Below are 60,948 nucleotides of genomic sequence, written 5' to 3' on the forward strand. Positions count from 1 at the left end.
GTTACTTCTTTCTTCATATTTCATGATATGTCTTTGTCTTCCTCGAAGACCAATAGCCATTCTGCCATTTTTTTAACTACTTTCTCATGCTATGAGGGTGAGTGAAAGGAGAAGCGGTGGAAATACACACACAGACATCACCCCTGTCAGGCTATAGGTGATTGGCTGCATGTTCTCACAGCGGCTGCTGCTGTCGCTGTTCTTGTAGTTGTTGTTGAAGCTGTTATTTTAGCTTTCATTTGAATGGAACCTTCTGGGGATGGTGAGCCGAATCAAATATTCATGATAGCAAAGAAAAGAAACATCAAACTCTACAAGCCTACTTCCAGCACCACAGTGCAAACACACACAGAGACACACACACACACACACACACACACAAACTGTGTGGTAAGGAATAGAGAATGAGAAAAATAAAACCCTATATGTGCATGACTCCTATATGTCCTAAGAAAGTATTGGCTTTCTATGACTGCTTTGGTGTATAGAGGCTTCAAGGGAGGAACTGTGGGACTTTTGTTTGTTTTACATTAAGAAAATAAAAATGTTTATTCCATCCATATGCAATAAACTGGAATAATGCTTATGATTCATTTATTGTGTTGTCACAGATTGTGTTTTCTTAGAACAACTACAGAACTCAATCACTGGTCTCTCCACTGTGTATTATCTGTCAAGATCCCCAGCTTGACATTATGATTTCCATGCCCATGTCTCTTTGCTCAGAGAGCCTGAAAAAATAAGGCTTTTACATTTAACGTTTTAACTTTTGAAAGCTCGCCTCTTGAAATATTCATGCTAAAACTTGTCAAACAAGGATGATGCATTAACACTCTTAACAGAGTCACCCAAGAAGCTTGCTGCTGCCCACTGCCTGCCTTTTCCCAATGTTTTTTTTTTTTTCAAAGCAGGTAAAGTATGGTGGGATTAAAATAGACCACCAGATGATTCCCTGCAGGCATCTAAAGAGCTCCATTTCTAAAATAAGATACCAAAATAACAACTCAGAAGAGAGGATACATACTTTAAAAAAAATAATAAGGCTCACAAAATTTAACACAACAAAAAAACAACAGGTAAATCCGACACCTTCTCAGTCCCAACATGTCAAATATGGTAGCTTGGTCAGGAACCCTACTTATCAAACTATGACACTCTAGGTACCCGTCTAACATCAGTTTAGGACACTCTGGGACAATGTGTCAATGTACGCTTGCTACATGCAAAGGGTCTTTTCTACTCACAGAAAACATAGTTGGGTTATTTTTTCCAAACTGCTTTTTTAGGCAACAAAAGGTTTTGCTCAAATATTCATTATATGGGTTAAAATCATAGACTTAAAAAAAAACAATGGACGTGATGCTAATGCTCATGAAAACTTTCACTAGCAAAAAACAGGATTAAAACCATTAAATCAGAACTTTACCTACTTACAGGAAAAACTGAACCCTCTTTACAGGGTCTATAGGTACAACAATTCTTTTTTGGGCAATTGAAATGTAACAATTAACTTTCATGAGTGAAAAATGCACTGAAATAGCCACAGCTGCAGCGACACCTATCTGAAAGTGGGGTTACGCCATGGTTAACTAACCAGCACTGCAGCTGTGGTAGACACTTGTCAATAGACAAAACCCATCTGTCACTCAAAGTGACCATGCCCTTAATTATGCATAACATTAAGCCTTAATAACATTTAAACTGGTGGATTATATAAAAAAATTCACCCCCTGAACAGCTGTCATGAACAAGGCTCTAAACATGTTTCTAAACATGGGGTTTATTGGGGATTGATACTCTTTAAGAGCCAGCCTCAAGTGGCCATTCAAGGTACTGCAGTTTCTGGCACTTCTACGTTAGCTTCATTTGTCAGTTCTGGAGGTTGATGCTTGTTATGTAAATTAAGTAAGTAAATGAGTATGTCATGTGATGTATGTGTTTCGAGAAGCAACATTAAAATGTGACATCTGAGCAATTATTTACTTTGTTTTCCAAAATGTTTCTGTGCAGCAATTAAGACTTGAAACAGTTTCTTTCAAAACACAAATTAATAATCTAAACTGCAATTTAAGAGGCATTGCACTCCCATGCCCTGTATATCTGTCGATTAGTAACATTAACAGTGTGATACGTTTGTGTGATAAGTTGCAGAAAATACAGCAGAAACATAATACCATGTCAAACATAAAGTCATGGGTATGATACATTAGTGTTTTGTGTCTTTTTCTGCAGTTTTCCAAATTTAAACCAAAATCCTGCCTCCTGACTTTCTGTCTTCCTGTCTCCTTCTACATGGATGTGTAATATATAAATGTGGGTGACTGACCTATCCTCATTCATAATTATGATTACGGCCTATAGTAAATTAAAGCCTAATGCAGCAGCAATGGATTAACGGCAGCAGTCAAAATCAGATTTGTAGTACCAGTTGCTCATAAGGCTCACTGGATGGCCGTAAAAAATGTACCCAGAGACGCCTGATGCATGAAGAATTAGCCATTTCCTGTTCCACACACACTCTCCTCCCCTGTACACAGATGCACAAAATACTTTAGTTACAAAACCTCAGTACGCTCAATAAATGTTTCGCAAAACACACACATATTTTCCCCAAACGACCAATGCTTTTCAACAGATTAGATTTTTAAAAATAATTACATCCGCCTGTGTTATTGTAAATTGCTCCAGAGGCTGAGTGGAGGGCCTGCAAGAATAACACTGCAGAAAGAAAATAAAATTAAAATGAGTTGAACAGGAATTACTCAGCAGCTAAATGCCGTATGATGGGTGACGTGTGAAAACTTGTTTTGGCAAAAGGTTCAAATAAGTTCAAATTCAAAAATGATAAAGAGACAAGAAAACATATTTGTTTGTGAAAAACACTAAAGCTTGTCTTTGGGCAGAAGCAGGAGTGTGTATGCATTCAGCATGTATTTTTGTGAGCGAGGAGACATTGTATGCGTGCATGTGCAGGTAAAAGGTGAAATGAGCCATATGATTCAGGTTTCAGATGTGCTCAATTGTTCATGCATTTACTGTAAATGCTGTGTTGTCTATAGCCAGCCTGTCACTGTAAATAATTCACTTTAAAACACACTGGCACACGTAAAAATACACACACGCTTCCCACTCACAACTTGTCACCTGTCTCCACAGTGTACGACATCATCATCAAGTCACAAACACAAGAAGAAGCAATATATGCCACATCAAAAAAACATGAGAGCCAACTTAAAAGTACTTCCACATATAGTCATCCACGCATAGGCATAGAAGTACAAGTGCTCACGCACACGCACAAACACACACACAAACACACACACACACACAGAGACAGACAAACTTTCCTCTTTTGAAACCAGATATGGAAAGTAGTGTAATGGCTAGTCTTGTGTGTATTGTTTTAATGTCATAAATACTTTTTTTAAAAGAGAAAAAAGACCCTTTTAAATTACCTGTTCAAGGTGGAAATATCATGCTGTTATGGCGCTGTTCTGTGTAAAAGGTATGATAGCAGAATAGTGGGAGTGAATTATCTATAGTCAATAGTCACAATAGTCAATGCTGTTGTGTTACGTGTGTCACTCCTTTTTTGCTTCTGTGATGCCAGCATGTTATCTTAAATCACACACTGAAGCAGCATTACACCTACATTGTTTAGTGCTGTGTAAAAATGCAAAAGCAGTGCAAAGAGGGGACTTAATAGCAGCCCTATATCCCTGTTTAAAAGGGGGTACAGACAACATAAATACACTACGTGGGCCAAATCTGAAAATGCTTGCAACATGCAACATGATTCCAAAAAATATTTTAATGCTGTTTTCTTAAAAATCTACGAGGGGTGACAAACATATTGTAGTCCATGGGCCTTAAAAAGCCCAATTTGATCTTAAGCGGGTCAAACCAGTAACACCATTGTAAAATAACCTATAAATAACAACAAAGGATAATGAGCATTAAACATAGTAACTTACGCTCTTTCTTTTCAAGAAGTAGCTGAGAAGATTGATACCACTCTCATAATTATTCAGTAAATTTGAAGCTACAGCCAGCAGCTGGTTAGCTTATCTTAGCATAAAGTGTGGAAACAAGGGAGATGGCTTGCCTTGTGGAACAAAGTTATTGTAAGTCCTCCTATTTAGCATTCATAGGCATAATATAAAAATTTGATAAATGTTTATAACAAACTCTAGGGTAACAGTAAGCAGATATGACTGTTAATGCATTTTTAACAGCTAGAACGCCTCATGTGGATACCAATACATACAGGTCCACAAAATTTTACATGACAATAAAACAATCATTGACAATATAGGAAAAGACTGTCTTTATAATGAAAAATATGTCTTCATAGGGGAAAGAATAAGTGCAGCAGGTGCTGCCCAGTTACAATGCTGAGTTTCAGCTCAGTGAACCTCAGTTCAGCCCTGTCCTGCTTACTGTGATCACCTATGTTGTGTTTTGACATAGCTGAATTCATTTAGTTGTTCTCATTTACCCATTTTTATTGTCTAAGAAGCATAAATTTAATTGTGGCTCATAAATGCCATCTTAATGTCACCCCAAGGTAAACAGTTATTCCTATGCTGCTGCACTCAGATGTTGATCAAATCACTATTTTATGACTGCAAAGTCATCTGACCTAAAAAAACAAAAATACTGCTTAATAGCAACACCTGCATTGTGTGATTAGCTTTAATGATCTTTTCTTTTCTTTTTTTTTCAAATGAACAATTAGAGAAACTTAGAGACAACAGACTCCCAAACTGCTTAAAAGGACACACATTCACCTGTGCACCACTGCAACTTCAAATGTCAATTTGGAGCACTGAACTCCAATGTACACATATACCAGGCAATAAGCAATAGTTATTATGACACCATTACAGAGGGTTTATTTGAGGACCATGGATTGGGAAATCTTGATTGCATTAATAGCATAACCTGAATAGAAATGCCAGATGTTCAACCTCAGGCGGGTGTGCATGATTGTCTGGTGATGAAAGTAACTGCTGTCAACAGCCACATACAAAGAGGCTGATGAGTAAAGCAGCTGCAGCTTAATATTTGGCCACATCAGTGGCATGACTCTAGGGAAGACTTTTTCTGTTTGCTGGTCTGTTCGTTAGTCCGACTGATTATCTTTATACATCCAGGGAGCCACAGTGGGCTGGTGGCCAGCAGCAGAGCTGGCTCCAACCTATCCAGACAGAGTAGGATTTTAAATGGTAGGTTCAGATCAGAACTAACTTCTTAAAACACCAAAGTCACACGATAACAATGCAGCAGTAAAGTTACTTTTTTTATCAATGGAGTCTGGTGGCTTTGAAGAGAGTGCCAAGTGGCTATTTCTGCTTTTACAAAGAATATCTCACTCTTTAACACCAATTTAAAAAGTATTTTTTTCTATTGCTGCCTCTTGTGTCTTGGCCATGTCCAGTGAACTGTTGAAGCTTATAGAGGGGGCTGCTGAGGGGGGCACTTGTGAGGTTGAAGCTGTGTTTCCTTCTGTATCAACATGCCTGTCAAGCTGAAACTGCCTCGTCTGTGAAGCTCGCTGCATTTGTTTTCGAAATATTACGACTTTCATTCTATAAATTCTAATTTCCATTCCACATATTCAAGGTTCATTACATAAGTCAAACTTTCATATTATATATTTCAACCTACATATTACAGCTTTATTACATAAATTCAGACTTTCATTCTATATATTTAAAATTTCAGTCTATATACTCTGACTTTATTCTATATGTTTCGACTTATATTCTGCATATTCAAGTTTGTGTGTGTGTGTGTGTATATATATATATACTCTATATATATATAGAGAGAGAGAGAGAGACACACACACACATACACACTCACACACACACACATATATATGTATATATAAATTTCAAACCATAGTGACATGATACAATGATGACATATACACAAATACACATACAGATAGACAGATAGATAGATAGATAGATAGATAGATAGATGTTAGTAAGCTAATTTATTATGCTGTCGTTTGCAATTTCAACTGACAAACACGAAGTCAATACATTCCTTACAGTTTTTTTCTCGTGTTTTTGGTTGATACAGCCTAATATATACCTCCTCAGCATGTTAAAAAATCCAAAAGCTCGATAGACCTGCGTAAGATGAACCATAAGACAACCCTCTTACGGTTACTAAAGCTATGATTGGACAATAACAACCTCGACACACCATACACAGCCTCCAGGAAATCTTAATTATTCCTTTGATCCTCCAACTTTTTTAAGCTTCAAAAACAGTTGATACGCCCTGACCTTTACAACATATGGGTAAATCAAGATGAGAATATGAATAAATATTATGCATAAATCATTTTAAACAGAAGGTGACTCATGCGTGAAGGATTTGGTCGTCTTTTCTAAAAGGGTGCTTAGCTCCTTTTATTGCTTCTTTGTTTCTACAGTGTGTGTTTGTGTGTCCATCTGCCTTCACCTGTTCCAAGGTCCCTGTGTTCTTGAGATACTGTTATACATGAGGTAAGAAAATGTCCTTATGATTTAATACCATGCATTCTTTTTTTAAACAAAATATCTACAGAAAACTGCAGAAAACACTGCTTTTACAGAAACAACCCTGAAATTTCACTGGAGAATAGAAGTAGGGCTTTGTGAGTCCACAAGTCTCCTTCTTATCAAGGTACAAATATAAAGAGGACATGCCTTGAAAGGCTGTTTGCACAAACACACACACATACGCACAATAAAGCAACATGCCTGCATCATCAGCTGGCTTGACATGCTATATCCTGTTAAGGATCCCCCTCTAGTGTTGCACAATTAGAATGCAATGGAGGTAAAGTGTGAAATGCAGCAATGTGAGATTAGGCTGTTTCCTCTCATCTGCCTGTCTGTCCATCACACAAGAAACATGACACTGTATGTAAGCAGTCATGCATCTAGGTTGATACCTCTGTGCTACCTTGTTAAAGTGCAATATTGTGAAAAAAATCAAAACTGGTTTATTCTATAAAATAGTCTAGAAAGAAGTGTAATATTTATTACATTAATGATCCAGGTTGTAAAGATGCATTTATATGGCCAGAAAAAACAATTATGATATTGGATAATTGTGCCAAACCCCTGATTCATCATAATAAATTGTACATTTCTTTAAGTTATTTACTAACAAATGCTTTTTCCAGGTCAGTTTTTCACATTGTCTTAAAAAACAATCCCAGGAATTTTCTAAGATTTATATGTTTTTTGTATTTGTTTGATGGCGTAAAAAAAAGGGCGTTATCTATTTCTTTGCTCAAATTCAACTTAAGGCAAGTAAGGCAACACTAAATTCCAGGGACAAGTGTGTAAGCCACTCCAAATTACAAGCAAACCTGTGTATGTGTGGTCATATCTGTGTGCACATGTGCATTATCTCAGAGTGTAGAGATGTGAGTGTGTGTTGTGTGTCTGTGTGTACACAACAGAGTGAGTTACTCTAACAAGACACCTGCTCTGCTGACAACTGAAAGGAACCAGCAGAAACACAGGTTGACAAACAAACAGCACGGGGGACAGTTCCCATGTGTGCTTGTTTGTTTGTTTTTACAGTGTTTAGGTTCATTCTCTTCATCAAGATTTGTATAGCAACTTGGATTCAAACTGGCAACTTTCTCGCCAGAAATTTTCTTTTATGGTAGCAAATTTTAGATATTTTCAATGGTCCTAAATTTTCAAAACAACCACATAGAAACATACCATGACTACAGAGAGTCACAACAACTACATAGAAATCCAGCTGCAAATAGACACAATACTCATAATATATACAAAAAAGCAAAACAACCACAAAGAGACTCAAAATGACTGCCAGGACACTCAAAACAACTACAAATAGATGCGCAACGACACAAAAATGGCAGAAATAACTGCAAAAAATAACAAAATAATTACAAAGTGAAACAAACCAACCACAAAGAGACAAAAAATGACCACAGAGACACAAATCTGCCCGTGCCATTTTTTTTCCAATGGATATTTTTTCTATGCCTTTCCTATGTATGTATTAGCAAGGATTATGATGAAATGCAGAGTCCCCTGAGCCACAAAAAAGCTTGAATTAATGATTTATGGGGGAAAAGATCAGCTAAGAAGTATGCTTGAAAAAGATAGATACAAAGTAAAAGCAGGGTTGTAAATTACCATTAGCAACCAACCAAAACATGGTATTACATGCAAGAGGCTGTCAGATACACTTGACTCACAAACCAGTGTCTGAAACATTTTAGAGTCCAATAGTCATGGTGACAGGTAGACAAAAAAGTTAACAGCCAACACCGACACTGACTAGGCTAACTGCTAAATATGTTGCTGCTTCAATGGTAGCCTACCTGCCGGCGCCTCCGGCTCTCTGCCGTCCGCTTTAGTGTCACTGCCGGGCGGCTGGTCGGCCGTCGCTGTGTCGGTGTTGGACTCGGGTCCCAGAGGTGCAGCAGCTGAACAGGTAGCTGTCACGGCTGGGTCGTGGTTTTCTGCTTCAGTATCTGATTCTGAAGTCTTCTTTGATGCTGGTTTGGTTCATGTCTAAGTGGGACAGATGAATTCGTAGCTACGTTAGCTGTTACTGGCATTTGCTGGTGATGGTTACTGTCGCCCTCTTTGCTAGCAAAGTTAGCGTCGTCCTCTACACTAGTTAGCCCATTTTTTACGAAAAAAAAAAAGATCAGGAAGTAAAATCGCTGTCATATCGTTGTCTTTTTTAGTCTGTCGCTGTGCTGCTCCATTGCTGTGCCGTTGTATATCCATTTTTGCTTGTTTCACTAAAAAGCGACTCACAGTAAAACCATACCGCTGAGTTTGGGCTGTGACGTTATTTAAAACCAGCGTCTGCGCAGTAGCGATCTCCCCTGTATCGAGTTCCCGCCCACACAGCCGCCCAATCACGAGCAATGTTATTGATGGCGAGCATACCAATTGGCAAACACAGCTGTCAATCAAAACATCAACTGTTTTAATAGAATCAAGTAGGTAGTAGGGTTTTTTATTGTTTTGCTTGTTTTTTGTTTTCTCTTCTCTTTGTTTTAAAAACTATTTTTTATTGCTTTGTTCATTGCATATTCAAAATAAATGTTTTAATCAATCAATCAATCAATCAATCAGTCAATCAAACTTATCAGAATTAAAGAGCACTTGCACATAGGTCAGTGTGATCAGAACTACCTTAAATGACAGAAAACATCTTTGGAAAAAAATGAATTGACATGTTTTTCAATGTTTTAGTTTTACCCTTGCCCCGTTCCAACTCTTTCTCATGCCGAACTCCTAAAACTGCGCTGCAATGTTACTGCTTTCAGCATAAGTGCATGACGCCAAAAGGCCTTTCACATGCACACAGAATGCCTGACATCACTATAATACATCCATGAGAATGCCACTGGATGGTATCAATTAAGATAGGCACACAGCTGTTGGCAAAAGAGAGAGGTGGTGCATGGGTCCAACAAACAACAGACTTTAATGCAGAATCCGCTGTTCACTTCCTGTGTGAATGTGATGATTTTTGTATACACCTTACCATGTGCCTCCCTCCCCTAATCCTATCTGTGCCACTATGCGAGTTTGTTGACGTTCCAGTGTTGGTTGCCACGTGCTGCTGTAGCTTCAACATAACCAGGTGTGGTTATCCCACCATGTGCATTTGTTGATTTCATGGTAGCAGCATCCTGGGGAAAAACTGGGTTTATGGCCTATACTGTAGCCAGCCAGCAGGGGGCGATCAAGATGTTTGGCTTCACTTTTGATAAACTGTCATGTTGTCCAACAGACAGCCAACAAACAAATCATGGCTTTTTTCTAAATTTTAAATTATCCAACTTTGCATTTATTTGTTAATATTTAAACACACGCTATTTATTTATTAGATCTGATAACAAATTGAAAATAATCAAAAAAGAAAAGACGACAGGGCGAGTCCACTGTTGCTGGGGGTGTGTCTGTGTAGGCTATGTTCAGCCCCTACAAGATCTTGCAAAAATTTTATTCAAACAGAAACTGTAGTGTTTCACAGGCACTCTGCCTTATAAAACTGCAGGGTTAAACTCTGCTGTTCTGCTCATAAGGCTTTTTGATATGGAAAACATACTTGCATAACCAATGCATGTGTGAAATGTAAACAAAACATGTAAGTACAATAAGTAAAGATTTAGGTGACATGTAGTTCATATAGCTGCTGATTGGGAAACACATGTAACACACCCATCAAACGGGAGAAAGCTTGTTGTACACTGTTTCAAGGAAACCAAAGCGAAACAGTGCAAAACATTTTGAAATTAAACGTTTGCCACACTCTGCTGTGTTGACTACTTTCAGTTTAATCTATGTGCGTACATAGTGTCTTACGGTGCAGAATGAAACCTGTGGGAAGAGGGAAGTTGGGTGGTGGCTGTCTATGTATTTTAACAGCAACTGCCACTTTCGACATTCAGTCAGGGTCAGAAAACTCTGTTTAAGATTTTTTTGTTCGCCAGAATCAATATATACGCACACAAAGAAAAATGCTTCAATACTGTTTTTATTTTGCAGGCAAACGTATAAAAAAGGAACAGGGGCAAAAGTGTCCTTCTCTGTGTCAATGATTTCATTTTACATTTCTACCAGATATCAGAAGTGTAATAAAAAAGATTAGATGTTAGCAGATCAAAATTTATTTCATATGTGTCACTGTACTATCTGATGGATTTTTTTTCTATTAGCTGACCTGAAAAGATGATAAAAATCACATTCAAGCAGGAAACTTGCAGATGAACAAGTTCTGGCCTGTCAGTTATCAAAATGAAAGTAGATACAATAAGATAAGAAAAGAGAACTGTAAGAAGGAATTCAGACAAGCTTGTTTTTTGCGGAAGTTCATACAGTGTGAAAAGAATAAGCAAACAAATCGTTATTGTGCCAGTTTGAAATGTACCCTGATGGGGGAGCATACCTGCTGTCAAAAGCACAAGAGAACACCTATTTTATATGCCATACTAGAAAAATGGTTGGATTGAGTAGGAATGACATGCTATGACCCCTCTTAGCAGCTCAACTGATCATCACAAAACAATGCAATACAATTTATATGCATATATACAGTCAAAATATGTATTGCTACACAAGATATGACTTTGTGCTGACATGAATGCAAGAGGCACTCAGTGAGTTGTTTTTTTTAAGTTGCCAATTATTTTAAGATTTTATGTTGCAAAGTTAGAAAACAAATCCTATTTCCAATTGTCTGAACATTTTTAAGAATTTTGAAAGTTGACTTGATGAATAATTTCAGTGCATTTTAAGACTTTTATTGGAACCATGCTTTCAAATAAAAAATATTCAAACTTTATACAGGAGTGAGACATGGGCCTTTATTTGGCTTAATTTTTTTTTTTTTTTTTTGATACATATTATGATATTTACAAAGTCTAAGTTTACCTTTTGTTCTTTTTTAAAGACCCTATCAGACCCTAAAATGGGTGTTTATTATTTGGGAACCCTCAGACCCATATTTTCAAAACTGTATGTTAGCCTTATCTTTGACAAAAGTTAAGATTTGTTCTAACATGAAATTATTGGACAACATGTATTGCATGTAGCCAGCAGGGAGTATAGCTCTATTTAGTTATACATCTAATGTTTTCACAAAGATTTGTGGTTACTTTAGTTTACAGAGGTGAATTGATCCCTCAAGTAAATTGAAACCAGGATGGAGTGGCTCAGTGAAAGTTGTACAGACTGTGTACAGGTGGATCACTGTTCCAGAGGAGACCTCAAAAAAGGACAAAATACCAGCTGGCCAGTCCAGATACACTCCTATGGTATCTCTGTATGTTCTTCGATCGAAGTGCTGACAAGAATTGTTGTGATTAAAGGAGCCGTTACCAAACCAGCACCAAGACTTTTCATTATGTCCCAAAGTATAGTCTCCTGTACAGTCTCCCATCCTGTCTATACTTTTGTACGCCACTCCAACATTAGCTTTAACACACTCGACCTCCCAGTAATGGCGCCCGGTCAGACCCTCCTCACACAGCACTTGAAAAGTAGCAAATCTGTCTGGATTTTCAGGATATGGCTGCTTCTCACTAACATATGTTGCCTTTTTGTTCTCTTCACTCAAAATTATAGTCACGCCCGCTGTGTTGGGGTCCAGTGTCAGATCACAGGCATCTGAAATCAAAAAGAAAGAGCAGTTATTTAGCGGAGTATTTTTGCTGTGTAAGTGTGATCTCTGATTGTTTAAGTATCATTAAATAAGAGGTGTCTTACATCACAGTCAACAGATTAAGACATTGGAATAGAGTCAATACAACTATCAAAAGACCACTTTCCCTTTCTATTATGCTGAAAACCACACGAGTCACGTAGACAAAATCCGCAAGACTTTATGTCTCTAAATGTGCTGCAGCTAAGCCGCAGCCAAGCTGCTCTTGAGCAGCGCTGCTCTTGCAGGCTGTGTGGCTGTTCTAACCTGTAAACACGACACTGCAATAAAAAAAAACAACAGGTTCTGGGGCGCCTGGTGGCTCAGTGGATAGAGTGGTGCCCCACATATAGAGGTAGTGTCCTTGCCGCAGCAGCCGCGGGTCCAATTCCAGCTTGGAGCTTTTGCTGCATGTCACTCCCTTTCTCTCGCCCCCTTTCACACTTAAGCTGTCCTGTCCATTAAAGGCATTAATCCCCAAAAAATAATCCTAAAAAAACCCTAACATGTTCTGTGATAAAACGGATATCTGTGATAACAGGACAAAAGTCCACAGGTAATCAAGCTAATCCATGAATGTGCTACTGCTATTCAACTCCATTGTGCATTCTCTTTTTTGTTTTTTAACATTTGAAGCTTTTATTTAGGTTTTCAAATGAAGCTGTCAATTTATTTCATCACATTTATAGTATCATTATAAAATAATATATTAAAAAATATAATTAATCATATTCTTACACTTTCTCAGTAGCTTTGGGTCAAACCAATATTCTTCATTTTGGTCCACACTGATGGTAAATAGAGAGACAGCAGGGAACAACATCAAAAATATTGTTGCATAGACACTTATACTCAAACAAAGTGAATCTTGAATAATAAAAATGTGTAATATATGAGTAGAACAGTAGACAGTAGGCTGTTTGAGCATACTTGAGTTTTTCCAGACTGCAGCGTGAATCTCTCTGTATTTCGGTCAGCAGCTCAACTCCTCGACCTGTCAGGTGATTAAAGCTCAGGTCCAGCTCCCTGAGGCTGCAGTGGTCAGACCTCAGAGCCGAGGCCAGGGCAGCACATCCATCTCCTGTCACTTTGCAGAATGACAGCCTACAGAAACCAAACCACTGACATTTTAGGTGTGTGGTACATGCCCTTATCAGCAGCAATTTCCACTTGTTAACATGACAATGACCCCTATTTGATTCGTCATTTATCAGGCTCTCCCTTTGGACTTGTAGCACCATGCATCACACAAACTGACACTTTCAAAGCAGGAGGCAAACAATACAAAGGGTAAGCTAAGCTTGTGTACCCTCTACATAGAGAAATTATGTTTAGAGGTAAATTTGAAACTCCTTTTTAAGGCTGTATAGAGGAACAATACTGCTGTGTTGGCAATTTCAAAATGCAGAATCCGTTTATATCAAATAGTAAAGTGAAAGTGAATAAGAGCTATTTATTACACTGACCTGAGTGTTTTCAAAACACAGTGTTGGTTTATCAGAGCGTCACAGAGCGCCATCACTCCTGAGTCCTGCAGGTCATTGTAGCTGAGGTCCAGCTCCGTCAGGCGGGAAGATATGGAGCCGAGTGCTGAGGCCAAAGTCTTACAGCCATCCTCAGTGAGTCTATTATGTCTGAGACTGAAAGACAAACGCAGGAATATATATTTAGTTCAAACTGCTGCCACTGTGATACACTCCCAGGTAAGATGATGATTTTTTTTCCAGGTTTATCTTATTTATTTTTTGTATATATTTTTTTTAATCAACAGTTTTGAGAACAGTACATTCAGTGGTCAGTACTAAAATTTACAAATGAAAATACATGAGACAAGTAGGCACAAACCAGACGGACAAAAATCAAATCAAATCAAACCAAATAGACACAGGTATAAACACACACGGGTTACTTAATTAGTTACATAATAAAGCTTTAAAATTTGCAGAAATTAATAGTTTGGGTTAATTCTTTTAAATTGTATATAGTTTATATGATGTTTATCTTTGGGAAGGTGGTACCTCACCTCACAACCCAGAGGTCCTGTGTCCATGCCTCGAGGTCAGAGCCAAGTCTGATCTGGTGCGGCATCTGACCTGTCAAGACATGGACACAGGACCTCTGGGGTACCACCACATGCCACGGAGGCTCAATGGGATTGGCATCTGGGGAATTTGGAGGCCAGATTGATGCCTTGAGCTCCTTGTCATATTCCTTGGGCTAGTTTTTACAGTGTGACATGGTGCATTGTCCTATTGGGGGGCCACTGACACTGATGGGTGTACTTGATCTCCGATGGTGTCTGAGGGGGTGGTGCATGTTAAGTAAAATCCATATAAATGCCAGGACTCAAAGTTTCCCAGAGAAACATTTCAAGGTACCAAAATAACTGAAGGTATTCACGTCACATCAGTGGTTTTAATGTTTTGGCTGAGCGGTGTATATTTCGGTTCATTCTTTTTCTATTTTGAATGTTTTCAACAATCTTGTACATACCTCAGTACCTCCAGAGTGCAGTTTTCATTCAGCAGCCAAGTAGAGAGAATCTTCATTTCCGCATCTTTAAAAATGGTGTAATTCAATTCCAGCTCTCGGAGGTTACTTGGGTTCGATGTGAGTGCTGTCACCAGTTCCCTGCAGATTTCTGTAATCCTAGAATTTTTGTTCAGTCTTTTGGTGCAGAGATGATAAAAATGCCATTATGTTAAGAAATACAGAAATTGGTTGTACTGTCTGTCTCTACCAAACTGATTCATGATCCAAAATAAGTTGACATCAGCTAGCTGCATAGTGGTTTCAGGATTAGAGCTTTAACAACAATGATACATCTATCAAGAATTACTTATTCAGACAACTGGACTGGCATTTTTTAGCAGGACAGCAATTTAACGATGTGGACCATGTTTTTGTAGAGCATTTCTGCCAAATGACATGGCCAAGAACCTTTTATTCTTACTTAATTTTTTGAGGGAAGTTGTGTGAAACTTACCTGAGCTTCTCCAGTTTAGGGCTGCATAGCCCAACAGAAAGAAAAGGGCATAAAAAATGTTCCAGTATGTTTTCACTCAGCTCCAGTTCTTTTAGATTTGGGAGGAACAATTTGACTGCTGATGCCATACTTTCACACTGTGTTGATGAGTGCCCTCTACCTGAGAGACTACACAAAAGCACATGAAATCTGTCACATGAATGCATGTATAAATGTTTCTGGACAAAAGGGTTAACTGACCAACTGACAGGTTGACAGACCAGCCAACATTGCCTTCCCTAAGGCCATGCTGCTGGCATGACCAACACTGACTGAAGGTGTATGCAGTTTAACATTAATGTCTTATGTATAGCCTCATCCTAGGTTGACTATCTGTATGCACATTATCTGTTTTTGTGTATTAATCCTACAGGATAAAACACAGAAGCACAGTTAAATGTAGAAAAATGACCTCTTTTTTATATATTTCACTTTTTACACAAATGTATGGCTAGAATGCACTAAAAAACAACAGAGAAGAAAAAACAAGTAGCAACACAATACAATTAATGATGGCTTTACTCACCTCAAAGCTTCAAGTTCACACTGAGAGTTGAGCAGCCCATCAATGAAGGTGTCTACAGTGTTCTCATAGAAGTTAGTGTTCGTCAGGTGTAGTTCAGTTAGCACAGAGTTTGGCATTCGAAGAGCTGAGGAGATTGTTTCACAAAGCCATCTTTGGAGACACACCCCTGAGATCCTGCAGAGAATTAAAAAAGATCAGGTAAAGTTTTGAAACCAACATGTGTATTAAAGTAATCCTATCATTTAGGTCCCATGGCACACAACATCTGTTTTGCTTTATTGTATGTTTGTTTTTACTAAATTAAACAATTAAAATAAAACATTTCTATTCTATTCTAAAAGTTTGGAGCCCCTACGGCACATGAGAGGAGGAAAAAAAATTGATGGTTGAAAAATATAAAGATAATTACTTTTGCATTTTCCCGAGAAACTTTTGTGTCCGATTTGTCAAGAGGTCTGCGTGGTTATACTGTAGCAGCCTTGTGTCCTTTCCTTTTTAGACAATTTAAATAAGGTGAACCCAAAATATTCTTAGGAGAATGCTTGAGTTTTTTTTTTTTGTTTTTTTTTTAGTACTTCTCCCCTCCATTTTTTTCCACCTATTTTTGTCTCCCCAATCTTTTTCTTTCTCTTTTTTTCCACCCATCTAGGTTTTTCTCCCCTACTTTTATTTTGTTTGTTTTTTCGCTCGTCTTTGTTTTTTCTTTGTCATATTCCCATAGGTGCTCCTTGACAGAGTGATTGCATGTAACACAAATATACTACTGTTTGGTAAACATCTCACCTCACTTTTCTGCTGTTCCTCACAGCTGGGAGAAGCCTGAAAATACCTTTTTCTGTTGGTCTGTATTTCTTCATGTTGAACTCATCAAGAGGTGTATTTGACATTAGAATTGCATCGGCCAGAGCTGAGCACTGAACTGGGGTGAGCTGTGTTTCTGGGACGTGATCTGGTTTCAGAAACTTCTGCACAGTATCGTGAAGAGAACTGTCTTTCAGCTCAATCAGGCAGTGAACAAGGTTCAGGCATCTTTCAGGTGAGCAGTCCCCTAAATCTATTTCTAACAGACTTTTCCTTATTTCCACGACAACTGCAGAGTGTTCCTCTTCCTGCTGAATCAGGCCTTGAAGCAGTTCTTGTGTTGATTGTAGGGACATGCCAATAAGGAACCGAAGGAACATGTCTAGTTCTCCTGTGTTTCTCAGAGTTGAATTAGCAATTGAAATTTCTATCAACTCATCCAAAGGTAAATCAACTGGATCTGCATCCAAGGTAGACTTCAGTTCCTCAACAGACCCTCTGAGGAGATAATCCATGAGGCTTACAGAATCAATTTTCTTTCTTGCAAAGCTGCGGTACACAAAGAGAGCAGCAAAGTACTCCTGGACTGTCAGATGCACGAAGCAGTAGAGTTTCTTTCTGTTGAAGACACTCTCTTCTTTGAATATCTCCGTGCACAACCCGCACTGAACTCCAGCTTTGTGTATGTCAATGCCATAGTTTTTTAGATCATTGCCAGTAAATATGATTTTGCCTTCATTCAAATGCTCAAATGCCATTCTGCCCAATTTAAAAATGAATCCTTCATTCGACTCTAAAATCTCTTCTGACTCATCCTTATGTTCGTATTTTTCTGCGGCTACCTGCATTTGAATGCAAAGGAAGTGCGTGTACATCTCAGTGAGAGTTGTAGGTATCTTTATGTCTTCATCTTGATTCTTGTCCATTTTGAGCAGCAAGTACGCAAGAACTTTTGCCGCAATCCAACAAAATATGGGTATGTGACACATGATGTACAAGCTCCGGGACATCGTAATATTGTTGATGATTCTCTCGGCAACGGCCTTGTCCTCAACTCTCTTCCTGAAGTACTCTATTTTTTGTGGATCATTAAATCCTCTGACCTCAGTCCACTGGTATACATGCTTGCGAGGGATGCGCTGAATGGCCCCTGGTCTTGAAGTAATCCAGACGAGAGCAGAGGGCAGGAGATGCTCCCGGATTAGGTTGGTCACCAGAGTGTCCACTGATGATTCCTTGCTGACATCTGTCAGTCTTCTGGTTTTTTCAAAGTTCAGTTGAAGCTGGCTTTCATCGAGACCATCAAAAATGAACAGAACTTTGTGATTAGCAAATATTCTTGCAACTGCTATGCTCTTAAGTTCTGGATGGAATTCTCTCACAAGTGTGACAAGGCTAAACTGTTCTTCTGTGACCAGATTTAGCTCCCTGAATGGTAGCACAAAGATGAAGTCCAAGTCCTGATTGGCTCTCCCATCTGCCCAGTCAAGGATGAACTTCTTCACAGAGACAGTTTTTCCAATGCCGGCAATTCCTTTTGTCATCACTGTCCTGATAGCTCTCACTTCACCTCCGTCTTGCCCAGATGAAGCCCTAATTTCTGGTGTACTTGTAAAGATATCATTGCAATTGATTTTCGTGCCCTCTGCTGTTTGACACCTCGCCTTATCTTGAATCTCCCAGATCTCATGTTCTGCATTGATACGTTCACTCTCTCCCTGTATAATGTGAAGCTCAGTGTAAATTTTGTCCAATGATTTTGCATCCTTGTGATCTTTATCAGTGCCTTCAAACTCAAATCTGAACTTTTCCCTGAGATATGCTTTGTGCTTTGTGATGACTTCCTTGATGACATCTTCCGCTGCAATGAAAGAGTATCAAAACATAATCAGAACAGTTTCTTAAAGACCACATCAGTATTCTGAACTGTCTACTAGTGATGGTGCAAAAACTAAACACAATAATCTTTTTGATCGACTCTTTTTAGTGTCCAGTACATACAAGGGATTATACATCCGTAATGTGTCATAATGTGGTGCAGAAACAGCACCGAATGAACAAGTGAGGACCAATTAAATCAGCCTAGTGTTGAGACCTCAAGGCCAATAGTGCATTCACACGCTCCTCAAATGACCATTTTTCCAACTTTGGTGTGCTAATGAGCTTTAAGTTGTAATGTGAAAAAAATGGATGCTACAAAGATGTGTTGTATCTTATTGATCAGAGCATTTAAATAACACAGAATCAGAAACAACAATCAAACAAACAGGTTAGCCATGAAATATGAACAGGACCTAATTATTCGGATTATTCTGACACTACATCAGTGCAGCACAAGGCTGTGGAGGGATGTCTACTTCTTGCCCCTCAAAGAACAACAAATCTTGAGCTTACAGAACTAACTACAAACAAGGTGGTTGCTGAATCTATGCATTTAAATTAATATTTTCTCCTTATTAAAGTTTTGTGGTGTGTCAAATGTAATTTTTATGGAGTGTGAGAAATGAATACATATTTTGCAAAAGTATCAAAACTTGAAAGGTTCAAAGGGTCTGATACATTTATATACATCAATTCAAAGCAACCAATTCTGTGAAAAGAATCAGTTCATCCATCACAACATTTGATCTTGTTACTAATGCATTAAATTGCAACAATGTTTTATTACAAAACTGTGCTATCACATAGACCTTGGTCAATGTTTTATGGCTGAATACTATCTGTCATGGTTGCACAAGTCGGGTTATTACAACACTAACCATTCTAAACATCAGAACTGATGAAATGACATAAAGATCAGAGTCCACACACTAGAATATGCTCCCATACCACAAAGGTGACATTTTGAGCAACATGCTCTTCACCTGACATCTGATGAAGACTTAAGCTTCAAAAAGTCACCTTTGTGGAAGCATCTACTGACTGATCTCTTGTCCATCACCTAATATTTTAATTGTCTGATTGTGCATGCTTTTGCATATTTTTTTAAAAACTCTTAAAAAAGACCTCACGTACTTTCACATGTCTCCGGCTGAATGTCCCGGAGGATGTTATAGAAGGCAGATTTGGCTGTTACAGTTGTGAGGGTCTTGTAGAGCTCTCGCATCTGCTGCTGGGTGGTCCTGGCGGCCTTGATGTTGTCGTACATCTCTTTATGCATCAAGTTCTGCTGGAACATCTGATCCGCTATTGTTATCACTAAAGTAACGTTCTGAATAAGCTTAGCCCTGTTGTTGTCCACCCAGTCAGCTTCTTTAGTAAAGATTCAAAAAACAAAGACAATGTCAAGTTATCATATTTTGACAGAATTTAATAATGTGCATATTTTCGTGATGCAGTATTTTATAATCAGCAAGTGAAATCAAGATGTGATTCTCAAACTTGAACTCACCTTTCTCTTCTGTTGTGGCTGAAGTAGAATCACTGGTTTCAGAGTGGCATGGACTGATAAATAGCAAAAACAATGTAAGAGTTAACAGTTAGCAACATTTAGAACTACATGTATTGGTAGCAATTGTCATTTATGTACACATACTAGTACTGTTTTAGTGTCTTACCTCGGGTTGTTAACTTTATCAACAGGGTATTCACGTGCCAGAGCACTGCTCCTCTCACTACGACCGCTTTTTTCAGAGGAAGTTTCTCCTTCTTGCCTCCTTGAAGTCTCCTCTTGTGTTGTCTCCTTTAAAGCTTCTCCCTCCTTCTGCAGAGATGGCGGTCTTTGGAGGAGAAAAGATGTTTCACTACTTTTCACTACAATTTCTCATTTTGAAAGTATTAAAATGTCAACTAGTTTGAACAAATAACATACTCCACTACAAACATAGCTGTCCTGAGAACAGCAAATCTTGGTTTCATTTTGTAGAGGGTTGATAGATACAAACTGCTTTGAAAGTGAAAGTAAAAAACAAGAACATTTTTAATCTGCATCCACTTTGTATTAATAATTAATTTGATACCAAAAGGGCCTTAAATGTGATGCAGTAAATTTCTAACAGTTGCAAGTTTTTTTTTCATGCCAAAACACGCAATAACAACCTTCTTGTGTTGCAAGTAAAAGCAGAGTTTGTCTGATTTGTATTTTTATTCCTCAAAACTCTGAAACAAGTCTTGATGCTGTTGGTTTTACCAAAAAGCTATGTTAGATATTTAATTTGAATATTATTCTGCAATTTTCTGTATACATACATGCTGCTCTTTTCACTACAACTGCGTTTCTCAGAGGAAGTTTCTTCTTTCTGGTTCTTCTTGCTTTTCCTTGAAGTCTCCTTTTCTGTTGTCCCCTCTAAGGCTCGCCCCTCCTCCTGTAGAGATGGACTTCTTTTCTCTATGGTAGAAACATCATCTTTCTTTCGGTCAGGTTTGTAACTGTCATGTTCCTTGTGTTTATCCCTCTGGTGCGCAGAGCTTTTGCCCCCCATGACGTTGTTTCTTCAGTGTCAGCGCAGTGAATCTGTGATTTGGAAGATATTTAAATGCCAACAAATTTGGACAAATAACATGTTCAGCTACAAATATAGCTACCCTCAGAACCGCAAAACTTACTTTCGTTTTGCACAGGGTCAATAGATACGCATTGCCTTGAAAGTAAAAGTAAAATATCAAAAATGTTTTTGATCTGCATCCATTTTGTGTTTATGATTAACTTGATACAAAAGGGGTCTTATATGTGATTCAGTAGATTTGTAACAGTTGTAAGTTGTTTTATTCACATTAGTGCACACAATAACAAACTTCTTGTGTTGAAAGTAAAAGTCTGCCTGGTTTGTATTTTCATTCTTCAAAACTCTTAAACAACTCTTGATGCTTTTGATTTTACTGAAACTATGTAAAATATTTAACTTAACTAATCATCTGCATTTTTCGGGATACGTTTAAATATCTATTTTCACACAAACAGGCACAGATACATTCAATTAGGTAGTTTTACCTTTCTGTCAGAGGTCCTGTGGTAAGCTGCAGCAGGAAATGAGCATGTTGCGTTTCCATTAGGGTGTATCAACAGTGAACAATACTGCAAATACAAAAGACAACTTTGATCAGACACAGGAAGCCCAACAGTTGGTGGGCGGACCAAGCTGTGTGTGAATTTTGAGTGTGTGTGAGTTGCAGGAAGGAGGGTGGAGAGATAGAGAGGGAAAGGAATGCATCTATTACAACACGGAAACTCTGATTCCAAAGGACTGACTTAAAATGGTATTTCACTGAAAACTGTTTACTTGACACATGATGCAGAATTATTAGTCTTCTTTAAGATTTTCCAAGAGTAGAATTACCGCCTCCGTATTCCTCCAAAAATCAATAGAGGTTACAACTGTAGTTTACATCCATGTCTCTGAAAACATGCACGCTTCACACACATCTTCCTACAGCTACAATCGGGACAGTTTCAGGGTGTGCACCCAAGATCAGTGACACAGTACCTGATCATATGTCTCCATTTCTGTTTCTGAGATATGATCAGATGATCATGATCATGGCCAGGAAAGTGTTTTTGCACAACATTATGATGTCGAGGTTGAAGCTTACGTTGAACTTTTGGATATAAAATGCCATTGCTTCATCATTTTATTCTTTTAGACATCTGTGTGAAATTTTGTCAGAATTACCATTTGAATTCTTGAGCTTTGGCCAAAAACATGTTTTTTTGTGAGGTGACTGATCTTGACTCATGACTGACCAAAAATTCTAATGAGATCAGAGTCTATTTGGACATTTCTGCTAAATTTGAGGAATTTCCTCATGGCCTTTTTAGATATTGTGTTTACGAGAATGAGACAGATGCAAGGTCACAATGACCTTTTGACTACCAAAATCTAATAAGTTCATTGTTAAGTCCCAGTGAATGTTTGTGCCAAACTGGAAGAAATTCCCTGAAGGCCTTTTAGAAATATTGCGTTCATAAGAATGGGATAGATGGACGGACGAAAACATAATGCCTACAGCCACGGTTAACAATGATGTGGAGGCGTAAAATCAATGTATGGACGCGTACTGAAGCAGTCCCTCTCAATTATCACTTTTGACCCAGTGGAGGCGTGTGGCAGTGTTTTTTTCTGCAGAGACTTTGCCCTCTGCTGGTATTTTCTTATTTTTTGTGTCCGATATTTTATGGGCAATTAGACCCACAGAACTCAGGTGAGGTTGGGCCTTTATGAGAAGGCAGCAACCAGGTGCCAGGCCATAAGCAGCAGGCATCCAGGAGACACAGCATCGAAAAACACAAATATAGAGAGGCAAACAAGCTGTTGTGAATGAAGTACCTGAAAGCCATACTTGAGTACAAGTACAGATATCTTACCTAAGAAATGACTTTGGTAGAAGTTAAAGTCACCCAGCAGAATATTACTGTAATAATAGCCTTTAATTATCTGATATTTATTGTATTTAAGTATCAAAAGGAAATTAAACAGCAGTCAAAACAAGGCCAATTTGAAGGATTTAAAGAACAAAATCCAATTTGTCCTTCTCTCCTATTACTTTATTCATACAACACCTCTTCCTTTCTTCCTTCCTTCCCTATTTTGTAGTAAGTAACTAACATGCGTAGGGTAAATGGAGTGAAGTAAAAGTAAAATTTGACAGAAATATAACAACTCAAGTACAGATAGTCCCAAAAATACTTAAGTACTGCAATTATTATTACTTCATTACATTACACCATTGAAAACAAGAGTGAATCTGGCTGAGATTGAAAATGCTTGAAGCAAGGGGGCCAGAAGCAGGGAAGGGGGTCATAAGCCGACCGTACCTCCCTACGTGACATTCGCTTGAAATCAAGGATTGCTGTATCACAGCTAGAGTGATCCCATCGCAGGATGGTCTCTAGTTTTAATATCACAGTTGTTTAAGTGCATTAAAAAACCGTAAGGTTGTTATATTTTTGCTCTGCAAAGCAGATTTTAGTGGAGGCAGGAGGCAAAATCACACCATCCTCCCATCATGGATTTATAAGTGCCTATAAAAAGTATCCCCCCTTAGGACTTTGTCATGCTTTATTGTTTTACAACATTAAACTGCCAACCAACAATAAGACCATAATCTCACCCTTGTACTACAAGACACAACAAGTACTAGTAAAGTGTCAGTGGTGCAGCCAAGTGTTTTGAGTTTCAAAATAATCATTGCAAATAGATTAAACATTTAGAGAGGAAAAGTGAAACTATTCAGCCTAGTAGACCAATGTCTATCACTGTGTTTATCAGTGTTTATTTGCACATAGAGCAGGAAGTAAGATTGGATCGGAAGTGGTCTCCTGAGACACATGTGGAGATGCATTTTAAAGCGCATTTTTCCACACCTGTCAGCAGCAATTCTCCTCTGCTTCCTTCTAATCACATGGAGAGCTCTGTCCCTGCTTGCTTGTGTGTCTCTGGCTGTATGTCTGTGTCTGCTCGTCTCTCTCCCTCTCTATTCAGACGCAACTGACAAACATTGTGGAATCGCTGGATACATATTTATCATTTATCACAATCATATCATGTCATATCTAATACAATCTTTACATTGTTCAAAATTGAGTATTCAGTGTTTTTTCCGGCCAGATTTGCAAGCAGCTCATGGAAAAATAGACCAGATGCGAAACTATCGCTGCAGATCGCAAGCCTGTTGTGGAGCTTGGGGCCGCGTCGCGTCCAGTGTCAATGGTCTGATAACTCAACACGGGCACCGAAAGGAAGCAGGCAGCGCTTCATGGAAAACTGTCTGCATCTAGTGTGTAATGCCAGGTGTGAATAGACAGACATAGAGCTGTCCACTTGTGATTTAATCACCCGACACACATGTTAATATTTGGTATAAGCAGAGCCAAAGTCTATTTAGAGGCTCCACAGGCCCTAAATTTGAGGTTTGAGCTCCTGTCTGTCAATCAATAAATGCTATACCGCTGTTTGTGACTCAGACCTTGAGTGGAATATGCTCTCCTCTGATCCTCCTTTTTAGCACAACATTAATTTTAAGAATTAGGTAGCAGAAACTACATTAATTTTATAGATAATCTGTGAAAAAGTAGTAAATTATTAGAGTTTGAAGGTAGAAACTTAAACATAAAAGCTCACAAAAATTACGGTGAGGAGTAGACCTATGTTATTTAAAGTACATATTTATGAAAGGGGTAATCCCATGCACATCATCCATTTTACAGGAGGAAGGGGACTAAGGAAGCAGGTCACCATTCTGCCAACACTTCACTTTAAAACTTTAAGGAACGCATTTGCTCCTTAATCACTCTCTCTGCTCCACCTCTGCTTTTTCTCTCTGGCTTCTCTGCACCATCTTTTTTTTAACCTCGCCCTCTTTTCATAAGCTCTCTCTCCTCTGCTGTCAGCTCTAATTAGGCCACTGTGTGTGCCCGTACGTGTGTGTCAGTGTGATTGTGGGTTTGTGTTTTTAAGTGGTCTTAGGAGGCCCATCACTCTGCTGTGCTTCCCCACAGGTTCCCGCTGGTCGAGGGAGACACACACATACACACAGACTATTGCTGATGCCGGGAGCAGGCTTTTGCTGTGGGTCTAATGACTCCCTTTACAGTTGCACTTCCACTCCTTCAGACACAGCATAATATCAAACTGTGGCTGACCAACGACACAAGCACAACAGCAGACCGTCTCAGGAACCTATAAGCCTAAATGGTTACACATTTATCAGTCTATACAGACTTTATACACACATTCTGGTCTGTGGAAGAGATATTAACTCTGCGGTCATGTGCCCTGTAAAGTAATGCAGGTAAGACAGATGTAACCCACTCCCAGGTGAGTACAGCTCATTATATGTTGGGAGGAGCTAAATATTGAGTGAAAGAACCTCAAGTGCAACACAATTAAAGTCAGGCAACAGTAAATTTTAGTTATGCATCACATTTACAAAAGGGGGAACATAAAAAAATGTGTCCCAAGAGAAACTCCTCCTTAGATGAGTTGGTTTGGTGCACTGTTCCTATACATATGTGTTCCTATATAGAGTGGGATTTAAAACTTTTTAAGACTTTTTGAAAGCTACAGAATTATATTGAAGACAGCGTTTGAGTAATTTTCCATTAGCTAAAACTTAAGGGAAAAACATGACGCCTACTTGAGACAAGAAAGATTGTTACCCAATTATTTATTGCAACATAAAATATGATGTTTTGGTGAGGCATTCTTTATTATTTTGAGATTTTACAATTCAGCATAAATCTTACTTCCCATGTCTCATCATTTTTAAGACTTCTGAATGATCTATTTAAGACATTTTAATTCCAATCAAGGCCTTATTTTTTTAGATGAATTGATTCAATGCCTTATTAGACTTTTAAGGATCCGCAGGAAACCTGGTTTGGTGAGCATCTTAGTCACTGTGTATTTTCCTTCTGTTGAGTTTTCTCTGCAGTTATGAGGGAAAGCCTGTATAAAAAAGCACGATTAGTGGGTCTTTATCAAGCCCCCAGGAACAGTGCCAGGCCCTGAAGCTGGCCAAACTGTGGAATTACAAACGCTGTGTGGCTCACATGATGCAACTGGGCCCAAAAATATTTTAGATTGTGAGAAAGACGACTGTAAATCAGCATCACAGTCACCACAAAATAAATCTTTTCACTACAAGAAATTGATCCATTTGGTCTGATAAAATGTTGAAAGTCTACATGAGCCGCAGGAGTGAATAATTTGAGTTGATAAGTTGATAGCAGGCTTATTATTCTGGATCCAGATTGTTATTCTGGATCAGTGAAAGCAGGCCACCCAAAGTGAGTAACACTAAGCTGAACTTGCTTTTTGATACAGATGTCAAGACTTAAACTCTGTCTGCACACATTACGTATGTCTGTTTAAGTTGGTACAAATCAAGGTGACTGGTACGGTCCTACCAGAAAGGAGATAGTTCATCAGGTTGTTTCAGATGTCCTGTTACTGGTTTAAGCTGGGATGCTCGCCTCCTATGGAATCTCCGAATCTTCTAAACTGGATCTCACTCGAACCTGTGTTTAAAAAAAGAGGCTTATAGTCTCTTCCCTGTATTCCTCAGAGGTTTTATTGTGTATTTTACAATACCTGCTCATTCAGTTTAGGGTTGCAGGCAGGTTTGCAGCCATCAAAGCTCCATTTGTGCCAATAGTTTAGACACCTCGACACATGGTAAGCCAGACATTCAATGGACACGCTCCAAAAGTATGGAGGACCAACCTGCCTTTATAGGGAGAAAAAGATTCAAATGCATCCATAAAAAGATTAAATACATCTGAAAAGTAAAGAAAATTTGACCAAAAAAATGTATGCACATGAAAATTAAAAAATGCACAAAATGAGCAGTAAATCTATCTAAAAAAAAACTTTATCTCAAAGTATCAGCTCACAACATTAAAGGTCAGTGTGTAGGATTTAGGCAGATATACTGGCAGTTTTCACACACCACGGAGGGGCTGCCACTGTAGTTAGCAGCACCTCCATAATGTGCAGTGTTTAAAAAAAACCCAAAAACAACATGAAACTGCTAAGATCAGCGTTTTTACTGTTATTTCTGTGGATAATTTAGCTGCTGTAAAGACCTCCTGAATGTCTAGTTTTTAAATTATCAGACAATAAAGGTGAGTATTGATTAGGAAATGCTAGGTTAGCATCCATCTCCGCCATGCCAAGCAGTGTCAGAAAAACACTGATCTATAACATGAAACTGTTTTCCATTTGTTTTAAAGGAGCAGATGTCTGTGGATAATTCAGCTCCCACTAAAAACCTCCTGAGCAATAAACATTTAAGGAACGCTAACCAGGATAAGTTTCAACTGATTGCAAACTGCAATCCTCACCATTAGATACAACTAAATCCCCCTAAATCTTACACACTGGACCATTAACTCCAACTTCTGTCATGGATTCATACGCTGACTGAACACTATTTGCCATTGTTTAGAGGTTCAGTTTGGAGAAGAACTGGCAGATAAAAGGCTGAATAGCACTATGTATGATTTGGGTGAACTGGCCCTTTAAGGTCCAGCCAGGTCTGTATGTAGGCTCATGCATCTTCCAAATTTTGAGTGACTGTGCCAAGCCTCTGTTGTGACTGATAGGCATTGTGTCCTGTCGTCTTCACTTACACGTACTGAATGTGAGACCTCGAGGCAGAGCGGGAGAGTGAGGAGATTGTCGACAGCTGCCAGCTGGCAAGAAAGCAGAACTCGATCAAGCAGGAAAAGGAAACATCTGGCGCAGCAAGTCAGAGCACAACCAGAGCTTACTGTGTACTTGTGAAAAACAAAAAGCACTGATTTTTTTGTAAAGAAATTAAAGAGTAGGGTGAGGGTGTCATCAGAGAGGAAAGGCGACGGCATTACCTGAAAGAAACCAGCTACATAAAAGCCAGATCCAAAACAGAGAGCCAACACCTCCCTCTGTCAGCTGCTTGTGGGCTGATCAATGGTACAGTGCAAATTAATACACTGCACATGTCCAGTGTCAGTTGTTTAGTGTGTGATAGCAAACTAAAACGCCACAAATGATGTGCTTGTAGTGTACACACTGCTATCAACATAGCTTTCACTGGTTGTTAAAGTCAGCTGGAATTCACCTACAGACAGATATTGTCACCAGACTTTTAATCATCTCAAATGTTGTCGAAAATTCTCTTTAATAGTAAATGGACTATACTTGTATAGCGAAGACTTTTCTAGTCTTTTCGACTACTCAAACCACACAGTAGTGGCAGAGGCTACCGTACAAGATGCCACCTATAGGTAGTAAGCATTCATACACATGCACACTCCGATGATGCGGCATCGGGAGCAAATTGGGGTTCAGTATCTTGCCCAAGGATACTTCCACATGAGGACATGATCCGATCAGAGGACGACCACTCTACCTCTGAGCCACAGCTGCCACAATGTGGTGTGTGGTGCAAAGACACAATTAGCATGCTCAATGAAATCTTTTAGGTTGGTTGTATACACGGCTTCCGTCTGACCAGCAGCAGAGTAAATAATACGAACCAAGTATTTGATTCATTGTATAAAAAAAAGAGAAGCAGGAATCTCAAATTTTGTGAAGCTGTGACATCCAATGTTTGAGTTTTAAACAAGAGGCGTTCCAAAACCATTCTGCCTTCAAGATTACCATTTCCAATACCTGAACTTGCATATTGAGTGATGCCAAGCACCGATCTGATAACAATGGGAAAAGAAAAAAAACCCAGCTGCATACTACTAGCCCTGAAAGGATGTAAATTGATTGATATTGTTATATGAGGCAGCTCAGTTTAAATCCTTTGTAAAACACAGATACATGCATACAGAGAATGAATTCTGTAGAAATTACCAAATTGTGGTTATTTTGCTAACAGTTAACATTACAGTTTTTGCTGGAATCAACTTTTTGTTGTTCTAAAACAGTAGTTATTGCTGGCTGCACAGCGCAACTTGCTGTGTAGGCCACTGTTTTGAAGCAGCAAAAGAAGACTTGATTTCCGCAAAAACACAATCGCTATGGTGCATAGACTTATGAACTAGCTGATGAGCAATCTAGCATTTTAGGAAATGGTGGAGGCATTTGTGGAAATTAGTGTTGTACAAAAATTGAATGAAAAACATACATAAAAACATTGTCAACTTTATTATCTAATTTAAAAAATGATCATTTTGTTATAGATTACTAACACTGCGTGAACTCTGACTTTGTCATATTAATGTGACAACTAATGGTTGTCTGTTTCTTTATGGATTAGTAGCCGTCTGCATTAGTGGCAGACAACCAAAAGAAAGAATTGCCTTAAACATGGCTATATAAGACGCGATCAAGTCTCATATCACAATATCGGTAATGATATAGAAATAATGCCCAGAGGACTCTGGGACACTGTTGCATATATACACCTTATCCTGGTTATTGCGCACTGCAGACTTCTTAAACAGGCGCTGCTTCAGCCAAGTAACCTGACAGAAATACATTGTAAACATACACAAGGGGACATCCAAAAACAACCACACAGTCCCGATGTATCAACCTCAAAGCACCAGGAATTGTTACTTCATGAGAAAACTTGGTAAATCCCACTTGATGAATCCTCATCTATCATCTGTCCTTTGACCCCTTATCCTGCTCCCAACTAGTCCGGTATGGATTTGGTTTCAACTTCACTGTAGGGTCCATATCGGCCAAACTTGTCTTTTCCTATCACAGCGACACACATCTTGTGCCCGGGCTTGTACTTGCTGACCATCACGCACATGGGCAGAGGTTTGGCCTCTACCTCACCGAGGGTGGTCCAGTCTCGAAAGACGCCGCTGCCCTTTTGCTTCTCCATACAAACGAATATGCTGCAGCCGGGACAGAGAGAGAGAAAACAAGAATGCGTAAAAATTAAGCAGCTAAAAAAAAAAAAAAGAATAGAAGGGCAAAGAGAGCTGTAGTGGAGACCAGTAACTGACTGCACTCTGCTTCCATCTGGTGGTCATACGTTGACATAAGCAGAATATTCCTCATACAGAAGTGTGTCAATCTTGACATCAACCCGACTCAGTGTGAGTGTTAAGTAGGCTTGGGCTTTATCTACTTGTATTTTTTCATACCTTTATATCGTCCTCGAATTTCACCGGGGTATACGGTGTCAGGGGGTATCAGTGTGCGGCGCTAAATTGACAGTAAAAATGGTCTTTTGATAATTATATTGACTTAATGCCATCTATCACAGAAATGATGAAATAAAAATATCTGTTTTATTTAACCTTTCCTGTTTTAGTTTCAAAATAAAAGCACTCAAACAAGATTCCTGTGTACAGAATCCCCTCCGTTTTTGACACAAGGCATTTTACAGTGAAATATCTGCAGGACTGTGTTGTTGACATTGCAGTAGCTTGTACAACTTCATAAATGATTGAAGTATTTGCTTTTTAATTGTGGACATACAGTAGTGATAACAGCACTGCAACAACACACGCTGTCAATGTGAACACACACAGCCCTCTGCTGCCTCTCACCTGTAACTATCCATGGGCGGTGCAGAGGGGTCTTCCTCCTCTACCTTCCACTGCACAGAGAGGCTGGCAGGTTTCCTGATGAGAGCCAGACGTACTTGTAGTTTCTGGGGGATGTTGTATGAGGCCGCTTCCATGTTCAGGGTGGAGGGGAAGGTGTGGGCAGGGAGAGGAGGATACAGGGGCCGTTGCTTAGGGTCAGAAAAGCAGAGAGTCAGTGGAGGTTAATGCAAGTAGCAAAAACTCAATTGTATTACGACTGTGGGTTAGCGAGAGCGACCGTATTACCTGCTCTGAGTCTGTGTGCATGGGTGTTACTGTTTTGCTTTTGCAAGGTGAGAGACATTCTGCTTTCACCTTTGCAGCCTTTGGTTCCTCATGCTGCTTGGACTCCTCAACAATGTCCATTTGTTCCTGCTCGTCTTCTGGCTCTTTCTTTATAAACTTGTTGAGTCCCTGTATTTTACCACATGACACACTTCAGAAATCGAAATAATTCTTTCACATACTTGGGTAGTGTGTCATTAGTTACACATTACATCTTTTTGTGTGGCATGTTTTGAAGAAGATATATCAAATAATGAAGCATCTCACCTCATAGCCAACAGAGCCATGATGGCTTTGTACCGCAGGCGGAGTCTCCTGACTTAAATCTGCTACGGCAGCCTTCAAAACTTAACACGGATTATGTGCAATGACAAGTAACAGGGGAAGGGAAAGGGAAGAGTAAAAAAAAAAAATTAAAACAATGTGGTTATTAATTCATGTACTCACTTACTTACATTATTTAATTTGGGTCATTATAACAGCTTATTGCGTCAGTTTTCCTCACTGCATAGTGAAAGGATGTCACCAGGAGCTACATACAATAAGATGGTTTAAAGTTGAGCTATTAAAACATTCCCACTCAGTACAGAACCATCTTACCCTCATTATCAGCATGCATCTTCTTAAGTGACTTTTTTGTGGTTTCCTGGACAGGAAAGGATAGACCAACTTAAAAATATAGACATTTTTCTTTCTTTTTTCCCCCCGAGCATTTTGAAAAATAATTTCCCAAATCTATTAATTTCTTGCAATTTGTGTGTCATTTCTTGCTAAGTTGCTCACTGACTTTTCCCCCCATTTTTTCAAAAGAAAGCAAGCCAATTTTCTGAGGATTCAAATGTTGGAAAACTTATAAGGCATCTGGATGCAGCAATATTAAAGTGATGTCGATCCAGGTTTCAACGGGTCAAACAAGGAGACTTTTTCACAATCAACACATCTGTATTTAACCCATTATTCCAAGATAATAGCTGCATCTTTACCATCATTCTGAAGAGGTCTCTGCTCCTGTCCATGCTCTTTTTGTCAACTGAAAAATAAACTTTCAGAAAATAAACACTTACGCAACCCACAAATGCAAATATTCAATAGCATGCACACGCTCACTGAGCTCTTACCCTGAGACACGGTCTCGGTGGTTTCATCCTCAGAGTCTTCCCTGCAGAGTTGGACATCAAATCAAATCGTGTCAGAATCCAAATTAATCCAAAGTACAAATTCACCTCAGGACCTAGATGAGGTCTAATGCGACTGAACCTGGCTCTACATACCTGCTGATCTTGGAAACGTCTGATGGCTGAAAGGCAAACATTTCTGTTCAGATTACATGTGGCAGTTTCATCTCAAACTGAACATCATTATTAAGAGTTTCTACCATTACATTTTCTACTTTAAGTAACCACACAAACCGGACAAAAATGTTATTGTTATATCAAGAATCTTGTTGTGTGTCCCAGCGTGTTCCCAAAAATTGCAACCGTATGAGTCAAACCTTTCTGTGTGTCTTTGTGATTTGGGCAATAGCTGCTTCTGCTCTCTTGGTTATCGTGTTAATTTGAGTCTGAGGAAGAGAAAAACATTCTGTAAAGATTTTTGGGATTTAAATCACCAATTCAGCTGTGAAACATACGCACAATAGATTCATGTTTTGTTCGTTGGGTTCAAAGTGATAGCACTTTAGCAGTATAACAAAAACATCGATTAAAAAAGGTGAGTGTGATGACGATAGTAAAAATCTGTGTACAATTCAAAAGGATTAAATCTAATGGGTAAAAAAACTGAGAAAGAACAATGAACAATGTAAGTAGTAAGACAGCAGGAGAATAGATGCTTAAAAGATTTAACAGCAGCTGTCAAATTAAAAAGGGACCGGGGAACGTGAAAGGATCAAAACAAAAGGAGAGAAAATGAAAGGTGAATATGTCAGATGTGCAATTACGCTAAAAATGTAGTTCACGCAGAATTAGTTGAAAATGTGCTCCACTATATCCACCGACCTCCAGTTTTTGCATGGAGCTTTCATAGTCGACCTCGCGGTCCAGCTGTTGAATAGTACCAATTAAACCCTGCAGCTTGTTTTCCCTCCTTTTCACTAAAGTTTGAACCTCCTGCTCGATCAGTGTCTGCAGCTGTGGACACACAAAAACACAAGATGGCAAACGCACAAACACAAGCGCATGGAGGAGCTGCACTGATAATTGAACAATATCGTCTCTTACTACAGATTGGGAGTATTTAATGTCTTTATCACTGGTGCCAGGGAAGGCTGAAGTGGAGGACGACCTCTTCATTCTTCACGCATACGCACAGACAAACACACACACACACACACAGAATTGCAAGATTTAGTTGGTGTTCAGCGATGATGTCTATAACTCTAAATTGAAGCATTTTTTTCATTTTGTACTCTGCAATTTGTGGAAATACACCCCAAAGCAAAGCAAGACTGATACATCTCTTTACATGAAAACACTTTAAAACTGCAAGAAAAACAATTACCATCAATTGGGTGAAACCTAACCTTCCCGCCACTGCTCAATGGTTGCAAAAAGTCAGACAAGTTTGTATGATGGCGTGCATGACAGCTCAACTACGACTAAAACTCCCTGTTTTAAAAGGAGACTGGCATCAGTGGTTGACTATCTTGGTTAGAAACCTTTTTATTTTCCTTACAGTTTTTTGTGTTTTTTATAATTTCCAGTTGTAGATGTTTGTATGTATTTGTGGGTGTGTATGTTGGTGTAGGTGTGTGTATGTATATATACATGTATGTGTGTAAATATTTAAATATGTATGAGTATGTTTGTATGTGGGTATATGTATATGTGTCTGCATATTTTTTTAAACTTTTATCCTTATTGTTTTTAAAGAAAATTATTTAAGTATTTTGAAGTTTGGTCATTCATGCACTCCTGCATGTATATCTGCATGTAGGTACATTATGTAAATCGGCATGTGTGTAGTATTCGATGTGTATACACACGAGTTGTGCTTAGGTGTATGAATATGGATGGATGCGTTTAATTGTGTTCATGGAGGGTGTATACATGGGTGTGTGTGTGTGTGAAAACAAATCTAATGGCGACAACTCCAACTCCTCACCTGACAAAACAATCAAATCATTTTCTTCACAAACTCCGTGTATCATGAGGTGAGTCAGTAGATTTACAAATGCTCCTTTAAGGGGTGAAGTATTCCTTTAATGTGCTTGATGCCCATTTACACTTAACTGCACATCCTTAGCGTCCCTTCAAACAGACATTTGATCTCTGAAACTGCTGTCTGAAGTCTCTACAAGGAAGTTGCTTTTAAAATACTTAAACTGTAAAAATATGCAGTTATTAGGTTTAAAGCTCACATACAAAGAACCAACATTTGTCATATTGATTCTCTTGTACTGTAAAGAGCACTGCGCCATGCTTAAGTGTTTTGTGGCTTACACACAGAGGAATATTTTAAAGCAGTCAAGTGCATATTTATTGCTATGGTGTATGGGGTACGCTGGGTTTTACTGAGACAGATAACGATAGCCTGCAACTTTATGTTTTATATTGTATAACAGTATGAGCACTGGATTAACCAGATGGCAGAACAATGCAGTTCAATTTCTATTTGCTGTGATTTATCATTAATCTTCAGATTTAAAAGGGCTGTAACTCAATTTTTACTTTGCACACAATGTAGAATGGTCAATGTAGAGGAAGGAACAGACAAACACAGTCCTCCCAAACAATTTGGGAGGCAGCCACTTGTCGCTACAGAGATTCACAAGATCTATCTCCTCAAATCCATCTTTTACACAACGCTGAAACCACTTGCTTTACCGGACCAGTGAGAAAATAAGCAGCAGGTCGTGCTAACGCTGGGAAAATAAAAACAGAATCATGATTACAGTCAATGATTCCACATTCCTGCTCAAACTCTAGACCAATTTGAATACATTTGAGAGTGACAAACATTTTTAAAGCTATTCTATGATCATGAACTTGTTGAAGGTTAACTCACACGTCCAGCAGATTCAGAGCCATCTCTGCATCAGATTTCCAACCCTTGGCTTTTTTCAGTTGACGCCAACTTTCACGTGCCACTCCAATGTTCACTCGACCGTCTACGTGCTTCCGAGCAGAAAGTCCGCATCCCCCGGGTTTGCTGGAAAGCTTTACCTTCTTTTCAGATGCTCTTTTGACGCTCTTGCAACCTTGAGTTTTATCTTTAGCGCGCGCCATATTGAGTGCACATGCAGAACGCTGTTGTGACACTGTCCTCAGTTCATCTGCTGGCAACAACAACAACAACAACATCTACCGTTAACTCTATGATGCGATATGTGCTACGACTGAACAATATGCTGCCCACGATAACATTATAATGATACACACACAGTGTTGTAATGCTATATAGTAAGACAGTTTCCTACTGTTCAGAAATCTGCGTAACGCTTTGAAATCTGGATCAAAATCATTTATCTTGTGCTTTGTTGAGACACCTTTCACAAGCTATTTAACCCTTGGAAATCTAAGCTAATTGGTTGGATAACTTTCAAAAAGGAAGTGAGCAATTTGGCAAGCAATGTCCAACAAATTGCAAGAAATGAGTAAAAATTAGAAGTAACAGTTTTGTTTTTTTAGGGGGGTGGGCGATTAGGATATTATCAAAAAAATAGGGAAAAATTATTTTAAATTATTTATAAATATTCAATTTATATGTTTGAAATTATGCAAGAGACAAAATGAATACATAGATATAGTGTGTATATATATACGTGTGGTTTATATTTTCAATGCAGTTGTATTTTTGTATTACCATTATTATTACTTTTTATTTATTTATCTTATTTTATTATTATTATTATCATAATTATTATTATTATTAGTAGTAGTAGTGGTAATAGTGTTTTTATTTATTTTATTTTTATTTTCTTTCACTTATTTTATTAGTATTATTAATTACTATTATTACTATTAATTTGTATTACTTGTTTCTGTTGTATTGTAAGGTTATGTTGTCTTGGACCCTAGGCGTCAGCTCATGGGGGATCTTACAGACACACACACATTTTTAATTTCAGCACTTTTTAGGGTTTTTTTTTTTTTTCTATTTTTTCACTTTTCTTTTAAGTGTGCTTACTTTTATCCTGTGCCATCAGGGCCTGCTGTAGGCATAATGAGGGCTACATGATCTGCATTAGTGTTTGGGTGGGTGGGACTCGAGAAGCATCCACATGAATGCCAGAACCAAAGGTTTTCCAGCAGAATATTGCAATAAAATAAGATGATCAACCGCTAATGATTTTACTAAGAGCGGTCAGCGTCAACACATTAATCACAATGCGATTAATCTTACATAAGTGCGTTAATCGCAGAAGATCCTGTCTAACATTATTTTTCGTTTCATTGTTTTATTTATTTAAATTTTTCAGGCAATTTCCTTGTAATTCGTACCCATTTCTTGCTAATTTTTTTTTTTCTTCATTGCTCTTTGCTTGTAATGTTTTTGAACCCATCTGCTCAGGTTTCTAAGGGTTAAAAGCACCTTATAATGTATCATTGTTATTTGCTGCATATGCAACGCTGTTTGTTTCCAACAAACAGATAATTGCACAATTTCAAAATGTAAAAATCTCAGCCGTTTTACTAACGTTAAATGTGAATTCAGAAAAGTTTTTCTCAGCAGGCTAACTAACAAATAAAAACCGGCTTCCTCTCGCAGTTTACTGGTATATTGGTGTTGATGTTGACAGCATTACGCTTTGGCTTGTCAACAACAAGCATTAGTTGCTAAATTAGTTGTCCGTTGGTTTGTTGAGTAACTTAAAGTAACTTCAGAAAACTTTAAGGAGGGTTGAATTACCGTTAGCTGAGGCTTTTAGCAAAACACTCGTATGTCCTGTCCTTAAAAGAGCTTGTAAGCTCGTGACTGGTAAATTATCCAACGTTAAAGAAGAAAATATGCAGCTAGCAGACACTTCTTACCTTACAAATACTTAAAATGCTGTTTTTGTACAACTTGTGACTGCAGTGCCTCAAATGATACTGGTTTTGCCAATAGGTAAAGTTCCGGTTCAATTTCCGCGCGGCTGCAAATACTTCCGGTCGTACTTTCTCCAGAATAAAAGCCTCATCTAAAAAAAAAAAAAAACTTCTTTTTTTTAAAACAAAGCAAATACATTTAAAAAAAAATTCCACCGGACCTGTGATTTAACTGTATACTATTATTTAATATATAGCTCTAAAAATAATATACGAATAAAAAAAATACATGCCCTCAAAATCATCCACACTGTACAATGGATACAGTTCGTCTGGATTGTTTATCCTTAATGTGTGCATTTATTTTTAATTTCTATAGACTATCCAAGCTATCTCAAAATTCAAAACAGTAGCATGCTTTAAAATAAACACATAAATAAAGAAATTAAAGCATCATCTCCAAAATTGTTATCAGATTAAAAAAATGAAAAATTCCCTGAAACCAAGCAAATCTATGTCAAAATAGTCCTTCTGACATGTGACAGGTTTTTGTTTGTGTTTTATTGCCAAATGCGTGTTTGATTTTGTATTAATTTCAATTTTTGTAGGCGTCCCAGATTTCTTGACACATCACTGTTTTGTTTTATTTGAGGGTTTTTTTGCAACTCAAAACAGAAACTGGATAAAAATACAAATAGAACAGAGAGGAAGGACAAGGATTGTGGGTGACCGAGAGAGGTTGGCAGAACTTGTAAACATCCTCATTGCAATTATAGAAAATTAGTCTCATTACATACTGTGTAATTGCTGTCAGCCAGACTTTTCCCACTGCCACTGAGTCTTTTAGCTTTTAAACACTGAAAATAAGAAAAGTAGTAATTCAGCATCGTAGCATGGAAGAGAGGAAAATATTGAACTTATTGGCTGTAAGAGGGCAAGGGGACACCCACAGCGTATCTTGAATATAGATGGATACTTGACTCTGTGACAGATCTGGCACACAAAGAAAATTTATTCATTGTAAAATACATTTATTGAGATCTACATCTGATTGGTGGGTCAACAGTAAAAAATAAGCACCTTAAAATTCTTGCAGGGGAGATAAGTCTTTGTTCCTGAATCTGTCGGAGGTTTGCCCAGTCTAATGTTTCGAGATTTAAGCAGCAGGATTCACCGAGCCGGGACAAGTGCATTCTTTCCAGGAGTGCCTCACAGGAGCTTGTAGCAGTCTGCTCTGTAGACTGAAACCATAAAACTATTGCCTAAACATTGTGTAGTTTTCTATAAGTCCACTAGGTGTCAATAGCAGACAAACATTTTAGTTTGATGACAAGAATACATGAAAGCACAGCATGGTTTTACAGATAACAGAAGCAGCCACTGATGTTACAACACCGGTCAAAATTTAAAGCACATTGTGATATAATTTGCACAAAATTGTAAAGGCAAATGAGCCTGTAACATGCAGCAACACTCCCATTTAACATGAAAAACCTAAAGCCTTTGTCAAGAGCTTTTGTATAAATCCTATGCAGATAAAAGAAACTGTTATTCAATTTAAGTTCCTCAAAACATTGACCATTTCAACATGTCTCCATCATAAAGCAACATGATACTATCAGTCAATCAATGTGGAATTAATACTTCATTGAGCATTAGAAACATTTCAACAGCAACAAAACATGTTTAAAAAACAAATTCCCTATAAATACAGTTTTGACTTCAACAACTCATATGCTCATTTTTCACTGTGGTCCTGTGGTTATTTGTATAGATCTATATTGACTAAGATACAGTACATCTACACTGACATAAAACACAGGAAAACTATCACAACCATAAACCAAAAACATTTTAAATCCAAACCAAGAGTAGCTCTGATGACTCTTCGAGGTTAATGCTGTGGTGACTCTGCATGGAACTTCAACTCAAGTATTACAAATTTTGATTTCTTTTAAATCATCAAAAACGAAAAAGATCCAAAGTTTACATAATCTGTAATAACCCCCCACAATTGTCATTTCACTATTGCAGCAACTTACTTTAAATCTAAATATAAGTTAAAAATGGATTTTCTGAAAGACAAAAACTTGCATGCGAACAGGAGGCTTATTATTCAGTGAAACACTCTTTAAGATGACAACTTCACAAAAACCTACGAACAAACATCACAATCTTGGCCTCGAATATGTTGTTTTGATCATTTTCAAGTATCATCTTGAGTTAGCAGAGCAAAATTTTCACCTCCATTTCTTTTCCCTGAATCTTCATTATTGGTGAGATAGTAAATTATGAGGCTCTGTGGTCCAAATGTTGCCAGACATGAACACATTCCCATCACAAAACAACCCAGTGCACCTTGGATGGACCCATTGAGTCCAAGCTGAGTGCATTTATACCCCACTGGTCTCCCTTCACTGTTAAACACCTATAAAGAGGAAAACAGCCGCTGTGGGATTAAATATTATCTTTATATTGCCATGATGGATGAAATTAAGTAATTCTGGGAACTGATGGCAGGTACACTGTAAAATTGAACAAAACTGAACAAGTTTATTTCATTAAAAAAATGTAGGTAGGTAAGTAATTATAACTATTAATCATGGGTTATGGTGACTCTATATCTAATTGTTAAGTTTACTTAAAATGTAGTTGTGTTTACTTATTTTGTAAAGTTGTGCAACTTAAAAATGACAAGTGAAATTAACTTAAACTTTCTAAATGTTAGCAACTTCAGTAAACCAAGTCGGTCTGACTTAACCTCATCACAATGAAGATTTTGCTCATGATGGAAATAGGATATGCAAATTCTGTTTTGCTGACTTGTTAACAACAAATACAACTGACAAGTTTGCAGTGGGGAGTAAACAGATATATAGCACAGTAAACTTACTTTACTAAAGTTGCTAACACTTTGAAAGATTGTTAATTTCACTGTTCATGTTTAAGTTGCAACAACTTCACAAAATTAAGTTGTTGCAAGTTAAAAATGACAAGCGAAATTAACTTGTTCATTCTGAGTGTTAGAAACTTTCGTAAACCAACTTAGTCTGACTTAACCTCCTCAAGACAAAGAAGACTTTGCACATGATGGAGTTGGGATATCTGCGAGATCTCTTTTGTTGACATGTTTAAGAAGATACAAATATGATTCACTAGTTTGCTTTGGTTTCTTAGGTTGGTTACATTTAAAAAGGTTACATTTATTTAACTTGTCAGTTTCAAGCTAAAACAACTTAACAGTATTAGGTTGTTGCAACCTAAAAAGGACAAGTTTGAACAAGTAAAAGAAGCTAGAAAACAAGGTAGAGCAAGTCAATTTCACTTGTTTATACATTGCAACAATTTCACAATATTAAGTTGTTGCAACTTAAAAATGATAAGTGCAATCATCTTGCTATTTCTAGAAACTCCAGTAAACCAAGTTAGTCTGCCTCAACCTCATCATGAAAAAGATAATTTTGCAAACAATGGAGTTAGAATATCTCCCTGCAGCAACTTATCAAAATTATGTTGTTGCAATTTTAAAAATGATCAACAAATTAGAACAAGTTAAAGTAGTTCGACAACAGGGTAGAATGAGTTCATTTCACTTATTATTTTTAAGATGCAATGTAAACATAACTTAAGATTAATAGTTATATTTAGTTCCCTTTTTAAAAGGTAAGTAACCTTTTTCTTTTTTATAAAATAAGATCAACTTGTCAGAATCTACAGTGTGCAGTACATTAGGACATTTATTGTTGTTAAACGTCAGAGCACTATGTGCAGGGGGTTGTTAGAGATGTTTCAATTATGGACCAAAATAACAGTAGCCCGGCCAGAGAGGGAAAAAAACTTAATTACTTCATACATCCTCAGTCACATGATGCTAAGACACACAACAGTGTTTTTTTTAACAATAAATAGCTTTTGTCTTTTTCTCAGTGGATCCATAAACAAAGAAGCAAAATAGTAACATAGAAATGTTCATTCTTAATTCAAGTTTGCGTGATCCTATGTTGTCATCTGAAATCCCGAATATCACAGCACATCATTGGTTCCTTTTTCACCATTAAAACACAAGTCAGTAACAGAAGAATACAAACGAGTTAAAATCCTACATATTATACCTAAACTAGTAGCTCACTACACATCCTGTATGCTATGGTTAACATAAGATTCTCTATTTTTTTCCTTTTTTAATGTATAATTTTAGTATTTCAGTCTTAGAAATAAGCTTTTGGCAATTACCTGAACTATACATACACAGCAAATATGTACAAAATTAATTCCATTGACTATAGCTTCACAAAAAGAGAAGTATGGACCTCTTGGAAAGTCCCAGAAAGACAAATCTCCCCACTTGACTTTAAAACTTTGTGATCAGATATTTCGGACAGGTTTCTATGAATGGTAGGAAGCAGGACGAGGAGGAAAATCAGTATGTAGGAACACTGCTCATGTCCTGTGTCGTGTCTAAGGGAAATGTTGGAAAAGGATAGTGAAGGCATGTTCTCACTTAATGCAGCATGGAGCCTCAGGGACATTTTCTATCCAGAGCAGCGAGTGTGTGCTGAATGCAGCAAGGCGTATGTGCGGTGCATTTTGCACTTCATGCAAATGAATCTATCCAACACATTTTACCTCACTGGCAAAAGTCAAATTACACTTTTCAAACTAAAGATCAAATGTAAACCATGGTGTGATTCTTAGATTAATTGTTTATGGAAACATGTTTTAGGCTGGTATGCAAAAACAAAGACCACAGAAAATCACAGAGGGTCTATCCAGTCGACTGTTAGCAGTGTTTCCGAGGCACTGATCTGGAAAAAATTGTATAGTACAGCCTGTGAACTGAACACACTCCTGCGTGAGTCCTTGCCACATTCTGTGAGAACCATGTACCATCAAGAGGGAGAAGGGTGTGTGACTACTTGGGGTTTTTAGTATATGAGGTGGACAAAAAATATGTTGCTGAATGCTTTTTTGGTGAATTGTCTGGTTCTGAACCTGAAATTTGAAATTATTGTGGATTTGTGGTTATTCCTTTATCTCCAGTGGAATAATAAAATCTTAGGGTTAGAAAATGTGCATGCATGTTTGTTGAGGAAAAGTGTGTGTCTATTTATGTCCAAGTGTTTCTGTTTGTATTTTATAATAACTGCATTAAGCCCATTGGATCTATTTGCGCTTCCTGAGCACCAGGTACATGAGGCCGCTGATGAGAGTCATGGGGAAGCTGATCCAGGCCAGGATATAGGAGGAGCCGTAGGAGCCTTGCTGAAGACTGGCCACATGGAAGCTGTCTTTCTGAGCTGTGTAGATGGACGCTGCGATCATCACACATAGCGCTGGGAGGAGAGGAGAACGGAAATTACACTCAGTAGTTGAAAAAGGACTTATTCATATTCTGAAATATTCAGCCATCTTACTATCCTGCCAGGTGGTGCAACTTGTAAGTTTATTTTATTTTATTTTATTTCAAAGGGACCATGTACAATTTAAACACAATTGTTACCATCTGATGCACCGTACCAGATTCTAGCTTTCAGCTGATTCACATCTGTCACTCGGCAGGTAAGAACAAATACACAGCTTTGATAATACAAAGTTGTACAAGGAGAGGAGAAAAAGAAAAGACACACACGACAAATAATACATATAGCACACAATAAAAAGTGATACAAAAAAGAAGACACAAGACAGACAATACAACATAAAACTACTATTGTCTACAACTTTATTACTGGGTGAGTGCAATAGTGTCGTGTGCAATGTGTGCAATTTGTACTAATTGAAACTGTGACTACGTGCAGTTGCTTATCTGGTGTTGTTTCTGTTCAGGCTGTGTTTTTAACGTCATGGTGCGAATATTGTTTTTGTTGTAAATGTGGAGGCATTATCTGTGCAACACTGAGTCCAAGACAAATTTATTTGTTTGTTAATTTGTTTTCTTCTGTTTGGCACTGCTTTTTGTCTTGTTTTCCCAATTCTTCATCTGTGTGTGCGTGATTCTTATGTTTTCTTATGATATTATATATTTTGACAGTTTGAAATAAAGATTTTTTTTAAAAAGGGAAGTGGAAAGGAGACCATAGTGACAGAGCACCAGCTAGAAGGATGACAGAAGCTACAGTAGCCCCTGGAGTCAGGAAAGATGCTCACCTGCAGGCAGCAACTATTACATGTCAACAGTTTTTATGTAATTCCTCTCACTGCCAGAGAGGGGAGACAAACATTTCATATTCCAGCTTTACGGATAACAGATTTTACTCTTTAACACTTGGACTGGGACTCAACATAGTCCTCAGCTAAATGTGTACATCAAGTGTGAAAAAAACTTAAAAACACTGCATTTAAATCAACAGATGTTTCCATGTTTTGGGACCTTTGCTGATCTTTAAATGTTAAGTGTGAAGTATCATACCAAGCCATGTGTGTACGCTCTCAAGCCAGATTCTAAAATTTTACATTCAGAGATTGCATTCTTGTCCGACCTCAGGAATGTGTGGACGTAAATCGAGCCATAACTACAACACTGCGCTGGATTAGCGCTCATTAATTGGATCCTGGCTGATGTGCACACTCAGGAGAAAAACAAGTCACTGATGTCTACTGCCTGAAAACAACATTCACAAAAGCTGCACTGACAAGTTGCGTGTGTGTGTTTGTGTGTCACTCACAGGCCAATAGCTGGATAATAGCGGTGAAAATGAATCTTTCTCCCTGTTGGAGCCTGAAGAGCTGAAGGATGAAGACGAAGAAGCTGACGCAACATAAAATGGTGGCCAGGATCATGGTAGCCTGGACGGCCTGCAGATAGGCTGAGGAGAAAGGAGAGGAGGCGTTACACACACAAATACTTACAGTAACCAACCAATTTCTAATAAGATATAATGATGATAACATCTTATATCAAACAGATAAAAGGTCAACTTCACTGTGATATCATATTGGTATGCAATTTTTCTGTCTGGCCATTATTCAGCACCATAAATGAGGAACAAAAGGGAAGATGTTTGGTTAGATAGTGAATTGTAGACACTAATTTTGGCTGGCCACCTTGAAACTGTGCTGACTGTATAGATCTTTTGTGCTGCTGGGAGAAGATGTGCGTAAATCATCCATGTTTTCACAGACATGGATGTAAACTGTAGGTGCAACAACCACAAGGCAGTAATTCCAGTTTTCTTTTAATTTGTGATCGTAGCAACATGTGGCACAAGAGATATTTATTCTCTATTTACATACTTGCTATTATGTTATTTCATACGTGTGTTTAAATCGTTGATATTTTTAAAATACCTACGTCTGCTGTGATTCGTGGGTGCAACAAACACACTGTCTTACCTGCATCAGCAGTATGGCTGTTCTCCACAGGATAGCAGGTGGAGTTACAGGAGTACCAAAGGTCAGCATAGATCACATCACGTCCGGGTGGCGACACCACCCACCACGCCTACATCAGGAAGGGACACAGATATGGTTCAAATGATGACAATATCCCATGTGGCCTTGCTCTGTTTCAAATGTATGGCTTAAACTCACATTGTGAATGGTTGAAACAAAGAGGAGGATGGCTGCAGCCAGGTGGAAGAGGATGATGAAGGCTAAGATGATCAACATGGCTGCACCTCTGTCTGGTCAGGCCAGGTAAATATCTCACAGTCAGTCGCTGTCTGCGTCTCTCACTGGCTGATTTGGTGGATGACAGTCCTGCTGGATGTTTGCTTGTGTTTATGCTTGTTGTCACAGGCTGGTTTGCAGGGGAGGATCAAGGTCCTTCACATGAAAGGAATCTGTTGGGAGCAACATATATGTAATACTTTAATAACACACACAAATACAGGAAAGGTTAATCCCCTGTGTGTTTATAGCAGACATCAAACACACAGATAAAGCTTCCCAGTGCTCGGCTGCCTCAGATGTTTTGTATGAATTTGTACATATACCTACAACTCATAAGAAAAAAAGTCACTCATTCATCACTCATCATGTGCTGTTTTAAAAAATGATTTTGTCCAAATGATTGATCTAATAAGGATGAAACAAGACTAATGAATAAACACTGGTCTTTCTTTGTACAGTTTTGCAGCATTTGTTTTGCTCAGTATTTCTAACCATTACAGCACTGAAAAGTTTCAAAAGAACTGCTGAATATGTAATAGAAATGCAGCATTTGTGCCAGCTTTAATATGGAATTTTGTCAAATTTAACTGAGGGAAGAAGGAAATAGTGTAAAGACAACTCAAGTTGAGTCCATATGCACTTTAAACAACTATCACATCTGCAACCAATTACCACAATGCATTTCCAAACAACTGCCAAGAATGCAGGGTTAATGAAACAGCCAGAGAAATATTTGTAGTCTCAACGTCTTCCCTCAAATTACAGAAAATGCTACTGAGATGTGATGAAGTGTGTATGTTGTGTCTATATGTATGCCAAACCATGTGTGCGCTTGAGAGTGTGTATGCAAGAGGACAGTTTGTGGGAGTGTTTACTCTGCCGTGATTGAAGGCCTTAATCCTGACTATGACTTGTTGATAGAAGAGAGGAGTTGACTGTTTACATCTTGAAATGGTCAGTCGGCACTCTGTTCAGTCAGTGTAACGCAGAATATAAGATGCTATGTGGCATGGCGACATTAGCAGACAATTTGATTCAACAGTCCAAAGAGTGCTGGTGCACTGAGATACTGAGAATGATGCATGAGAGGTTAAGAGTCCCTGAAAATGAACCAAAAACACTTAAAGCAACATCATGCAACTTTATGTTGATTGTTGAGTCTCATTCCCAGATTGTCAAATCCCGACACATTTGGTTGATGGGCAGACAGAGGCATCAACCCAAATCGTTAGTATTTGGGAATGACACTCAACAATCAACTAAAAGTTGCTTAATGTTGCTGTAAAGGAGCAGTGTGATTGAGATTGAGTTGCATCTAGTGGTCTCCAAACTCACGGTTAGGATTCCTTCATTGGGAGGTTTTCACCGGGAGCTGAATTATCCACAGAGGTTTATTAGAACTGGTAAAATCATTTAATAAAGCTGTTAAAAATACTCTATGTGTTTCTCCGATGCTGTTTGGTACATTTCAGATGTGCCGTTGGCCCAGCACCTGCAGATGTGTGCTCACATTTTTTCTTTGATAACTTAAGATGCAGAACTTCAGGAGGTTTAAATGAGGCAAATTATCAGCAGAGGTCTCGTCAAAACAAATGGATTGCTCATTTAAACCAGTAAAAACACTGAAGAAAGCGCTTTGACATTAAAAATATGTTTTTCAAATACTCTTCAGCTTGTCAAAGAGGAGCTGCTAACTATGGCGGCCAATGCAAAAACGGAGATGTCCCTATCTAGAGAAAGTGTTTAGTTTTAACAAGTGTTTGTTTAGTCTGGGCTACTGTAGAAACATGGTATTGCATCATGGCGATCTCCATAGAGAAGGACCCCTTCCCTATGTAGACATAAATAGCTCATTCTAAGGTAACAAAAAACACTACAATTCTTATTTGTTGAGTCTCATACCCAGGTGATTATACTCTAAAAAAATACTCATTATATTATATACTCATTTTCTGCCAATATATCCCCCTAAATTCCGCATACTGGATCTTTAAGGTGCTGGTGCTTATCCTTTTGCTTTTTTTTTTTTTTTACAACATGACCTTGTGGCATTATAACACAAACCAGATGTCCAGAAGTGTATGTCTTCAGGCAACACTGTTGACAGTCATAACAGGTGTGTGTGTGAGCCTCCGCTTAAGATACGATCGTCCCTTGAGGCCTTGATTTTATGCCTGCACTCTTTCCGTACGGATATCCAATATTTTTGTTTGTTTGTTGCTTTCCTGTTTGTGTTCACATACACTACCAGGAATTGTCTTGAGGGGGAAAATCCATTAAAAATACTAAATACATCCAGAAACTCATTAGTTTGTTTGTCCAGGAAATGGCTTTGCTCAGCATTTAAAATGCTTTGTCAGCATCATTCTGTTTAACATTCATCCTGCTACAAAAGACATTCTTAAATCTAGAATAAGATTTTCTATGACAAAATGTTTCCAGCACTACTCAAAAGGCTGTTTTATAACATCACATGAATGCAGAGTAAAGACTACATTTCTGTCTGTGTACACATCAAAGTCAGCTCAACAACCCTGTGGGTATAGTGTACATTAAATGACACGTGTGCACATATATACACATATGAACTTCATTTCAGTAACTGGCTTAACTCCCACCAAAGAAGCTGAGCAGGCAGGGACACAAACATGTTTAAAAGCACATATGAGTGCATGCACGCACACATGTACACATACACACAGGGAGCCAGACAGTAGTGGAATTAGCCCTCTCCGCCAAAATGGAGTCGCAGTAAAAACAGCCTGTCCCCGCCGACAGGAAGCAGGCCACGGGTTTTTGTGTGTGAGCATGAGGCTGTGGGGTGTGCCAGAGGATAGGCCCTGTCTGAGAGGAGGGGGGGTAAGGAGCTGAGCAAGCATCAAAAATTAGCTTTACACATTGATTATAAGACACGGGGATAGGGTTTAGATGGCAAACAGTTTTATCTAGCCAAATGCTCCTGATCATAATTCTCAGAAAATGAAACTTAAGTAGGCAATAACCTGCCAACACACATTTTAATTTGCACCTGAACCTTGTGAGGAGAAATATGACTATCACACAAGCTCAAAAGAGCGTGTGCAAACCTGCATATAATGTGAAATTATGTTTTAACTGTCCTGCTGCACATTGTGGATGTATACGGTTTGTATAAGTTAGAGCACTGGTTCCCAAACCGTGGTCCCAGTGCCCACTAAGGGTTGCCAAGGACGTGCGGCCTTCTCGATTTTAAGGAATGTCAGAAAACCTAAAAAATATATATATATATATATCCATTAGGCAAATATTTCAGTACTTTTTCATTTCTGTGGAAAAATGAAAAAGTTTAGATACTTATTTAACATATACAGTTAAAAAAAAAATCTCACAGAAAAGAGCAAAGTGTAGACCTGAACACAAGCTACATTCACAGAGCCTTCACAAACCCTCTTTACACTGCCTGTTCAACGTGGGACTATTGTGCCATTATGTTGCTTTGGCGTTCTTTACATAAGTTGTGATCGCAGAATGGGGGAACAGAGTTGTCTCACCTCTGAGATGGCAAGGGAGGTGTTAACCGTGCCTATTGGCAAAGCTGGTAGGATGGGACCATGGACAGCATGGGTGTGACATTTTGATGGCATGTTACTCGCGCAACCTACCGTAGATTTAATGATGCTGGCATGTTATCTAAAATCACGCACTGGAGCGGCATGATGCTGCTGTTGTTTGGTTCTGTGTAAAAATGCAAAAGGCGGCATGAATAAGGGACTTTGTAACTGCTCTATAGCGCGATCTCTGTGTAAAAAGAGCAGTTAAAACAACTAAATAGCTAAAAAACAATTTCCTAGCAAAAGGAAAAGGAAAACACAAAATTTGTAAATTAAATAAATAATAACAAGCTTTTTAAGTCTGTATAATAGCTAAAAAATTACCCCAAAAAATTCTAATGCAGAGAATCCTATAAAAAAAATCCTACAAATATCAGGAAAAATAATCTCTGATGCATTTTTCACAGGAAATAATCTGCTCAAAATTCATCATAATTGCTCATCTCCACAAACTTTCTGCAGTTCAGCATTTGAGTTTATGGTTAAGTTCATAAATTGTTCTTTACTGTTATTGTAATGCATTGAATATAATCTGGAATGTCCATAAAAATGTTACCTAATCAGGGGTCGTCAGGTGCTTGTTAGGTAAAAGGTTGGGAATCACTCATTAAGAACTCCAGAAAGAGACAACATCTACATTTTATATTGTTAAGAAAGCGTGTGAACATTGAGTATAATGGTGTGTTAGTGACAGGTCACACTGGGTTGAAATGTGAGACACAAGCTTATTTTTAGGACTGGCAATGGCATGCTGGAGGTCTGACTTCCCAGAAAAATGGCCAATTATAACATTTCAATCCTGGTGTCTCTAGGGTGAACGATTAGACATTAGGCCTAATGTTACAGTGCAGCATGAGACCAACAAAAATGGAGCGGCTAAGGTACGGTAAACACCAACAATTTATTCTCTGCATCCACTGCAAAGCATCTTTCTGGTATTTGAGTCTAATCTGACCTGCAGGAACATTCTTTGGAGCCGCGAGTAATCTCCGAGACACGTACACACACACTCGCGCGCGCACACACACACACACACACACACACACACACACAAACACAAACACACAAACACAAACACACACACACAGCTGGATCTGATTCCATCTGCAGCTGCTTTCTCATCTCAGTGGAGAGAAGACGAAGGGAGGAGCGAGGGAGGGAGGAGACAGAGAAAGACGAGAACCTCATTGGAGGGAAATGGAGGGAAGCGAGAAAAACAAAAACAAGAGCGTAAACACACCCACGTACTCTGATGTACACAAAAACATATAAAGCACACAAAACCGCATAGATATATAGCCTGCCAAGAAACTCACAAAAATGAGAGACTCACAGACACAGCTCAGATGATTAAAGTAAATCCAAACCATGTAAACCTCAGACGTAAAAGCCTGGTGATGACTGACGGAGCCGACACAATGTGCACCGCTTGTGTAAATTACATGGATATATGATGCCCCTTTGTGTGTGTTCTATTTATAGATTTTCCACTTTAATTGTCCAGCTGTAATGATCATACGGCAATTATGCTGATTTATGATTGTCATTACTTTTGGTCTCTTGCGTTCAGGTCTAAAAAAAAAAGAAAAGTAAAGAAAATAAGGTAACACTTTATACGGGTACGGAGAAAAAATTGAATTGTTTACTCTCAACAAACAAGAAATGATACATAGACTCTACAAACCATTTGTAGGTGGACTATTCGAATAAAATTTTACTGAAAATTAGGGGTAGACCGATAATGGTTTTTCAGGGCCGATACTGTTACTGACTATTAGTAGTTAATGAAACTGATAACTGAAATGAAATCTTCCTGTCAATATTAAGAATTTGGAATATGACAAACTCCAACACAAAACTTTGTTTAAATGCCTTTAGCAAATGTTTAATCAGAATTGAAACTTTCAACATCATATACAGAAAGTTCCCACAAACTCTTTTTTTTTAATAAAGTCAAAGTAAAGGTTCCTCCCATGCTGACACTTTCTTTGCCATTTTTAATTAAATAATTTCATTGCCAATCATTAAAATAAAACGCATGTGCAGATAATAGGCAAAATGCCAAATATTGGTCTCAATAATCGGCCAATAATTATCTGTTGACTCCTGCTGAAAATAGGACAACATATGGGTGGATGATGAACCAGTCATTCGTCCATTACTTTAATTTTATTGAGCAAACTTAAAACAATACTGCTAAATAATAATTAGGGATGCATCAATTCAGAAATACTGAAACTGATATTTAAAATTACAATTTGTCTGATAGCGGATAATGATGTTCTCTTGTTGTTACATATTGCTGTGACATCAACAAAGTTCTCCTCTAAACAACTGGATATATTCATGTTTCTCACCAAATACAAATTTTAGAACACATTACATTAGAACACATCATGATATGGTGATAATTCATCTTTGCTTAATACTCATTTTAACTGAATAGCGCTTGAATGCATAATAATGTAACTTCGTAATGTGACCTCTGTGAGCTAACGCTCCCTGAGGCATCTTCGTCATGATAGCGGTCCGGGGAGAATCTCATCGTCATTGGCCACTGCCATCGGTCAATGCTATCTTATTTGCTGATAGGCCAATGAAACACACACTTTCAACACGCAGACAAACGCACACACACACACACACACACAAACATTGACCTAAATGTGGAGCCTGGTTCTCCCCGGGGATCCTTGGGAACGGTGTTGCCTTGCAGACGTGTCACTCAGCACTGATAGTAAAGTGTGAAAGCACTGATACTCACCTCTGACACCAGGCAACAGCTGCACACACACACACACACACACATATGCACACAGGACACTCATCCACATGCATGCTGTATACATTAGCCCGCTACCTCTGGTATGCATAACAGAGATATTTCATGCCTTATCTATCATAATAGAAGTATGCACACACTGAGGGGTATCCCACAGTTGTGGTGTCAATCAGCAGAACAACAGAGTCCTCATCATCCAAGTTAGAGATAATCTTTATTCACCTTACATCACTGAGGTCATTGATCACTGAATTTCCATGCACTGATGTCTAACTAAAAAAGAGCTACTGGCATTGGAAGAGAAAGGTTGCAAACTTTCATTTGTCACTGTGCACTAAAATAACTTAAGTTTTTCTTTACAAAGAAAAAAAGAAACCAAACCTGAAGCAGTGCTTTTTTTAATCCACTGCATAAGCATTACAGCACATTTCATGTCACTTTACTGCAGGGGTGGGAAGTTATATTTTCTGGGGGGCCACACGAGATACCCAGATTTTTGCTGGAGGCCAAGGAAATTTTGTCATGCCATAACCTGTAATTTTATCACTAGATTAAGTGATAGAACGCATACTGTGCACTTATTCTTTATCATTTATTACAGTGAAAGTCACTCTAAACAACATTTTATTCAGGGAATTAAATGTAGGAGTCTTTAACCTTCTGTACAAGACTGACTGTATCCGTTAATAAAACTAAACTGAACAAAAAAAAATCTCTCAGCATGCAAAAAGATTGAAAAAAAAAACATGCACAGCAGGTCCAGAAAAGCAAGGTTAAACATGATAAAAAGATTTTTTGAAAAACCAAACAAACATCCAAACCAGTGCAAACCTGACCTAAACACACATGCACATGTAACTTATTTCACAATTTATCAAACAATCAAACATCACTTTCTGTATGCTTATTATCCCAAGTTTTGTTAATTCTTGATATCACAGACATCTTGGCACATGGCTACACACACAGGAATAAAAAATTAAGATAACTATACTTTTGTGTAATCACACAGATAGACTGATGGATTCTGTCAGACTTCAGCCACCTTTCCTGACACACACTGACACTGACAAACAGGCTGCCATTCCTCCTCTCCACTCAGCCTTATAATAGGAGGCTGGGGGACTGCAGTGCAGGAGTGCAAGTGTGTGTGCGTGCGTGCGTGCGTGCGTGCGTGCATGCATGCGTGCGTGTGCGTGTGTGTGTGTGTGTGTGTGTGTGCCGGCTGATTCCCTTGACTGGTGGAAAATGCTGACTTTTAATGTCCTTTTTTTACTCTTTTCATAAAACACAAAGCCACAGACTTAACTGGGCCTCTGAATCTCACTCCCCCGTCTCTCTCACTGTCCCACTCTCTCTGTCTCTGTATGTCTCTCTTTCTGTCTTTGGCCATGGAAAAACTAATTGAGGAAGAGAAAAGGGGATAAAGCTTCCAGTGGAGCCCTCTGGCCCCTTGTGAGGTCGCACAGTTTAAATTCTTTATTCAACATTTCGTCCTCTTAACTCTGACTTCTGAATAGTTGTTGGGATTCATGAATAGAGGACACTTTGTCTTGAGTGCCTCATTAATTTTTCAGGAATCCTTACCATATAATCCAGTTTACACTAATGCAACATTTAACTGACACCTTGCTGTGTATTTGTTCAGTGAGGTCAAGAGAGCTTGAAAAACTAAATATTAATGTAATTGAAGTAATCTAACAAAAAGGACCAACTTTGAATAATAAGTATATTTTTTTTTAAATTCAAACACTCTGCTCTCTACTGTCTTTGCAAATGGGATCAAATCTGTGTTAGTAACACACAGTTCTAGAGGAAACCATAGAAGTGACACTTTGCAGCAACGCCCTAGAAAAGTGCCAAAATCTGTCCCTGTTCAAGATCATACAACAACAGCATACAACGATGGAGGCAGGGCCCATTCATTCCTATTAAGTTGTTCAAAGGGACATGAAACAAAAACCAACCTTCCGACTTCCAAGGTAAAAAAAATCAACCTGGATCTTCTGGATCATTAAATCCCCAGAGCAAGGGCACTTGAGACTTCCACAGGCCGAGCAGCTAACTTTAAGCCCTGCGCTAACTTGAGTGTAGCTCTTCTAGTCTTTCCAAACATTATTAGACTTAATGGATCTCATCTCAATTGTGAACGAGTCATTTCACAAAGGGTTTGGATGGTCAAATAACGTACCTACGGATCTACAGACATCTTTTTCCACAATGACAGTCTGTAGGAAAAAGTCTGGCGTCCAACATATTTTCATAGACCATCTCTTATGATATGCTATGAATTTGCAACACTATGTCCTTAACATACAGTTACATAATTAACATGCCGTTACAGAGGTCATGTATGGTTAGGTTTAGGCGTTTCCATGGAAAAGTCGTGGAGGAAAGTTTTTTGTGTTCGATCCACCACAGCAGTATGCTCCATCACTGCTCAGGACCACTTTCTTGTTAACTCCCGTTACCACATTTATCACATGATAAATAAAATAAATTCGCATTCATTTTTTGCGCAAGCCAATTGTGAGAATAGCCTGTGGCATCACAACCTGGACGGTGTCAATCCAAAGTTTGGCCACTAAGTCAAACTGGCATTAAAGCTTGCTGCTGTTCCTGGGGGCTTGCAGGGCTATTAAATGGAGGCTAGGACGTGCTTTTTGACCCCATGGTAGCTATGGGGTAAAGGGATGGTGACCACTGGTGCTGTTTGACTGCACTCTTCTTAGCCTTCTTGGGTGCGCTGAGCCTGACAGAACTTTTTGGGCACACTCGAATGGATGGCGGTCATAAACATTCCAACATTTTCATATAGAAATCATTTGTTTATGGCCTTTTATTAAGGATCTTTTCAATAGTTGCAGAATTGTAATTCTCACTTGTATCTTTCTAAATCTATTTCAGCCTCAGGGCAACTGTGGACACCTCAGTAAAACCAATCAGTCTTTCATCTAGTACAGACCAAATTTTAATGTACATGTTGTACCTCAATGATATGATGCAATATGATGCTGTTACTTCTCCTTTTAACCTTCTTGCCAGCCACCAGGGAACAATCGAGAGATTTTTGCTTCACTTTTGGTAAACTGTCATGCCATCCGTCTTTATATACAGCCATTGGTTTGGACAAAAATGCATTACTTGAAGCTTGACGAGATAGATTTGCATGTAATCTCATGATCCCGCAGTTCTTGTAGGATCTTGTAGTAACTCGAGAATCCAGCTACTGTACCAGACAGAGCAAGTGCATGTCGAGTTGAGACTCAGTTTCTGAGGTCAAGAATGAACCCTCATGCTCATTTTCGTTTTTGTTTTCCCCAGGAATGGCCTAGTGTGTGTGTGTGTGTGTGTGTGTGTGTGTGTGTGTGTACACACAACAACAGCCAAGCTAAGGCTTATTTTTAGAGAAAACACAAAGGCACATCTTCCTTGGAGCAGCGCCAGTGACCAAACAAAGCTTTGTTAAGGAAAAGCACACAGAAACCTATAGACACCTACAGGCACAGATGTACACACACAGTTTGGTTTAAGGATGTATGACAAGTCATCTAAGTGGCAGTGAAGCAAGTGGAGAATTATAAATATAACCAGATTGCCCAGTGCAACAGCTACAATCCTTTACATTGTGGATTTACTTGAGCCCTTTAACAAACAAGAACTGGCTGCCTCTGAAAAAAGCTATCAGCCGTGTAAAGCAAAAAGCGAAACTGGATGAAAGATGCAGACACCTTTGCTATTTGCTCATCTTTTTTACAAGTAAGCCAAATATTTGACAGTTTGGCTTGAGGGTGTCACCAGAGGATAAGCCATGTTGGATTTGTTCCAAGTCAGGGGCTAGATACATTTCTGGGCCATATGTTGTATCAACACTGCTGTCACATTTCATTCATCTCTTTCAAATAGTGACAAAAAATCCAACCTTTTTTTTTTTAAACTAAATTTGGGGGGAAAAAAACATTGTATCCCATATGAACGATAGTTTTGGTGTTTGTGAGGTTAGACCGTCACATAAGGGGAGGAGACTAAGGCTAACTGGCTTTGTATTTGATTTTATATTTTGGAACAGGAGCGTTTATTAGGAGTGCTATTAGAATATATTTACAGTTCGGTTTTTCACTTTACCAACTCTGGGAGTGCAGAGCGTACTCTGGGCACAGATGGAGCAGCAGGACACCAGCCACAGTGAATCCAGTGAGTCCATCACTGACGATGAGATGGAACTATTATTGAACGTGACACATGAGTATAAGTGGGTCTAGGTGGTTGAAAACAGAGCGTTGCAAAGCAAAAACGGCGATATGCCAATACTTCATCAGTGCGGTAGCAGAAGCAAAATCACCTCGGAGCTGGATATGTAGAAAATGTCACGTCACCTACACAAGAAAGATGAAATCGCACAAGGTATGTAAGTTAAGTCTAGCTTTCATGTTTTGGCTTGACCCATTGTGACTGGTAAGACCCAATTGGGAAGCAATTGCGGGTGTCTCATCATTTCCAGAAGTCTTTGTTTCCAGCCAGACTAAAACACAACCCTGAGTTTTAAAACTAAAATGGGGTCAGCAGCATGCTCTATGTTTTGGGGGTTCTGGAGTAGCATTTGGAAAGTTCCAGACTTCCAGATCTAAATTTTTTAGACTTTGCTGTTCTTATAGTCTAAACTGTGCTATGGGCTTCATGCTTACAGTATCATGCTCTCACACTTGCATATTAACATGCTTAAAGTTAGCATGTAATGTAAAGTTTGGGTGGAAACCGAACATTAGGTTTGTCATCCTGAAAGGACACTCACATCCTAATGCAACAGTGTCACTTTATTTCTCACATTCCACACTATAAATAAGAGAGGAGTGGAATGTCATCTCTAAAAGGGGCAGTGTGCAATTTAAATTGAAATTCAACATGTGGAAAATGAATTATAGGTGCACACAAAAGATGCATTCACAGCCTAAATCAGTAACAACACTGTTGCTTCAAAATGATTTTTTTTTTCATATTGGTCATGAGGCTGTTTTATTACTGGTAACACAAGCCTCATAATTTACTTGATCTTTCACCATAAAACCAAAATCTATCATTTTCTTCACATGAATTTATAAAACACTGGCTGCTTTGAAATAAATATTTCAGCTATGTTGAGTTTTGTTAAATACCAGGAGAGAGAGGCGAATCATTGTTCTGCAAAATGAAGCCAAAATTGTTGCAAAGGAAAACGATGTGTGTGAGGGTGTGTGTGTGTGAGTAAGACATGCCTCCGTCAGGACACAGGAACCTAACAAACTGACAAATGCACACACAGATACACACACACACACACACACATAACTGCTTTCCTGCTGGGTTTAAAGACTTCCCTCTGACGCAGGAATTCTTTCATGTTGGACACTAACATGGTCTGTTAGGTGTGTGTATAGGAGGTGCGTTTTCACACACATTCCTAAACTGACAGCGCTGAGTAATGACTCCCACATGGCGGAGAGATGTTGGGGGACACCTGATGGAGAGGTAAAAAAGAAATCTAAATCCTCATCTGTTTACTATCCCCTCACATTCTCTTCATTTTCTATTCTACTCTCAGTCACTTCACACTTGTTCACTGATAGTTTTCATCTGTCAGCACCTTTTAAAACCTCACACCCTCGACTAATCCCCCTCCTATCAAATATCACACACCTCCCCTCCTGCTGCATTCAGTGTGACTGAAAATACTTTCAAATTAACACTGACACTCTGCCTTTAATACGCTCAGGCATTGTTGTCACATTGCATCCAAAACAGCGAGGGTGAAGAAGGCAAAGGGTTGCAGCTCTGTCCAAATACTTCAGATGGAGAAATTTGTTCTGCTTGAGGAGAATTTAACCTCTGCATGAATCAAACTGCAGTTACAGACTGATAAAGGTTTCGTGTGTAGGATTTAGGGGGATATACTGGCAGAAATACAATATAATAAGGATGTTAGTGTATAATCACCTGACATAAGAATGTATGTGTTTTTGTTATCTGAGAATGAGCTGTTTATTTCTACATAGACAGCAGGTCCTCGTCTATGGAGATCTATGTTGCTACTATGTTTCTGTCGATCTCCAACATACCAAACAGCATCAGAGAAACACTGATTTGTAATGTGAAAACTGCTGAATTCAGTGTTTTTTCATTATTTTCTATCACCTGGTTCCTTTGTTTTGGAGAGGAGGATATCTCTGTGTATAATTTGGCTCTTGGTAAAAACTTCCTGAACATTAACACTGAAGGAATCCCAACTAGGAGAAGTGTCAGCTGGTTGCAATTTTCAATCCTTGCCACTAGATGACACTAAAATCTCCCTACATCTGCCTACATCTTACACATTGTTCCTTTAACCCTTTAAAACTTAGCCTTATTAGCTCAGCTTGGCTGCAATATTCACTGCATGTAATTAACATGTAAACGCAGACAGTCCTACTCTAAGCATCTATTTCTGTGTCATGTTCTGTTAAAAACAAACTTTTCATATCATGCACACTGGACAACATATAAGCTGATACCGATATATATTTGTGATAGGACAATATCGCCTGATAAAACTGGCTGACTGATATATCGGTCGGGCTGTACTGCTAGATGCTGCCACTAAATGTGCCCTCTGTAAATCGTGGGAAAAAGCTTCCACATTACACGCCGCACGTTTTAACTGTCATTCATTTAGCTGCTCATTTGTGGCTCTTTAACACTTTACTTCACACATTTGTGTGTCTGATGACTGCGGGGCTCATTAACTCAATTAAAAGCTGGGTGAGAAGAGAAGTTAGATGGGCTGCAGATTTTTTAAGACTGGCTCCAGTCATTTTCAAGTTACAGTTTATAAAATAGAAAGTTTGACATTCTATAGGACTTAATGTGACGTGATATTTAAAAAATGAAAAATTTGGAGGTTTTTCACTTCCAGTTTTTGTATAGGCTCTAATCATTTTCAAGTTCCATTTCATGACATAAAATGTTTCACTAAATGTATGTAATGTAACAAAAAGGATTTGGAGGTTTTTCATTTTATGTTTTTATGAAGTGTTGTGTAGATCTTGACCGCCAGCATCACATGAACAACATGTGTGAAATCAGTGTTGGATTAGATTACAGTTTCATGTTTAGCACCAGCTTCCTATAGAGCAACTTGGAGAGATCCAAATTTCACCATCTCCCTTTTATTTCGTGTTCAGTTATCTCTGCTTTTATTCGTGCACTGTGTGCAAAATAGTGTTGTCAAAAATATCAATTTATCAATACATACTGATAGGCTACTGAATATTTAAAATGGTTTCATTACTCATTTTCTGCAGTATCAACGCTCAACACAGTATTTGCTACAGCCATTCTGCTGTTCTCTGCAACTAACCAAAATAAGAAAAGTTGCTGTCATGTTATCACTTTGTTGAATTTATCTTTGATAAAAATTACAAATTTTAAGGTCTCAGTGTTAATTTCCCCCAAGGCATCGAAATTGGTATTGAATATCAGTATCTTTCAAAGTATTGTATCAAAGTTCGACATACTAGTATCGTGACAACACTAGTGCAAATTAGTTTATGGCTGCATGACAGCTCAACAAGGGGATGCAAATTAATTTCCAATAGTTGTGGAGTATTTCTAACCTTCCCGCTTCAAATGGCATTTAATCTTCATACTGTTGCCAAGGGCTTTCCCCAGAGTGCATTATCCGTCATGCAAACATTGCATGAAGAAAATCAGTCTCCATTTCTGCAGTTTATTTTATAAGAAATTCTCTCACCATAAAAAAAACATAGACTAAATTGTTGTTTTCAACCACAAGAGGGCGCCAACAATGAAGTGAGAATGCAGAAGTTATCACCTGCCTCATCAGTCAACAATGCAAGACAGGAGCGGCGGTATTCAGCATTATAGTGCAAATAAAAGTATTTACATGGGACCTGAATGTGATTTAAACAAATTCTGTTCAATAACAAACGGACACTCACATAATCCTACAGAGTCATTTAGTGTTACCATATGGGCATGTTTACAGATACAAAGTAACATCAATTCAGTGAAAAGTCTACGAGGAGACGCATTTCCTGTGTCCATTAAAAAAACTCCAGCAATTTATCGTCCCTCCAAACACACTAAAACATTTCATTCACAGCACTCAGACACACACACGCACACATTGGTGGCTGACAACGCCCCTTTCATTTCCAACGTTTGAAACTTCAGCAGAAGTTATGATGTGTAAAAATACCCACAGGGGGAAAACACGGCAGCAAAAGCTAAATAAAACCACTCCATGATGATTTTTCAAAATAACACAACTTTTCATGGCTCTTACTATACAAATATCTAAGCATAGTACCAAGTATTTTAGGAATATTGTAGGCTATCTTAAAATACGCCAGAAGTAACGTTAAATAAATACAGTTGGAGGCTTAAAACTCACTATAAAGGCATTTACTAAATATAGGCTAATAGTGTTTTTGGTATATTAAAGATACATTTCAAAGTCTCGTTGGATTTGAATGGGACATAAATCTCTCAGAGAAAGTTCCGTGCAGCATTCAAACAATATGCAAAACTAGAAAAACTAAGTTTACTTACCGAGTTTGGACCGAGAGGGAAGCAAAGCTGTTCCAGGTGCTGAGGGTTTATGTGAAATGAAGGGAGATTTAAAGAGAAAAAATGGCAAAAATACTGGGGGGAAATCCTCCAAACTTGGCGACACAGCAGCTGGAGATCTCGCTGGTAGTCCCACAAAAAAAAGTAAGAGACGCACGCTCTCTGGACCGGCTGTCGTGAGCGCGCGTGGGAGGGGCTCGAGGGCTGGACCTGGGTGTGGTTTGGGATTTAATGTGCTGTGAGGTGTGTGTGTGTGTGTGTGTGTGTGTGTGTGTGTGTGTGTGTGTGTGTGTGTGTGTGTGTGTGTGTGTGCGTGCGTGCGTTTGTGTGTGTGTGTGTGTGTGTGTGTGTGTGTGACTGGTGACAAGAGTTAAGACTCGGCGGGAAAAGTGACTATAAAAAAATAATTATGGCAGTCAGAGGGGAAGTTTAAAAAGTCTGTGTTTCCTCACATGGCAGACAGACTGAGTGGGAGAAAAAAAAAACAAACGACAGAGGTCAGACTGGAGAGGGAGACAAAGGAAATTAAAGGATTAAAGGGGATGAAAAGTCATGAAGAGGAAGGCATGACGGTTGGAAAGAATAGTGAAAAGGAGTGAGAGGGGAATAGTGCTAAAAAAAAGAACAGTGAGAAGAAAAGCAGCCAAAAAGTTATTTCACACTGTTGTATGAATTAATATTTCTATTTCATTCATATTAAAGGCCCAAGTGGAGATGTCATCTTCCTGCTTTTGTATAACCCTCACCCTCTCTTTTGTATTGTTATTGTAATTTGTGACTTTTATGGTAGATTACAACAAAGAAACACCTAAAACTAAAAAAAGTGTTACTTTTAGTGCTTGTTATATATCTGCAATATTTCTATAAAGAAATGTGTTGCCAAGTAAAATACTATAGAAACTTTGGATGTTCAAATGCATAAAGAACTCCTATCACAGAGATGGTAAAATGGGACAAACATGTTTGTTTGTTTTTTTAATGTTTAAATCAATTCACCAATTCAGTCCTTAATTTATTAAATTATCAATGTAACCTAACTATTAAATGAAAAAAAAAGTTAAACTTTTTTGCCATGTTTTCTGTTGCCATTTTGCTGCCATTTTGCTACACGCATGAGTGCTTTTGTGCATGTAACAGTGATGGCTAGTATTTAATTATTTAGGATGACACAGTCCAACTGCATCATCTTTAATACTTTTCATACTTTAATTACAAAAAAATAGAAAAAATGCCAGTAAAAATACTGGGCGGCACACAATAACATAAGTCATGGTAGCCTGAAACATTATGGTTTCACTACAGAAAAATGCCCCATTCTACCTTAATTTTTTTGTCCCATTTTACCTGAATGTATCTTGAACTCACTCAGAACTATTTACCATAATAAGGAAACTGGATTGGTGGAATTATTTGACTTAAAAGTCAAATGCAACATCCTATAACCGTGTTTTGTTATACCTTTGTTGTTTTAGTTGCTGTGACCTTCTCACCAAAAACAGAAAATCAACATGACTGGCCTTAAAAGCTCTGGGGCCAATGATTATTTAAATCTTTGTTGTGC

The 60,948-nt window shown here is 38.4% G+C and overlaps 3 protein-coding genes across 6 annotated transcripts; all 3 read right to left on the reverse strand.

Annotated features, from left to right (window-relative positions):
* Positions 1 to 10,536: 10,536 nt before the first annotated feature.
* LOC121957024 (NLR family CARD domain-containing protein 3-like) lies at positions 10,537 to 21,615 on the reverse strand. The gene is made up of 13 exons (XM_042505512.1): positions 21,502 to 21,615; positions 20,760 to 21,024; positions 20,129 to 20,290; positions 19,963 to 20,015; positions 19,587 to 19,823; positions 16,554 to 18,432; positions 15,771 to 15,944; positions 15,206 to 15,373; positions 14,713 to 14,886; positions 13,686 to 13,859; positions 13,150 to 13,323; positions 12,958 to 13,007; positions 10,537 to 12,185 (listed from the first exon to the last, which is right to left on the reverse strand). The coding sequence occupies exons 2-13, from the start codon at positions 20,990 to 20,992 to the stop codon at positions 11,671 to 11,673; spliced, it is 3,993 nt and encodes a 1,330-aa protein (XP_042361446.1). The 5' UTR covers positions 20,993 to 21,024; positions 21,502 to 21,615; the 3' UTR covers positions 10,537 to 11,670.
* A 7,512-nt stretch (positions 21,616 to 29,127) lies between these two features.
* On the reverse strand, positions 29,128 to 36,888 carry atf7ip2 (activating transcription factor 7 interacting protein 2). 4 transcript variants are annotated; one of them, XM_042504150.1, is made up of 13 exons: positions 36,807 to 36,888; positions 34,840 to 35,107; positions 33,054 to 33,126; positions 32,832 to 32,963; positions 32,327 to 32,395; positions 32,106 to 32,131; positions 31,953 to 31,993; positions 31,818 to 31,864; positions 31,435 to 31,480; positions 31,102 to 31,181; positions 30,796 to 30,963; positions 30,511 to 30,698; positions 29,128 to 29,850 (listed from the first exon to the last, which is right to left on the reverse strand). In XM_042504150.1, exons 2-13 carry the CDS (start codon positions 35,058 to 35,060, stop codon positions 29,640 to 29,642), a joined length of 1,302 nt encoding a protein of 433 aa, XP_042360084.1. In that variant the 5' UTR covers positions 35,061 to 35,107; positions 36,807 to 36,888; the 3' UTR covers positions 29,128 to 29,639. The 4 variants fall into 4 exon arrangements, with proteins under 4 accessions (XP_042360084.1, XP_042360081.1, XP_042360082.1 ...); XM_042504147.1 differs by having other exon boundaries at positions 31,818 to 31,876; XM_042504148.1 differs by having other exon boundaries at positions 31,818 to 31,876; positions 34,840 to 35,110.
* A 909-nt stretch (positions 36,889 to 37,797) lies between these two features.
* emp2 (epithelial membrane protein 2) lies at positions 37,798 to 59,547 on the reverse strand. Its single transcript, XM_042505261.1, has 5 exons — positions 59,370 to 59,547; positions 44,334 to 44,584; positions 44,136 to 44,244; positions 43,469 to 43,609; positions 37,798 to 42,136 (listed from the first exon to the last, which is right to left on the reverse strand). The coding sequence occupies exons 2-5, from the start codon at positions 44,409 to 44,411 to the stop codon at positions 41,967 to 41,969; spliced, it is 498 nt and encodes a 165-aa protein (XP_042361195.1). The 5' UTR covers positions 44,412 to 44,584; positions 59,370 to 59,547; the 3' UTR covers positions 37,798 to 41,966.
* Between the last annotated feature and the right edge of the window lie 1,401 nt (positions 59,548 to 60,948).

The sequence above is a fragment of the Plectropomus leopardus genome, chromosome 17 (genome assembly GCF_008729295.1).
Source record: "Plectropomus leopardus isolate mb chromosome 17, YSFRI_Pleo_2.0, whole genome shotgun sequence".
NCBI classification, from domain to species: domain Eukaryota; kingdom Metazoa; phylum Chordata; class Actinopteri; order Perciformes; family Serranidae; genus Plectropomus; species Plectropomus leopardus.

What these genes read in the sequence shown, in the direction of transcription:
- LOC121957024 (XM_042505512.1), bottom strand. Translation starts at nt 20,992, where the DNA reads ATGGGGGGCAAAAGCTCTGCGCACCAGAGGGATAAACACAAGGAACAT. An exon ending in CCTAAACTGGAGAAGCTCAG is followed by an intron (nt 14,887 to 15,205) that starts GTAAGTTTCACA and finishes CTGCACCAAAAG; the next exon opens with ACTGAACAAAAATTCTAGGA. An exon ending in TGCACTCTGGAGGTACTGAG is followed by an intron (nt 13,860 to 14,712) that starts GTATGTACAAGA and finishes TTTGTCTTTCAG; the next exon opens with TCTCAGACATAATAGACTCA.
- atf7ip2 (XM_042504147.1), bottom strand. Translation starts at nt 35,060, where the DNA reads ATGGCGCGCGCTAAAGATAAAACTCAAGGTTGCAAGAGCGTCAAAAGA. An exon ending in GCTCTGAATCTGCTGGACGT is followed by an intron (nt 33,127 to 34,839) that starts GTGAGTTAACCT and finishes GTATGCGTGAAG; the next exon opens with AATGAAGAGGTCGTCCTCCA. An exon ending in GATGCATGCTGATAATGAGG is followed by an intron (nt 31,182 to 31,434) that starts GTAAGATGGTTC and finishes ATCCGTGTTAAG; the next exon opens with TTTTGAAGGCTGCCGTAGCA.
- emp2 (XM_042505261.1), bottom strand. Translation starts at nt 44,411, where the DNA reads ATGTTGATCATCTTAGCCTTCATCATCCTCTTCCACCTGGCTGCAGCC. An exon ending in TTGTTTCAACCATTCACAAT is followed by an intron (nt 44,245 to 44,333) that starts GTGAGTTTAAGC and finishes TTCCTGATGTAG; the next exon opens with GCGTGGTGGGTGGTGTCGCC. An exon ending in CAGCCATACTGCTGATGCAG is followed by an intron (nt 43,610 to 44,135) that starts GTAAGACAGTGT and finishes CTTTCTCCTCAG; the next exon opens with CCTATCTGCAGGCCGTCCAG.